Raw genomic sequence first — 66664 nt, 5'->3', positions numbered from 1 at the left:
AATCCAACCTTGAACACCTATATAAGGCACGCCAACAACAACAATGCAAACAATTTTGTTAGACATTGTATTTTATTGGCTTAAATGCAATTTTGCTCCTCTCATATTATTTAAATTTGGGAAATGTTAACAAGTGTGCCCGGTGCACTCTCTAAGGACTATAAATAGTATGTATTTACGAAAAAGTGTGTAATCAATGCATTGGAAATCGAAACATTTAACTTTTTAAAAAATAATTACTAATTTTTGAATGTTTAAAGAGTGCCCAGGGGGCACTCGTTAACAAGACTCTTTAAATTTTAGTCCCTCTATTTTTAAAACTGGTTTTTTTATCCCTCCATTAATAAAGTCAACAAATTTTTTTTTGATCCTCCGTCAATTTAATTGACATGACGTTGTCATTAATGATGTGGAGTTGATATGACATTTTATGAGTTTGAATATTTTCCATGTAATTTATTTGGTTATTAAATTTGTTATTCATCTTATTAATATATCAAAATATAAAAAATAAATTTTTAAGCTCTCTCCATCATCAAGATCCATTAGCATCATTGCACTTTAAGCTCCAACTACCATCATCAAAAACACAATGTCATCATTATCCTTACCCTCCAACTACCAATTATATCTCTTTCTCAAGGCTAAATAACAACCAAAATATTAGGCTCCTCAGCTTTGATGATAAAGCCATCAACACCAACAAAGTAAGCTTGTTGGTTGAGAAGATCTTCATCATGTTCTTCTTATGTGTTGATGAACCAATGTTTTCATTTTGAAAAAAAGCATGAATATGAATAGACCCAGATTCTAAACCTAAATCTGGAAGAATAAAAACAGATAAGGAACCCTCTTTAATGTTCATTGTACTGACTTTGAGTTCGATTTCTCATTTTCCTTTGCATCTTCAACTTGTTTTCTCTTTGATGATGATTTTGTAAGTGTTTGAAATATCGATTTTGAAAATGAGGGTAAAATTAGTGATGAATTTGAATGGTGTGGTTTGGTATTGATCATATTGGAAGTGTTTTGAAGCCCTCACTTCATTGAGTTGAATATTCTTTGGTGTTTCCATTTTGCTAAATGGCGTAATATTTCACTTTAACAATGACGGGGACGAATTTGGGTTTGGCACCAATGATGATGGGCAGGTGTTGGCGATGAAGGATTTTATTTTTGTTTTAACATTGTTTTTAATATAACATTGTTTTAACACAACATGTGTCCAACTGAACAACTTCGAGGAAGGTAGGAAGTATTGTAAAGTTCACAATATTTTTGCCCATCACGGTAACACTTGTGTTCATTCAGTGATACAATTTAAAAGGCAATCGGAAAAAAGACGCCTAGTCTTTGAAGACAAACCAAAACCACCTATAAAAATCGACAAAGATCTTTTCCAAGGTTGCAATCAACATGCATAACCCTATCCCAACTGGAATACACGTGGAAAACCATTAAGATGGAATAATTACATATATAAAAATATGCCTAGTGTTTTAACTGTAGATTGATAGACAATGATGAAAAATTGTTTCAAATTCCTTGGATTGAGATGGAAACTTCAGCACCTTATGAGTTCTTCAATCTGCTCAACATTCTGGTAAGAGGATTATTGAGGCAAAGGATAACAAATACTACAACAACCCTTGACAATCAAAAACCTTTGGGTAGTACAAGAGAAGGTTGACGAAAATGCTTTGTTGGAGTTAATGATGTGTCACATTAAGTATACAATGACCTGTCCATGTTGATAACATGTTACACAAAATCTTAAACGCAACTTTCATATGGCAAATTTTATGATACATTCAAAAATTTAAGTGTACCGGTACATCAAATCGATAATTAATGATCAAATGAGTTGTTGTTTTCAAGAAAAAGAATTGTTTTTTTTATCATTAACAATTATAATAATTAAATCTTATTTACCAAAAGCTTCGACGATTTTTTTTTTTTTTTGAATTTTTATTATTTATAATAAAGAATATTGATAATTTTTTATGAAAAAAAAGTTAAAAATTCAATATGATTCTTATAAACAATAAAATGATTTTTTTTATTTGAAATTATGTTTTCTAAAATATAAATATTGACTAATAGCTTTTTATTTAATAAAATGATCTTTAATTTATAAATTTATAAAGCGAGAGTACCAGTACACCTCAATTTGTGAGATGTACCGTAAATGTTCCCCTTTCATATTGGTTAAAAATCATATTTTTATGCGCATTAGACTTTCTTCATCAAAACCCTAAAACAAATTAACATTGACGAGGAGGCTACACATAAAAACTTAATTTTTTTTAACAAAGAGAAAACTCGTGTTTACGGTTTCTTATAATAAGAATCTGAAAGAGCATAAATTAATATCCACATGTATGATATATTCACTTTTCTTGTGCGAATCCATCATCTTTCAAGCGTGTAAATGTAAAAACTAAAAAAATTAATCATTCAAATTGGATATAACCTCGCTAGTTGCAAATCTCTTGTCTAATAGATTTAACACGACTAAATTCATAAACCTATATAAAATGTTCATATTTTTTTTTCTTCAAGTAGTCCAGCTGGCTAGAGATTTTTTTTTGAATAATAGTCGGAGTTTGAACCTCAGACCTTGCATATTTTATGCATTGTCCAATCAACTGAGTTAAGCTCCTGAGAACAACGGATAAAGAAATTTACTTAAAGGTGAATAAGTTCGAACTCTAACCATTTCATATTTTATGCATTATCCGTTATCAAATTAGCTAAGATAACTGAGACGAATATAATATTCATTTAATGTCGCATCAAAATCAACTTAGGAGATTTAAATTAGTTGCCTGCCGTGTTGGATCGACCAGAAACTAATAAGGTTTTTCTCCAACCCCGATCTTTACGCAAAAGCTATCTATGATCTTATTCTTATGTATGTTGTTGTTGCTTTTGTTCTAGATCTGCAAGTTTCCATTCCAAAACCAAACAACGCTTTCCATTTTCATTTCTCTTTGAATTTAAGGAACCTTTACTGAAACACTTGTGTCTTTCACCGTTTTAGAAAGCCGCAATTTTATTTTATTTTGGAAAGGTTATTGTTTGCATACCCAAGAAGAAAGATTTGATCTTTAGCATGTGAGTAATAATGGGTTCTGAAAATTTATCACAATCTTCCTCTGGGCACGTTGAAATGTCAATCTCAGGTTAGCATTTTTTTCTTTCTGTTTTTCTTGTAATAATCAGTGTTTTATCATTCACTGTTATATTATTGTTATTGTTATTAATTAGTTTTAGTTAATTTTAGTTTTTCATTTTGTGGTGTTTAGAATTTAACTGGATTTTGGATCTGTGAAATTGTTTATGTATTATACGTAGTTAGTTATAGTTTGTTTGATTGTGAAAGATTCTGCCAAATGGATTGTTTTATCATGGGTAGTGGAAGAAGGCTTTTGGTTTTTTTTCAATGTTGTTTTTATTCGTAGTTATTGGAACGTACCCACTTTTTAGTTTTAAATTTGTCAGATTCTCAGTTTAATGTTAATTTGAAGCTTTGTATTCCTCCACATCCATAGGAGTATATTTTTTATGATTTATGAAGCAGAAGCAAATACATGGACACCGGATACTGATAATAATTTAAGAAAATGAACGTTATTGAATGTAACCACGCATGACGGTGTCAGACACCGACATGCATCGACGACATACACACTTTCGATAAGAAATGTTTGTGCTACATAGATCATGATAGGCAGTATTATGGTTAAATTTGTCTAATAAGGGTTATAGAAGTTGTTACTGTGTTTCATCACAAAAAAGGTTGAGGTCTAGGAAGGTGGGGGCGGAGAAGGAAAATTGCTAGGTAAGAAGCAGAAATGATTGACAATTTGAACATAAACAAGTCATGACATGATCAATGTTGGCCTGAAGATAAAACATTGAGTTTGCTAGTCATTGTCGAAGTTTTGAATCTATTTGCAAACTTGGCTCGCCATTATAGTTGAAAATTCTCCAGAAAGTAAAATTATGTTCATTGATGTCTTTATTCTGTAGGGCTTCATGAAAAGCACAAAATGGAGCTAGAAAATTTGACTCTAACAACACAACCTTTCAAAACATTGAAATACTCCACATTGGCTGTTATTCAGTACATAAAGAAAACAATGTTGTATTTATTGGCAAAAGGAGGGTGGCTTATGCTTTTCAGTGTTGCGGTAGGGACTCTCGGCGTAGTGCTTATGACCCTTGGTTGCCTTCATGAGAAGGTAATTTTATGTATTCAGTCAGTAATTTACAAAATATGCAGAATGTAGTAATAGTAGAAAACTTGTAACCAGCCTAAGTGTTCATGTTAGTATTTGATATTATTGTGGGAAGACTAAGCTAATGAGTTATGAAGACGAAAATTCTTTTGAGTGTCGAAACTATATATCCTGGATCATTTTTTATTTATTTAAATTTCTATCTTAATACAGCCATTTAAGTAGGCCTTCATTTTTTTCAGATGGTTTTGTTCATTTTGTTTAGATACTCACTTGAATTCTATAAATGCTTGTTCTTTTTGCAGCATCTTGAGGAGTTTCTTGAATATTTCCGCTTTGGACTCTGGTGGGTGGCCCTTGGGGTTGCATCTTCAATTGGTCTCGGTAAGTACAATAGGTGTTCACCAAAATAATTTATCTCCATACCCAGATAATGGTTTGTTAAAATATAGTAATATGAATGATCGGTCCTTTTTGTAGCTTATGTGCCTTGATCTTAAAAAAAAAAAGCAGCAGCTTTTCAATATGTACATTTCATTCTTGTAAGGAGGACATATCATTCCTTTTGTCATCATATGCCATGTTGTCCAGGTCATCGAGTTTGCATTTTCCCTCTTTTATGTGTGTGTGTGTGTAAGTAAATGACTATATGTTCTCTTACCAATTTATTTGGTTCAGGATCTGGTTTGCACACATTTGTCCTATATTTGGGTCCCCACATAGCATTGTTTACAATTAAAGCAATGCAATGTGGCCGAGTTGATTTGAAAAGTGCTCCATATGATACAATACAGTTAAACAGAGGTCCTTCATGGCTTGATAAAAATTGTTCTCAGTTTGGGCCACCTTTATTCCAGTCAGAATATGGTACACGAGTTCCACTTAGCAGCATTTTGCCTCAAGTTCAGATGGAGGCTGTTCTATGGGGTTTGGGAACGGCTATAGGGGAGCTTCCTCCTTACTTTATCTCCAGGGCAGGTAAATCCTTACTAATTTATCATGTGCTATTTTCTTAAGTCACATATAACAGGGTCATTATTATTTTGCCATGATAATTTGATTTCGGTACCACATTATTGTTTAGAAAAAATGCTCACCATTGGAATACTTTAATATTACTTTTCACTTCTGTCTTGTATTTTTACTTGTTGCTTTACTATGACGGTGCAAAGCTCTGAAGCTTACTTCTGTTATTTACAAAAGGGGTATTTGGAATAGCTTGTTTGACCTTATCTCGTAACATTAATACAAAAGTTAGTATTTGGATAACATTAAAGAATAGTTTATGACGTGTCATAAGTTGTTTTCACTTTCAGCTTATTTTCAATAAATTCTGTTGAATAGTTAATGAATAAGAGCTTAATTTGCTCTTTGTAATAGCCTATTTGATACGCACTTAATTAAGTTATTCACCCTAACACGCCCTGCATCCTCTATAGGTGAAAAAGAAAAAGGAAAGTTCTCCATAGTTTTTTTTTTTTTGAAGGAAAATCCTTATAATGCAATAAAATATATGACTAGTTTACTGTTGCTTCTATTTTTCCAAAACAATGATGATGAATACCTGCTGTGGAAGCTTTTATCCTCATGGTTATCTACACGATGTAAATAAATGATTGTGTTCAACTCCAAAGATTATCTTATTCTTTTGGATCCCATGGGATTGTACATTTTTCATGTGGTCTTTAAATAATGCATCATGTTGCGAAGTGTACGTTAAAAGGAATGAAAAAGTTAATCTTGAGACTTGGTTATGAAAATAACATGATTTGTTAGAAAGTTTGGATCCATTAGCAAATGATAAAGTAAATTAGTTAATACGTGATTTGTGCATAAAACAATGTTAAGTGTTTGGCCTTGTCTGCGGTTTGAGAGAGAAAATGTCACGAATGTGTCATAATGTTTTCACATTATTGTATGTGAGAGTAGTCATATTTATACTTTATGTCATAATGGCCTTTGGATTGATCCCTTATTCAAAATTGGTCCGATCTTATCGACATTCCTTATGATTTTATCTCAATATATCATGTTTTCCTACCATCTCAACATTATGATCAAATTTTTGGGATTTGATAAGTTATTTGGGATAATTGCTTTCTATATTATACCTATAATGCAGTTTTTTACGGGTTAGAAAGAGGGGAAGCAACAAGTTTGGGTTTTGTTGGAATAAGCTTTGTGATTTCAAAACCAAAAATAGCCTTCTTTTAATAGGGCCATAGTTTCAAGCTTAGTTCAATTCCCCTAATTTGGTCCTCAGTATTAGTTTGTTTAGGATTTGGTTTTTACATTATTCTAATTCTCATCAAATCATTCATGCAGCACGTTTGTCTGGGAGCAGAATGGATGCCATGGAAGAGTTAGATAGTGAAGATAAAGGAGTCTTGAATCAAATCAAGTGCTGGTTTTTTTCACACACTCAGCATTTGAATTTCTTCACCATTCTAGTGCTTGCTTCGGTTAGTATCCACTTCATGCTTCATTCCAGTATGACCTTATCTTTGTCAAACAGTCTGCGCAAATAAAAGTTAAGCTTAGTTGTACTTTAACTCCTCTATTATAGCTAGTGTGTGATTTTGGTCGACCGATAATTTTTTGAATGGATTTAGTCCTTCAACTTTTTAACTGCTATTATTAAGTCCCTCTATCACTTTCCAACAATTCTAAACTTTCAAATTTCGTATTTTATTCAAAATTTTCTCAAATTGTTGTAAACAATTTCTACTCAAAACTCACCAATCAACATATGAAATTTCACTTAAAACTTAAAAAATCTTCTGTATATAAGTAGAATACTCTTTAGTGTATGTTTTGTAGGACAACTTACATTGTTCAGCTGAAATCTTTACTCAATCAGTACTGTAACTTCTCACTATGTTTGCATCTTCATACAATACAGAACGTAAATAATATTCCAAATACTAGCATCACAGTGCTTTTTTGGATTTTTTAGTTCTGCCTGTTCTCTAAAATATAAAACATGTGATTGAGCAAATAGATTTGTAGTTAGCAGTTCTTTTGTTTGAGGTTCAGTTCAACATCTAAAATAATGCTCCATCAGTATGTAAACAGCTTATAACTGTATATATATTTCAGGTGCCAAATCCTCTATTTGATCTTGCTGGCATCATGTGCGGACAATTTGGTATTCCTTTTTGGAATTTCTTTCTTGCAACCTTGATTGGAAAGGCAATTATTAAAACTCACATACAGGTCTGTATAGGGTTGGAGCTCTCTTCTCCCTTACCTCCAAATCTTTACTTTTTGATGTCTTTCATTTGCATCAGAATTACTCCAACCTATAGCTTGCTAATTGCAATAAAATGGCCATTTTTGACCTCATATTAAACCAAGCTGTGTCAAAGTTTTACCTTGAAGGGCCATTTTTATGTCTATATATGAACCAAATTGATGTCACTCATAACTTTGGAGGACAAAAATAGGTGTTTACTTATCAGCACTCATTAGAAATAAGAAATTGACTCAGGCACAAAGCTAGCAGCCTATTTGTAAAAAAGTTTGACTGACCCTGTAATGTTATATTCTTTTAACAGACGGTATTCATCATCTCAGTTTGCAATAATCAACTTCTCGACTGGATAGAGAATGAATTTATCTGGGTTCTCAGCCATATACCCGGTTTTGCATCCGTCTTGCCTAAACTCACTGCTAATCTCCATGCAATGAAAGATAAGTATCTGAAAGCACCCCATCCAGTTTCCCCAAATACTAAGGTACCAAATCCTGTTGATTTTTAGATATATACCTAATTCTGCTTTTCTTTTTTTTAATGAAAAATTATATCGTATGTATCATCTTCAGGGGAAAAAGTGGGATTTCTCTTTTACTTCAATCTGGAATACTGTGGTGTGGCTCATGCTCATGAACTTCTTTATCAAGATAGTGAATTCAACTGCACAGACACATTTGAAGAAACAGCAGGAAAGCGAGGTAGCTGCATTAACCAAAAAATCAGATTCAGATACACAATGAAATGCTTTGATTATTATTTTTGCGGTTCATCCTGCAAGATCGAAGTTGAAATTCAAATTTCAGCTATTCCTGAAGCCTCCTATGGAAGTTACTCCATAAAATCTTCTCTAGTAGTGAATACACAGAGTAGGTAACAAAAGTTGCCACTTTTATTTCAAGAGTGTAACTTGGGGGCAACCATTGTTTGGATATCAGATTTATAGATTTTAATTTAACCTCACATATATTAGCTACTATCACATTTTGGAATCATGGGATTCCTACAATTCTTTTGCAATGGAAAGCAGATTATTATATACTAAAAATTGTGCTCTCTCATTTAACAACAACATTCAGAACTATCCTTTAGTTTGACTTTTTTTGAGGTGATATTATTTTAGATGTACTTGTTATATAACAAGACAAGATGAATTAAAACATTAATTTATCACATTAACGTAGGCAGTATAGAATAAAATATTTGTTATTCTGTACGTGTCTCAGATTAAGTTTCGAACAAAACATTCTCATTTTGTCACAGTAGGTCAGTAACAAACATTTTCTCCATCTTTTTTTATTTTTTTATCTGTTTATTTTTTCCTCACCTGTTTAGCACACTAAAACTTCTCATTTTATGCATCACAGTTCTCAGAGACATGTGTCACGTGTCTCGTGCTGGTTCTTTATCTTCGAACACTATATCCTAAACACTTACTATTGTACTTCATCCGTCTCAAAATATAAGTAAAAATTAATGTATTTGGTTTAAAATTGATATCTAATTAATACATCAACTTGTTGTTGATTAATTTTTCTTACATTTTGAGACAGAGGGAGTATGATGTCCCATACACCATTGTCAGTCTTACAAGTGTACCATAAAAAATTTCCTTGAACTTTGTAGATATTTTTTTTTTTATCACATAAAACACCTAAAATACTCCTCCATTTCAACCATTTTGCATTAATTTGATACTTTACATAACTATTGTAAACAATTGAGACATTCCTTCATTTTAACTCGTCAATTATTTCTTTACCGACATTTTCCTAATTAGTTTTACCTATTATTTTGCTTGCAATCAACAATCAATATTGTGTTGAGAACATTAACATATATTTTATCTTGAAGAATAACATTGTAAAAGTAATATCAATTTGTGATAAATTTAAGGTGTGGTTTGATGCTTTGTTTTGGTTGGATATCAATCATGTTTTACCCAAAAATAGCTTTTTTATATAACTTTCAATTTAACGACTTTGGTTACTTGTGGTAAAGCAATGCGTGAACGCTTACACTCAATATGGTTGATCTGAATTTTGTCGATATAGAAGTACCATAATGCTATGGTTTTCTCATCATCACGATGTTTCATAAAAATAACAAATTTTATTTGATTTTATGGTATATGTAATTTCCTCAAAACGACGACCATTGTGAAAGAGAGGGATTATCTATGAATTATTTAAAAAAAAAAAAAAAAAAAAGGTTTCAGCATTTGAGGCCATGCGCTGCCTAATTTTTATTTAATTGTTTTTTTTTTTTTTAGGCCATGAGCTATATACTTGTATGCCATTTATGTTTATCAATAGACGAGATAATGACTCAAGAGCTGCTGACTTTATTTTCTTTTTGGTTTGAGAAACTCAAGTGCTAACTTCTTGATAAATATAATATATGCCACTAAAAGCCAATAACAAACACATGGTTAAACGATTTAATTTAATGTTCTAAAAAAATTAAGGTTTGGTTCTTTTAAATATTAAAGGATTTTGCTAACATGATGTACCATAAAAATAGAATTTTTTTTAATTATTTATTTTTAAATTGTACACACTATTTATAAAATAATACAGTACTATTTAGCTCTTTAACATGTGTGTTTAACCCTTAAAAAAAGTATTTTAAAATATTATTTTAGCATTTATCTTCAAAGTAACGAGTTTCAATTAGTCACAGAGTGAAACTCGTATAAATTAATCTTATCCAAAAATATGATGAAGTGTAGACAGCTTTCAAAAAAAGATAGAGTAGGAATTAATGTGTGGATGAATTGTGAGATGAAAACGTGTTGTACATTAACCATTACTCACTCATTGATTGGCAAAGTTAGTTAATGGATAAGAAAAAGTTAGCAACACTTTTGGTTAAGAAGATTAGCACCAATGTGAGCATTATTTATCCGTGACATCCTTTATTAATTTCCCATTCTTCATGTGAACAAACAATTTAAATACATGACTTGACCAATTTGCACCAATGCTTTATTGACATTACCATCACAACTACTACAACAACTAGGATCTTCTCTTATCCAAATTGGAGATACTAGTAAATCTAAAAGGCTCTTCCAATTCGAATACCATTGTTTTGGACGAGGAATTTTCAACAGGTCAATTTTGAGGACTATATATGCATATGCTTTTTTACTAATCTTCTGTTTTTCAATTTTCTTATAGTGGTTTACACGTCATTAATAATATGAAAACTAAAAAAGAACTGAAATTGATTTAAATTAAACAAAAAGTCAAAATACTCATCCTCCAGTGTGTGAATCCCCCTATATTTGGGGTCACATTATTATCTTGATTTTGAATTGTTTAGGACTGTTCAACAAAAGTTTATTTCTATATTTAATTTGTATTAGTTGCTTTTGGAAATTTTAAATTCTAAAAATATTAAGAAAAAACACATATAGCACATTTATGGTGACTAACCTGATTTCGCAATAAAATAGTTTTTTTTTTTTCTACTACAACTGTAAATAAAATAGTTTTTTTTTTTTTGAGCAAAGTAAATAAAATAGTTGTTTAGCTTTAGAGGAAATATTCAGATTTCTTACTTCTTTCCTACAAATTTCCTTTTATGTTAAATAAATTACTAGGGATCTAAAATCCCAAAATAGACTTAAAATTACTTTCATATTTCATATGTATCGTATCATTGTTCCCATCAACTTAGTTCAGTTGTTTAGGACAGTGCATAATATATCTAAGGTTTGCGGTTTGAATCTCGGACACCATCCAAAAAAAGATGCATCGTATCATTAATATTTGACTTTTATACTATATTTTAATATTTGACTTTTATACTACATTTTAATATTTGACTTTTGAATGGAATACCAAAAATGGGAAGTGAGTGCTAAATGATCTTCTCTTGTTCAATTTTTGGCTTTATTGTTTCTAAAATTATTATGGATAACGTTTATCCATATGTATCTCTGCATTATTTTTTAAATTTCCTGGTCGGTGTTGGTAGAACAAATTCACAACATTATCTGTTAGTTGTAGTCAGGGAAGGTGAGAATTGGCATTAATAGTAAAGCTCAAATTGAAATGATAGAAAGTTAATGTGGTTGGTTGGTTTGAATTTGATGCAAATATCCTATAAATATGCATATTTAAAATTGTTGTCATTATACGGAATTTGCTGTTGAGATCCTTCCTCCATAAGGTATTGATCTTTTGTTCTTTTATGTTTTAACACATATTAAGAAGAAGAAATATATGGCTAATGGATAAATATAGACTAATTTATCTTAATTCAATCCATGTTTTAATTTATTGTTCTGTAAGTGTACAAAGATTTACGATAACTAATGATGGAGCCAGGAATTTTATAAAATATGAGAAAAAATTTATTGCAAAACGTTACTTTCTTCCTGCGAATAATTTCTCATTTTCTGCGGATAATTTCACATTTCCTGCAGATCCTAAAATCCTAAGGTATTACCTCACCTGGGAATCTAAATCCTTGGCAAAACCTGTAGGAAATGTGTTTCCTGCGGAATTTATACAAAAATCCGTAAATCCGCAGGAAAAGCTAAAAGTTCTTGTAAGGAGCTGAGCCTGGGCTAGTGCCCAGGCTAGCTGGGGGTGGCTCCGCCCCTGACTATAACTACATGTGGATATTTTAAGATTTTTTTAGTGTTTACCCTCCAGTTTTTAGAGGAAAGGAGCTGTGGTAATCTCGAGTTTGACTACAAGGTAAATATAACTTGATTATTGTAAGAATTGTTCCATTCATAAATCAAACTCGAGTTATTTTAAACAATTTATTTTTTGATGGAGTTCATTAATCACTTTAATCTATTGTCGAACACTATTATTTTTTGGCTATTATTGCGAATTTTTTTTTTTTCTGCCCTTATTTAATTTCAAAAATACAAAAATACCCTAGTTTTGAAAAAATTGCATAAATGCCCTACTTTTCAGAAATAATTGGTACCTTGCAACCCCCACTTGCGGGGTACCTTAAAAAAATTTAAAAAATGAACTACCCCGCAAGTGGGACTTGCGGCCTCTTTTTTTTTTTTTTTTTTTTTTTTAAACTAAATAACTACACGCCTATTTTTTTTTTTTTTTTTTTAAAAATTAATAGGTTGCTACCCCCACTTGCGGGGTATGCTTATTTTTTTTTTAAATTTTTTTAATACCCCGCAAGCCCCACTTGCGGGTTTGTTTTTTGTTTTTTTTTTTAAATTTTAAAATAAAAAAAAATAATAAAAAAAAAGAAGGAAAAAAAATAATAAACATATTAAATATCATGATATCTACAATTATTATAAATGCCCGGCTGTCCCACACCCTCGTCTTCGACGATTTCTTCCGCGATTTACTTAAGGGTCATGTTGGTCTTCGTCGTTGTTATCTGCAGCTGATTGTATTTGACTACCATAACCCAATGACAATGACACATCGTGTTCCCTTGTTGGCCATCCCATATCCAGAAATTGATCACTAGAGTTCAACGAAGCCGGAGAAAAGTGAGATAATAGGTTTGTTGGTGTTGGTGGGTGGTTGTAGTTTTGGTTGGTGTACATTGGGTACTGTGGGTTGCTGTAGGGGGGGTAATTGGTGTTGGACGGTCCAGCTTGGTTTGGGTCATTATAGGAGAAGTAGTTGTTGTTGGATGCGCCAGCTTGGTTTGGGTCATTGTAACCATAAGTTGACTGATAATGGGGCTCATATGCATTTCAATCAGACCCATCAACAGAAGTGGCAAATGAGACCGTCTTCAAGCGTCTCTTTTGGGCCTTTCGTCCGTGCATCTCAGGTTTCGAATTCTGCAAACCAATTGTCCAAATTGACGCAACTTGGTTGTATGGTAAATACAAGGGAACATTGTTGTTAGCTGTTGCGCAAGATGGGAACAACAAGATATTTCCCATAGCTTTTGCAATCGTGGAAGGCGAGACCAAGGAGGCATGGAGTTTCTTTTTGAAAAATTTAAGGCAGCATGTCACCCCACAAGAGAACATATGCCTCATTTCTGATAGACATGTGTCAATAAAGAGCGCGTATGATGATCCACAGAATGGATGGCACGATGCTCCGACAAGCCATGTTTATTGTGTCTGACACATTGCACAAAACTTTATGAGATCATTCAAGGATGGAGAACTAAAGAAAAAAGTTGCATGCATGGGTAAAAATCATATCTCTTTCCACGTAAATTCGACATTTTATTTGTTTAAAATGACACATCTAACTTTTTTCAAAACAATGCAGGTTACGCCATGAACATCCCTACATTCGAATACTACCGTTCTGAAATTGCTGTTGCAGACCGAAAGGCTTTAGCATGGGTCGACAATATTCCCAAACAAAAGTGGACTCAATCACATGATGATGGTCGACGATGGGGCCATATGACAAGTAACTTGGTAGAGTCACAAAACAACGTGTATAAGGGTATTCGAGGACTTCCGATCACAGCTATCGTGAAAGCATCATATTACAGGTTGGCGGCCTTGTTTGCTAAAAGAGGACATGAGGCAGCGGCAAGGGTAAATTCTGGTGAGCCATTCTCTGAAAACAGCATGAAATATCTCAGGAATGAGGTGATTAAATCCAACAGTCATCATGTCACTCAGTTTGACCGGGATCGATATACCTTTTCCGTCCGTGAAACCATCGATCATAAAGAAGGATTGCCAAAGGGAGAATACAAAGTGGACCTGCAAAATAAATGGTGTGACTGTGGACGGTTTAGAGCGTTACACCTACCATGCTCACATGTCATTGCCGCATGTTCTAGCTTTTGTCACGACTACAAGACTTTTGTCGATAACAAATTCACGAATGAGTGTGTATACGCCGTATACAACATCCACTTCGACGTGGTTCACCACCAGACATATTGGCCTAATTATGAAGGACCGAAGGTGGTTCCCAACAAGTCAATGCGTAGGGCAAAGAAAGGTCGTCCACCAATTACTCGCATTAGGACCGAAATGGACGATGTGGAAACTGAGAGAAGATGCGGTGTTTGTAGGATGCCTGGTCATTCCCGCAAAGATTGCATCAATATTAGACATCAGTAGAAATTTAGTCTTTATTTTGTTTATAGGATGTCTAGTGATTAATATTATTATTATTATTATTATTATTATTATTATTAATAATAAAATTAAAAAAAAAAAAAAAAAACAAACCCGCAAGTGGGGCTTGCGGGGTATTAAAAAAATTTAAAAAAAAAATTAAGCATACCCCGCAAGTGGGGGGTAGCAACCTATTAATTTTTTAAAAAAAAAAAAAAAAAAAAATAGGCGTGTAGTTATTTAGTTTAAAAATAAAAAAAATAAAAAAAAAAAAGAGGCCGCAAGTCCCACTTGCGGGGTAGTTCATTTTTTAAATTTTTTTAAGGTACCCCGCAAGTGGGGGTTGCAAGGTACCAATTATTTCTGAAAAGTAGGGCATTTATGCAATTTTTTTCAAAACTAGGGCATTTTTGTATTTTTGGAATTAAATAAGGGCAGAAAAAAAAAAAATTCTATTATTGCTAACACACCTTGTACCGGAAAGGTAGTCACCTGATATTAATATATTACATTTTAATTTCTTTAAAAAAATAATTGCTTGATTTAGGACAAAAACTTTAACGGGTACCAATTTTTATGTACTTCAGCCCCACTTGATACCAAAAAAGAAAAGAAAAGTGGATGGAACATCAATATGATCAAAGGACCGTTTAATTTAATTAAGAATCTCCGTGTTTCTAGATGACATCCCAAACATGGTCACACGTTTTAGGTGACAAATAACTATATCAGCACATGTGAAAGCAATATGCCACATCATATTGTCGTATTATCTATTATCTATGTTGTGTTTGATTAAAAACAAAATTTGACCATAAACTATTTTTAATTTCACAAATGAAAAGAAAAGAAAAGTTATAGTTTGTTACGGTCACTGGTTTATATTTTTTTAAGGTGACAACTAGAGTATCCATCAAAGAATGATGGGTAATTTACCCCAACTAATACATATTAGCCACATAAGTACATTTTTAAGTGATATCCATGAACTATCTTAACTCCACCAACAAATTACTCATTTTTATTGGTTGGTGAGTAAATTACCCACCATTCTTCAAAAATAATCTAGAAAAAACGTTTTTGTAACTACATACAGTACGTATGAATTATATGTGTCCTATGTCAGCAAAACAAAATGCTGTGGTGGCAACTTGTTTTCACACGTGGTGTTCACAAAACTAAACAGCAGATTTGCAATATTGTGTGACAGATACACTGATTAGTCATTAGAGGTTTTGGCAGCAGAAAACGGATCCACTTGCATAGTTTGACCATGACAAATTAGCAGGTTAAATTATCAATACCTTATTGTATATGATATGATTTGGAAAATGCTTATATTCGTACTCTTGTTTTTCTTCTTGTTTACACACGGTATCGACAAATTAACTAACACACTGTTTTCTATTTGATGTTACTCTTTAAAGAATTATGCTCATTACTCAAATGGTTCCGCTCATTCCCAAAATAAATAACTGAAATGCCTATACGCAAGTTAACTTGCATAATGTACTATTTTCGTTCAAAATCCAGCAGGCAACCACAAAGCTCCATTTTTTCTTTCCCTCCACCTTCAAAATTCCAAAAGTGCGAAATTTTGGATAAAAATCTTCATTCCAAATCATTGCAAATCGTTAGGAAACAAATTTCTACGCTCATCAAGCATCAAAGAATAGGTAATGTAGCGTCAAAACTCTTTCATTTTTGCTGGTTTTGCTGGTAGTATCGTTTTCATTTCAATAGGCGTAGGGCTCAGCGTGAGTTAACTCTCGCTGGTTGTAAGGGTTGCGCGAGTTAACTCACGTAGAAGGTTAACACTAGCGTGAGTTAACTCACGCTACTGTGATGCCCATAATTTGAAATTTTGCGCCACTTTTTTTACTTGCTTTGCTTGCCGCACAAGTCACTTATTTATTTTTTCTTTATTTTTTTTATTGAGTAGACATTGAGTGACATGGTTGAAAATGTGGCGGAGGATGGCGTTGAGGCGAAACCGGGCAAAAATAAAGCTTCCGGCGAAGCTTCCGGCATAGGCGTAGGTTCGGACGAAGGCAAACCAACCAATGATGTGAAGTTTAAAGTGAAAATTCCTTTTCAAGTTGAAGCTCACATAGTTCACAATCAAGCAAAACTGATACCTACCAGTAGGTAACTGTGAAGACAAGCCTAAACCAGTTCCTACCGGTGTTCATGTTATTCAAGTAAACACCGGGTCATTTTTTACAACAAATGAAAGATGGAAAGATCGAGAAGAATTACTTGGTTGGGTTTGTCGGCAAGCGGGTAGGACGGGATTTACTATTTCTATAGATAAATATAGTACTATAGTGCCATACATGACGATGCAATGTGAGAGGAGTGGTGAATACAAGCCACTTAAGACGAGGAAGAAACCGAAGCTTGAAGGCACGAGCTCAAGGAAGTGTAATTGTCTGTTTAGGTTGAAATGTTTCTTTGAAAAAAAAAAACAAGAATGGTGGATTGCAATGCTTTGTGGAGTTCACAACGATGACTTGGCGCCAAATTTATCCGGCCACCTTCTTGCGGGTCGACTAAGAGGGGAGGAGAAGCAAAGAGTTATCAACATGACAAAGAGCTTGGCAAAGCCTAGGAATATTCTCACAGATTTGAAGGAAAAAAACAAAGAAAGTGTGACACTCATCAAGCAAGTGTATAATGCACGAACTAGATGGCGCAAGGGGCAAAGAGAGGACAAGACCGAGTTGCAATACTTGATTACAGAGTTGGAGAAGCATCGATATGTCTACTTCACAAGAGCTAATAGCGAGGAAACCACACTTGAAGATTTATTCTTTGCTCAACCAAAATCAATTGATATGCTCAACATTTTGCCACCGTTTTGGTCATGGACTCCACCTACAAAACCAATACCAATCGAATGCCTTTATTTGTGATTGTTAGTGTCACCTCTACCAAATTTACCTATTCGGTTGCGTTTGCCTTTCTTTCCTTTGAAACAGAGAATAACTTCATATGGACACTTGAGATGTTGGTTGGTCTTTTGACCTCAAAAAACAACATGCCTAAGGTGATTGTCATCGATAGGGACCCCGCTTTGATGAAAGTCGTTGCCGAAGTTCTCCCTAAAATGGACCATGTACTTTGCTATTTTCATATTGGGAAGAATGTCAAATCTAGGTGCATCACGAATTGTAGAGTTAATCCCAAGCCAAAGAAAGGAAAAGGAAAAGTTGTTGACAAAGATGCGAAGGAAGCGGATGATGACAAGCATTGTGAGCTTGTTAAGAAAATAATGAGGGCTTGGAGAGATGTGGTTAACTCTCCTACGGATGATTCATTTGCAATTGCATGGTTGACATTCAAAGATGAGGTATGCAGACCGTTTCCATTGTTTGTTAAATATGTTGAGGAAACCGTTTTTCCCCTTAAGAAGCATTTTGTGAGGGCATGGACGAATAAATACTTGCATCTAGGGTGTAGAAGCACCAACATTGTTGAATCGGCTTATGCACAATTGAATAGGAACTTGAGGAGTAGCGTGGGAGACTTGGCATCATGTTGGGATGAAATTGACAAAATGTTGAAAAACCAATTTGGTGAGATATAAGGGAGTTTTGGGAGGAGCATAACCGTCATGGTACACAAATACAAAAAAAACAAATTATTCTCGGAGTTGGAGGAGTATGTCTCTAACGCCATTTTGGGTTTCATTGATGATGAATTTGAACGCTCTAGGAGATTTGGGTTTGCTAAAGAAGATTGTGTTGTGTGCAAATGGCAACGTTCGGGTTGCCTTGTGCTTGTATTCATGCCGAGAAGAGAAAGAAAAGATTGCCTATTCTTTTGGATGAAATACACCCACATTGGCGAAGGTTAAGTGTAATTGGAGAAGAGGTTGATGCCAATTTTTCTGTTACGGAGGAATGGGACGCCGTTCAAAAACGTATCAAGAGGGCCCCTTACAAGATGAAACTCTTCATCAAATACAAGTTGCGTGAACTTGGATTTCCGGAGGAAACAATGTTGAAGCCACCTCCAAGAAAATTGGCCACCAAGGGGGCACCTAAAAGGGTGAAGTCTACACCGAAAACGAGGTCCACGGGTCGAATCCCCTATAGGTGGGAGACTATTGATGTTCAAAATCCCGATAGTCAATGCTCACATGCCAAGAGTAATGTTCCAAAGACTAAAGGTTGACGTCTTGGCACTTGGTCCCGCTCATAAAATTCTACTCCTACTTCAAACAAGGAACCTTATTTGCAAATACCATACATTTCACAAATTCCAAATCTCATGAGATCTTACATTGAAGACATTGTGAATGTTAAAGGAGATGGTAATTGTGATTTTCGGGTCGTAGCTAGGCACATGGGATTGAATGAGGATAATCATGTTTTGGTTCGTCATGCACTTATTAATGAGTTGAAAAATCACAAGAGTGACTACTTCCCATTTTATGCTACCGAGAGACGTTACAAAGAGATCTTCGATGGTTTACATCCTCCAACAAGTAAAAATGGTGATGCGCCATCGGAGAAGTGGTTGACCACTCCGGATATGGGTCACATAATTGCTAGTTGCTATAATAGACCCGTTGTTCTATTGACTTTGTCCAAAATGGGTGGTGCATATGAGACATATTTCCCAAATCGGAGTGCTCCACCATAAATCCACATTCCAACATAATGTGCCTTTGCTTAATTCCGGAACACTTTCTTCATGTGAAGTTGAAAGAAAATTGTCCACTACCACCTCCTTCTAAGGAGTGGATGACTCACAAGATTGGTGTGGCGGAGCAATGGCTTTTTCAGTTTTTGGATAGACAAGCCGCCTTCGATGAGCTCATGTCTAAGGAGCCGATGCTGCCAAAGAAAACAACAAATGAGCACAATCTATTAATTTGGACACTCCGGAAAAGCCAAAGCAAGATATCGAAGTCATGGTTGAAGACGAAGAATATGCACTATCACTAGTCTAGTTAGATAGGTTATGACACTTTTGGGTCAGTCGGTGTTCGTCCTATTTTTTGGTGGTATTACACCCCAACATATTTTTTGGTGGTCGGTTGTGTAATTTTGATATTTATGGCCAATATGTAACTAATATTATATAAATATATGAAATGAATTATTTTGGATCATTTGCGTGTCATTAAGTGTGTGTAAATTATTACGGGTCATTACCGGCGAATTTGTGAAATTTGGATCGTTTGGATCGTTTACGTGTGATTACGTGATTGTGAGTAAAATGATGTTTTTGAGTTATTTGGATTGATTATGTCGTATTATCCGATTAAGTTATGAATGTGGCGTGATTCGGTTAAGTTATGAATGTGACGTGATTACGGGTCATTCTACACTTTTCAAGTTTCAGTTCTGTTACTGCACTGTATTTATTGCAGTTTCTGTTGTCTGCTACGAACGTGAGTTAACTCATGCTTGTACAAATAGCAACGTGAGTTAACTCACGTTACACATTACACTAGCGCATGTTAACTTACACTAAGTTACTCTACAAATAACACTAGCGCATGTTAAGTCACACAACATATCTTAAGTTACGTTGTAATTTACACTAACACATGTTAACATGCGTATGAGCATTTCGGTCATTTACTTTGGGAATGATCGAATCCATTTAGGTAATGAGCAGAATTCCTCTTCGAATTCAAGTTTATTTTTTCAAATAGCTAGAGAGGTCAGTTCTGGCCTGACTCTAATTAAGTCGTAAGTCTAATTTTAAATTATGCTTTGAGAACAAGAAAAAAAACTTCAATTAATTTGTCATTGTAACACCCCGTTTTCCAAAATCAATTTAATAATAAATAACATCAGAGTAAATCCCAAAAACGGGCATGTCACACTACAATTTCAAATTTCTTAAATAAAATATATAAAAATCTATTTAATTAAACATCCTTCATAAACATCATTATCTTGCAGCGGAAATATTTGCATTAAAATAACTCCAACAACTGTTTTAATTCTCCATAAAGTAGTCTTGGCATAAAAGCCTCATCATCATAAATCCAACAATTAAATAAAGACTACATCAACATGTCCAGAGATATGATACATAAGGAATGATAATAAATAAGAAATCCCATCCCCAACGTATCAGAGTCCTAGACACTTGAGCCACCACCAACTACTCAGGATCACCTGCAAGTTACCCATAGGAAGGGCAACATTTTCAAGCAGAAGGGGTGAGATTCACAACAATAATATAGATAAAGAATGCATCAATTGAATCTAACACCCTATCATATAATTCATCAACATTATATAAATATCATCATTTTCAAATATCATCAACAATGGTAATTAACAACCCACTCAACGACTCATGCAACTCATCACCACTCCACTAAGACTCCTCTAACAACACCCATGCATGTGGTACCATAATCAGGACCGTAGCCCTCACCGCTGTAGAATGGTTAAAGCATTCATTTCAGGACGTAAGTCCTCACCACTAACACCACTTTGAGCAACTAGTGCTCCACCACTTTGAACGACAAGGCGTTCCAGAGCCGAAGCTCTCCCACTGTTATGCTTATGCAACTGACCCACTTGTGTATATCTACATACAACCCAACCTATGCATATATGTGTATATGACTCACCACTCCAACTTACAACATCCAAATATAACTTAATTAAATAAAAGCATACATCCAGCCAGCATCCATTCATTACAACCAATATAGAACAGAATCCGATCATAAAAATACTCGGCAAAAAATACTGGGCAACTCGCCTCGCGAGCACATCTGCTCGCTATGGCGAGCTCAGGAAAAAGGGAACTCGCCATGGCGAGTTCGAGGCGAACTCGAGGCGAACAGAAAAAGGCTGCTCTCGGGAGTTTTGACATTTTTCTCACTAAATCCTCATTTCTAAGTTTCCTATTCTTCTTTTTGATCTAAAAATTGCACCAGTCCTCTCTAGAATCATTTAGACACTCAAAACTATCTATATTTCACCTTATAACAACACTTCAAAAATCCAGTTTTCCTAACAGGTACTCGCCATGGCGGGTTATCTCACTCGCGCGGCGAGCCATGAAGTTGCTCACTCACCTTGGCGAGCAAAGGCTACTCGCGAGGCGAGCGATGAACTCCTGTACGGGCAGAATGCAGGTTTTTTCCAAAAATCATATTTTCCTCCAATTCACTCCCTAAATCAGTTTACAGATGTGCAATGAAAGGTTATATGCACTCAGAACCCATTTCTAACATCAAAAACACAATCCCTACTCTCAAAACCCCTTAATTTATCAAAACCTAACTTCTCCCAATTCTCACATAAACCTGTTAAAAACAAAATTTGAATTCAGAACCTATACAATTGCGGTAAACCTCACCCTTACCTTAGTTTTGCAGAAGGAAACGCACAGCAAAAGATCCTTGGCTCTACTTGCTCTTCACTCCTCTTTTCTCCCAAAAGTCTTGTTTCTACGTAAAACTGTTTTCTCTGGTTTTCCTCTTCTTTAACTCCCAAAATGTAACTCCCTTAATTTTAATTACTCCCCCCTTAATTCTATTAAATATTACTTAACTCCCCACATTCTAAAATAATACTAATTCTCACTTATTCTAATTATTATTAAAATAAACTATATAATAAAATAAACATACCACATAAATCACCAAAAATCATATATAAGACTCCACATAATCAAAAATAATTAAATAACGATTAGAGCGTTACAGTCATGCTCTGCTCTTCATTTTAACGATGCCCAAAAAAGAAACGAACAATTGGTCACATTCTCTTGCAATTCATTTAAGTAGGATGTTATTGTATACATGGTTAAATAAAAAATTTATAATTAAAAATAAAGCAAATTTTGATTTTAGTCTCTAAAAAATAAAACGCAATGTTTTCATCCTCATAAATTTTTTTGTTTTGTTTTCGGTCCATAATGACCAATTTATATTCATATTAATTTCAATACTATCATTTTTTATGTTTAAGATGTATCCATCATATGCTCATATATTATGTTTAACCTTTGTATAACCATATTATTATGTTAAAAGAAATGTAAAAAATATGTCATAATTATATCCGTTAAATGCCAAAATTTGGGAAAATTATAAGAGCTAAGGAAGAGACCAAGAAGGAAGTTAGGGAAGCTAGAATTCAAGCTTTTGAGGGGTTATACCAATCCTTAGATACCAAGGAGAGGGAGAAAATGTATATATAAGCTTGCTAAAAAACGAGAAAGAAAGACAAGAGATTTAGATCAAATAATGTGTATTAAATATGAAGAGGGTAAAGTTTTAGTTCAAGAACGAGATATACAATATAGATGGAAGAAATACTTTCACCAATTACTTACGAAGGATATGAGATATTACCAGATTCAAACAGATTAGACATGAGAAAGGAAGATAGAAACAATAACTACTACCATTAAATTCAAGAATACGAGGTAAAATAAGCGTTGAAAAAGATGAGTAATAGTAAAGTGGTTGAGTCTGACAACATTTTTTAATGAGATTTTGAGGTAAAAGCGAATGTCGGATGAGTGGAGAAAAACGACTCTAACTTCAATCTATAAGACTAATGAGCAGATACAAAATTGTACAGATTATAAAGGAATTAAACTTAAGAGTCGTACCAACAAGTTATGGGAAAGAGTGATTGAGCGGAGACAAAGAAAAGAGACTCAAGGTAACGATAATCAATTTAATTTTATGCCTGAGAGGTTAACAATGGAAGCGATCTACTTAATACAACGTATAATAGAGAGATATCAAATAAACAAAAAAGACTTGCAATTTATCATTACTGAGATATTTACATTTAATTTGGATTTGAGATTTATTTTGTTTTTTAATTGCCTAAATCAAGGCATCAAAAACAATGGAGAGAAAAAAAGAAGAGAGATAAAAAGAACATATGTGAGTAAGTTGTCACATATGGTTGTACAAATATCATTTCTCTACATCAAATGTAAGTGTTGTGGTGGTAAGTGTGAGTTACAAGTCCAACAAAAGAGTAGATGTTACAATAAATAAGCTAATTTTTTTAAGATTTTTTTTTTTTGCACAATCAAAATAAAATAAAATATTATCAAATAAATTATTCTAAACATAGTCTCTCTGAGCATGCTCAATTGGTATGAACATTGGTACGAGTTAGGATTTGAAATCCAAACGCCCCCTAATTCATATTAAGGGTGAATTTATAACCTAATTGACAAAAATATATATTCTAAACTCAACGTGTGAATTTGGAATTTATTTGGATTTGATATGATAGTTGTTTCTGAATGTCGATATATGATATTTATATATTAGAAAATAATTAATTTAATTTTGCATTTGATATTATAATTTAAAACCATGAGGTTATTGATTATTTTATATATGACAATAGCGTCATGGTTTTTAATATAGCTTATTAATTTTGCTTAATTTAAAATCATAAGGCTATTGATAAAGTAATATTATGTATTTAATGAACCTAAAAATACATTTTTGTATATAAATGTAATAGGAGGGAGTATATTCTAAACTAAAGGTGTGAATTTGGATTTGATATGAAGAATTGTTTTAAGAGTATAATTGAAATGAAAAACAATTCAGTCTAAATATTGTCGTAGAAAAATTAAATAAATACAAACATAGAAAAAATATGGAATATCCGATATTTATTGTTTATCTGATATTATAGTATATATTATATCATAAAAACTAGAAATAATTATACGATAACGATTTATTGTATCTTTTCTATCAAAAAGATAAGGATTCAAAAATATATTTTTAACAAAAGAAGTTATGAAGAAAAATAAATATTTTTTTTAACAATAAAATTGATACAGAATGAGAAAAATTAAATGAGTTGAGACCATTTTATTTACACTGTTATTAATGATTGCTTGATAAATAAAAAAATTGTGCTGATCATCCTTTCATATTTTCAAGATCATAAAATTATCAATGAAAAAAAAAATCATAAAATTAACTATTTTTTCTAAATTTACTCTATTTTTTAATAATAAAAAAAAGTCATTTACTACTACTTAATTTTAAACTATCAGATAATAATGATAATTTGATAAAAAAGATAACTCAAAAACAAAATTCCAATAGCTTATTATTTATTTATTTTTTTGATAGAGTGTGTTTTATTAATTATTAAAATTCTTTAATATAGTCTAATAATTGCAACTGAGTTGATAAATACATATACATTTATATGAAGGGGTTGAGGTTGGTAATACTGATTTTCCACTTATCAATTTATAGTGTATGAGAGTTTAACCACGGATCTACTATACTATATAGGAAAGTTAATGTCCCATGAATTTACCATTTTGCCCCTATAAGGGTCAATTTGGTAATCTACTTATTGTTTAGTTTTTTTTTGAACCATGGCCTATGAATTTCCATTTTTGCCCCTAACCAATTTTTTTAATTATTTTCTAATTAACTTTTAATTATTTTTCAATTTTTATATTTTTAACTATTTTTCAATTTTTTCTCCCAAATTCAGTTGCTTCTAGATTCTTTCGAAGAATTTTTTTTATGCAGTGATTATCTAAGGTTATTATTTTACCTTAGATAAACATTAAATGTAAAAGTGTGGAGGAAAAAATTAGGTTAAAATTAGAGCTGACATTTTGCATAAATTAAATCTAGAGTTACTATAGTAAAGTCACGCGAAAAAATAGGTTAAATCTAGGGTTAATATTACGTCACGGGTTAACATTTAGAAATAAGAGATGACATTTTGCTTAAATTCAATCTAGGGTTAGTATAGTAAAGTCACACGAAAAAATTATGTTAAATCTAGGGTTAATATTGCGTCATAGGTTAACATTTAGAAATAAGAGATGTCATTTTGCATAAATTAAATCTAGGGTTAATATAATTTGTTTAGTAAAATTAAAGAGAAAAATTAGGAGCGATTTGTTTATTTTGATTTCCCTAACAATTAAAGTTAACATTTTGATTAAATTAAACAGTGTTAATTAAATATGGTTAATACAGTAAGATTAAGCAAAGAAGTTAGGTTAAATCTAGGGCAAAATTTTGCGTTCGGGTTAACTTTAAGAAATAAAATAGGCTAAGTATAGCAAGACGGGTTAACATTTATAAATAAGAGATTAAGTTAAGCATAGGGAGGCGGGTTATTGGTTATTCCTTTCCAAAAAAACAGCATATAATTGGGAACATACTTTTATTTTACTTTAGATAAACATTAAATGCAAAAGTATGGATGGAAAAATTAGGTTAAAATTAGAGATGACTTTTTGCATAAATTAAATCTAGGGTTAATAAAGTAAAGTCACGCGAAAAATAGGTTAAATCTAGGGTTCATATTGCATCACGGGTTAACAGTTATAAATAAGAGATGACATTTTGCATAAATTAAATCTAGGGTTAATATAGTAAAGTCACACGAAAAAATTAGGTTAAATCTAGGGTTAATATTGCGTCAGGGGTTAAAATTTAGAAATAAGAGATGACATTTTGCATAAATTAAATCAAGGGTTAATATAGTAAAGTCACACGAAAAAATTAGGTTAAATCTAGGGTTAATATTGCGTCACAGGTTAACATTTAGAAATAAGATATGTCATTTTGCATAAATTAAATCTAGGGTTAATATAATATGTTTAATAAAATTAAAGAGAAAAATTAGGAGCGATTTGTTTATTTTGATTTCCCTAACAATTAACGTTAACATTTTGATTAAATTAAACAGGGTTAATTAAATAGGGTTAATACAGTAAAATTAAGCAAAGAAATAAGGTTAAATCTAGGGCAAAATTTTGCGTTCGGGTTAACTTTAAGAAATAAAATAGGTTAAGTATAGCAAGACGGGTTAACATTTATAAGTAAGAGATTAAATTAAGTATAGCGAGACGGGTTAACGGTTATTCCTTTCCAAAAAAATAGCATATAATTAGGTACATACTTTTATTTTACTTTAGATAAACATTAAATGCAAAAGTGTGGAGGGAAAAATTAGGTTAAAATTAGAGATGACATTTTGCATAAATTAAATCTAGGATTAATATAGTAAAGTCACCCGAAAAAATAGGTTAAATCTAGGGTTAATATTGCATCACGGGTTAACATCTAGAAATAAGAGATGACATTTTGCATAAATTAAATCTAGGGTTAATATAGTAAAGTCACACAAAAAATTAGGTTAAATCTAGGGTTAATATTGCGTCACGGGTTAACATTTAAAAATAAGAGATAAGAGACGACATTTTGCAGAAATTAAATCTAGGGTTAATTTAGTAAAGTCACACGAAAAAATTAGGGTAAATCTAGGGTTAATATTGCGTCACGGGTTAACGTTTATAAATGAGCTGGCATTTTGCATAAATTAAATCTAGGGTTAATATAATTTGTTTAGTAAAATTAAGGAGAAAAATTAGGAGCGATTTGTTATTTTGATTTCCCTAACAACTAACGTTAACATTTTGATTAAATTAAATAGGGTTAATGCAGTAAAATTAAGCAAATAAGTTAGGTTAAATAAGTTAGGTTAAATCTAGGGAAAAATTTTGCTTTCGGGTTAACTTTAAGGAATAAGAGATTGCAATAGTTATTATGTTATTTTTTATGTAGTGTTTTAGACTCTGTGTTGCAAATTTTTGGTTTACGCAGCTTTGATTTTCACATTTATAAATGACAACAATTTTCTGTAATTTATAAGATTTCTCCTTCAAAACTAAATTTAAAAAAAATACGTTATTCAACCCGTGCAAAGCACGGGTTTGTAACTAGTTTATTAGACAAAAAGAATCATGCATTGTTGTTGATATGAGTGGATAAAGTTTTTATTGGAAAATATGGATAAAGTTTAAAGTACAAAGCTTATATGAGAGGATCTTATCTTTGGTTCGGTTAAAAAGGTAAATTTAAATATGTATCCTTAGATATTTATTTAGATGGCATGGACCGCAAGGCCGTCAAAAAAGGAAGAGAAGAAAAATCGAAATCTAAAAATAAAGAAAATCTGAAAGGACACGTGTGGGGATAAGAGTGGGTGAGTGTAACAAGTCTTAGTCAGCATAAGCATATCCCAACTTAACGAAAGTTTATAAATACCAACTCAACACTCTCTATACTTTCATCTCATAATAACTCATACATACATATTTCTTCTCTCTTATTTATTTTCTCCTCATTGCATTTGCATACTTTTAGGCAAATTAACCATGGCTGGTGGAGGCTTCGCCACGAGTGGCGGAGGTGAATTTGAGGCAAAGATTACTCCGATCGTCATAATTTCATGTATTATGGCTGCTACCGGTGGTCTTATGTTCGGTTATGATGTTGGTGTTTCAGGTTACTTACTATCTCTCTTTATCATGTATGTTTCATATTTTATAAAAGATCAAGAGAATTTTGTTTCCCAAATCACCCCTGATTTTATTCTCAATTTTTTTAATCCATGTGATGTGGATAATGATTTTGTACCGAGAAAAACTGTTCAATAACATGGAAATTCAATCTTTGCATGTGAGTCAGTTCAGTTCCCTAAATCTCTCAACTACTAATTTCTTTCTTTCTTATCCAAAAAAAAACCAATTAATTTTGTTTTGACTTAAATTAAAACAACAAATTAATATGAAAATTATATTAATATATTGTGGTGACATGCAGGTGGTGTGACATCTATGCACCCATTTCTGAAGAAGTTTTTCCCAGCAGTATACAGAAAGACAGTGTTAGAGGCAGGATTAGATAGTAATTACTGCAAATATGATAATCAAGGATTGCAGTTATTTACATCATCCTTATACCTAGCTGCATTAACTTCAACTTTCTTTGCATCCTATACAACTCGAACAATGGGGAGAAGACTCACCATGTTGATTGCCGGATTTTTCTTCATTGCTGGAGTTGCATTCAATGCTGCTGCTCAAAACCTTGCCATGCTCATTGTTGGCAGAATCTTACTTGGTTGTGGTGTTGGTTTTGCTAATCAGGTACTATTCAAATCTTAATTAATCAATTATCCAACTTTTACTGTATACATGTGATTCTTTCGTTCATTATTGTTTTAAAATGTTTGCTTAATTATAGTCATTAGGATCAATGTTATTTTAAGTATCATTGATATTTGTTTTGTGCTTCATGAACATGCTAATAATGTCGGTATAAGTGTCTTTCTTCATCTAATCACATGCATTAACGTGTAGTTTTAATTTTGTTTGCATTGCGTGTGTCTATATATATATATATATAGAATATGACCGACGTATAAAATCAAAGTATATGAAGAAGAATAATTAAATTACAACTATATAACATATTTTAATGTGGATTGTCACACGTGTCAGTGGGAGACAAAATTATTTTTTAGTTTGAACTTAGGACATTTGTGACATTATTTTCAGTCCATATATTTTTATTTTGAGTCATTCACAAAGTCCTTATCACCCATTTTCTCCAATACTTTTGGTCCATTGATGTAGACCTGTATTTTGTTGTATATTTTTATAATTATTGAAGATGCTCTCTTCTGACAATGAAAGCTCCGTTTAGAATGAGAACTCAATATTTTTGAATATTCCAAATTTTGAAATGAGTTTTGAATTGAATAGTACTTCACAAATTCTATTTTTTGTTGTCTCTCTTTTGTCATCACTTGTTGTGTGGACCTTAATTTTGATTCTTTTCATACACATAGTAACGTGGTTGTAGTCCAAATTACACGTACATACATACATAGTGGAATTGAAAATAATATCTCTAGCTAAGAATTTATGTCATCATAATGCATTAATTTTATTTTTGGTTAAATATCTTACGAAACTGTTTTTGGTTTAATTTATCACAGGCTGTGCCAGTTTTCCTTTCAGAAATTGCACCTTCAAGAATTCGTGGAGCTTTGAATATACTGTTCCAGCTCAATGTCACCATTGGAATTTTGTTTGCTAACCTTGTCAATTACGGCACTAACAAGTAAGCATCTTTCTTGGAAATTAAAACTACAAACACAATTGATGAGTAATATTAAATCACAAATCATATTCAGAACAGTAGTTAAGTGTTAACGTCATTAGTAGTAGTAGTAGTAATCAAATTGAATTAATGGTGTGTGGTGCCGGTCAAAAATGTTAGATATAGTAGTGAATATAAAAATCAACAAAATTTTGGTCATTTCTATGACTTTTATCACCATAAATTAATAATTAAAAGTCTAGCACATGTTTGGTTCTTTAAAATGTGTTCTTCGCTAACAACATGGCAAGTGTATTAGTTCATTTTTTTAGTCAACTTTGGTGGATTATAAAGTAGACATTTCATACAAACGTGGATTTGTATTGTGCAATATAATTCTCAATCAGTGACTTGAGCCGTTGAAAGTAACATATTTTATTTGTTGAAGGTCCACATAGTCCAGTGGCAAGATAATAATAACGTAACATATAACAAACACATTGACATGCAGAATTTCAGGTGGATGGGGTTGGAGACTATCTCTTGGTTTGGCTGGTATCCCAGCACTTCTCCTAACAGTGGGTGCAATAGTGGTTGTGGACACCCCCAACAGTCTCATTGAGCGTGGTCGCCTTGAAGAAGGAAAAGCTGTACTTAAAAAGATTCGTGGCACTGACAACATTGAACCCGAGTTCTTGGAGCTTTGTGAGGCAAGTCGTGTTGCTAAAGAGGTCAAGCACCCTTTTAGGAATCTTCTCAAACGCAAGAACCGACCTCAACTTATCATTTCCATCGCATTACAAGTAATTAATTATTAATTTTATATTTATTTATTTATATTTAAGTATTTTCAATATGTCACATACATTATTAATAATTTGTTTTGTTAAAAAATAAACAGATATTCCAACAATTCACAGGCATCAACGCGATCATGTTTTATGCACCAGTTTTGTTCAATACAGTGGGATTCAAGAATGATGCTTCCCTCTATTCAGCTGTGATTACTGGTGCAGTTAATGTCCTCTCCACAATTGTGTCTATCTACTTCGTTGATAAACTTGGTCGTCGTATGTTACTGTTGGAAGCCGGTGTACAAATGTTCTTGTCTCAAATTGTGATAGCAATCATTCTTGGGATCAAGGTGACTGATCATTCTGACGATCTTTCAAAAGGCTATGCAATATTTGTTGTTATCTTGGTATGCACTTTCGTGTCTGCCTTTGCTTGGTCTTGGGGTCCTCTCGGTTGGCTTATTCCAAGTGAGACATTTCCACTCGAGACTCGATCAGCTGGACAAAGTGTCACAGTTTGTGTCAACATGTTGTTCACCTTTGTCATTGCTCAGGCTTTTCTATCTATGTTATGCCACTTCAAGTTTGGAATCTTCTTGTTCTTCTCTGGCTGGGTTTTGATCATGTCAATCTTCGTGCTTTTCTTGGTGCCCGAGACCAAGAACATACCAATTGAAGAAATGACCGAGAGAGTATGGAAACAACATTGGTTCTGGAAGAGGTTTATGGAAGATGACAATGAGAAAGTATCTAATGCTGATTATCCTAAGATCAAAAATAATCCAAATTCCCAATTGTAAAATACTATGCTTAGTTATTTTGATTTGTGCCTTCTTTTGGAAGTTGGATTTTATTTCTTCCCTGTTTCTTCTTTGTTACAAATTTTGTCTATGGAAACAATAATAATATATATGGATTATTTTTTTCAGATTTATGTTCTATACTATATTTTGATATTTTACTTTCGATGGTTGCTTTTATTATTCATGCAAACCAATGAATTATGAGTGATCACCACTCTGAAAATTATCCTTTAACCAAATATAGATTAATTTAGAGTGTCTTATGTTGTAGCTTCAGCTTCAGTTTGAAAGTGAAGATTGTAGAATTAGAATAAACTAATTAGCGTGAATCACCACACTCAAAATTATTAGCACAATTTACTCTCCCGAATTTATAAAAATAACAATTTAGCACATTAACTTATAGAACATCACTCTATTTAATCCCTCTATTAAATTTTGTTTTTATGAAGCATCCCACAAATTAAAGAAAGATTTATATAATACTCTCGTTTAACCGAATAGATTTCAAAAAGAAAAATAAAATCGATCTTGTCTGTTTTAGGGGAAATTACACTGACTTCCCTTGAAGTTCTTTTAAATAGCACAAACACCCCCTCTAGTTTTAATTCAGTGATGATCTCTGTGAATCTCAAACCAACCCCTTTCTTTAGTTAGAGGATTTCCTTCCGAGTAAATAATCAATTTCCCCCCTGAAATTGTAAGTTTCGTCGATTGCTCCCCTGAAATTAACAAAACTTCAATTACCCCCTGAAATTGCATAACGTTAATCAATTTACCCCTCCGTCAAATTTTTCTGTTAACTGTTTACGGTTATGATCAAATACCCCCCTGAAATTTTGCACTTATGTGCAAAATGCTCCCTATACTTAAAAATTTAGATTTTTTTTCTTACCAAAAATCATACATTTAGTTCTTCAAGTAGTATATTGTACCTATTGTCATAAAAATTCTATTCACAAGAAAATGAATGAATATATGCCAAAGAAATCATAGTTTTGTCATGTGCAGTCTTTTCATTCATATTTCATATTTATTAACAAGGAGCAAGATAAATTTTTTACAAAGTAGGTCAAACTAAAAACCAAACATTAAAAAGATATCAAGTTGTTGAAATAAACCAAGACAAGAATGCCATAGCAGCAAAAAATTGATATCTATCACATAACTTTGCAGTACAATGTGATATACCGGCTTCATGCAGACGGTCTATGACATAATCTATTTAACATGCTTGAGCTAATAGATATGACATTTCCATTATAAAAATTATATCATTACACTACTAAAAAAATAAAAATTAGTGAGGGAAAACGTGAAATCCCTCTCTAATTCCGTCACTAAATTTTGCGACCAAGGAATTTGTGAGGAATTTCATTTTTTCCGTCACTAATTTCCCTCGCTAATTTTGCTTTTTCTTGTAGTGTTAATTAAGTTGCAAATTCACAAACCTAAGCCTTGTTTCTTCTTCCTTCTGCAGATATTAACCTATGAATTTTCTTCATGGATACACAATTATCAAAGACTTGTGTACTTTATGACTGCATACTCTAACATAATTACCAACTTGTGTAAAAAAAGTCTTCTAAATATGTATATATTTAAAACACATGAGAGTAACATACCTTCCATAAAGATTTATATGACCAATAGCTGCATAAACATACATTCCATAAAGATTTATATGATCAATAATTATTAATTGTTTGTCTTTAATACATTTTGAGTAAAGGATAAAAAAAATATAAATTTTCAAGTTTAGGGGGCATTTTGCACATAAGTGCAAAATTTCATGGGGGTATTTGATCATAACCGTAAACAGTTAACATTAAAATTTGACGGAGGGGGTAAATTGATTAACGTTATGCAATTTCAGGAGGTAATTGAAGTTTTGTTAATTTCAGAAGGTAATTGACGAAACCTACAATTTTAAGGGAGAAATTGACTATTTACTCATTTCCTTCCCTTTCAATGGCCTTAAGTGTTGTGTCCAGCATCGTGAAGAAGATTTAGATAAACACACCTTATGAGATTGATAGTGGCATGGTTCTCCCTAATGGATCATGAACTTGATGCTTCTGGCAAAAAAACAAAAGTGAAAGGGTGTTTACCAATTTGTGCAGTGTTAATGTTGATGTATACAGCCCTATCTATGAGCCTAAAGATTAGAATCTTCAGCAAATTGGTTCCGTAAAAAATTAAGTGTTGTCACGAAATTCATCATTGTCAGACTTTAAAAATTCAACGATTTTGGTTGTGTGTAGCACCACTTTCATTCACGAACAAGGCACAAAGGGAATAGACCAAATTTGGTTGATGAAATCGTTTTGGTGGAAGAAGTGCAGACTAAAGTTTGAGTTTTTCTTTTATTATTTAACGCCATTTTAACACCATCATAGTGAAGGGAGGTTAGTGTTATTTGTTAAAATCGAGGGGGTGTAAGTGATATATTAACATACTTTGAGGGAGGTGAGTGTAATTTACGGTGAAGCCTACGTTACCCTCTCTTGTTTAGAGGGTAATTTACCCTCTCATGATATCAACCAATCAAAATGTAATATACATAGGTAACATTAAATGTCAAATAAATGAGTAAATTATTTCTAAAAATAAAAGAGTTAATCTTAATTACTTTTTTTGAAGGAGAGTTAATCTTAATCATAAGGTAACTTTTAATACTTTTAATTTTTTTTTTTGAAACAACAAATGATTTAATTTTTTTTTTTTATATTAAGGTGTTCAATCTTAATTAATTTACACTACAAGACTTATAACAAATAAAATTTTACATCAAATTTCTTTCATCTGGATGTCCTTAAATTCATCATTTACATTCATAAATTTTCTTCCATTCCAGAACCCTGAACGTGAGAACAAAAACATCTCCTTCTTTCAAATTTCTTCTTCTTTATTCTTCCATATTGATCAATTTTTGTTTCTTTTTCATTCTTCTTTCCATTTTGATTGTTCAATTTTGTCGTTCCAAATTGCCGCAATTTCCAATTATCGTGAGAATTGTCGTTGTTTCTAGAACCGCATCAAGTATCGTGACTTTTTTTTTTTTTTATTTAAGCAGTCAACCTAATAAAATCTATTAACACGCATAGACATGTCTCATTATCAGCAAAAACCTTTAAGTCCAAATAAAAGAACAAAAACCTCATCACATAACCATTTCAGCAGCAGCCAAAAAAATGCTAGCAAACTCCCACAACATCACAGCGGCAACACCTGCTAACAGCCCTCAAAGTACAACGGATGATTTACTCAATTGTTATAATTAATTACCTCACAACCAAGAAAAATCAAATCAAAAAGACAAGTCAAGTCATCTTACCTGACGTTGTACTGGAAATAACGGCAATTCTCACGATATTTGAAATCATGACGATTCTCACGAAAATTGAAAAATGCGGCAGTTGGGAACGACAAAATTGAACAATCAAAATGGGAGGAATAAATTTTATGAATGTAACTGATAAATTTAAGGACATTCAGATGAAAGAAATTTGATGTGAAATTTTAATTGTTATAAGCCAGTCCTGTAGTGTAAATTAATTAAGATTGAACACCTAAATATAATTAAGGCAATATTACATTATGGTCCTTTATCTTATTTATTTGTAACACTTTGGTCATTTGTCTTTATTTTTTCCCGTTTAGGTCATTTATCTCTCTTAAAAGCACATATAGATCTTTTTTTGTGTTTAAAAGAAGATTTGAGGTGAATATAACATTAATTCATGATATTTGGAGATATATTTATGTAGAAATTTTTTTGATTCAATGAAGATGATGAAGATTCAAAGGAAGAAGATGAAGATGATGAACATCTTCATCATATTTCTGGATTTGTTTCATTTTTAATAAAAATATATTTTAAAAAATAAAATTATGTACTTTTTTAATAAAAAAAATGAGAAAAATGATGTATATGTGCTTTTATAATAGATAAAAGACCTAAGCGGAAAAAAATAAAGATAAAAGACCCAAGTGTAACAAATAAATAAGATAATGGATCTCTAATGTAATCATATCTATAATTAAATAAAAATCAAAAGTATTAAAAGTTACCTTATGATTATAATTGATTCTTTTTTTAGAAAAAAAATTGACTCATTTATGACATTTAACGTTGTCAATGTATATTACATTTTAATTGGTTGATATCATGAGAGGGTAAAATACCCTCTAAATAAGAGAGGATAATCTAGAAAAAACCGTAATTTACCCTATTCTTTAAGTTAGAGAATTAAATTGTCATTTCCCATGCGACTAAGGCCCATGCATATGTGGTTAATGTAAAGATTTTTTTCTCATTCCATTAACTACTCACGTGCCTTACGGATTTTAGATTTTATAATCCTAAAACGTTAAATCAATGTGGAGCGCAAGAAAGGATTCATGTGAGAAAAGAAATTCTGTAATGTAAAATTGATTTTGAATCCAATTTAAATTGGTTGAGCTGTTTACTTAAGATTATGTGGTTGAAATTTAAATCACTCATCAATATATCAAGAGTTCCCTCAAAAAAAAAAAAATATATCAAGAGTTTTTTAACCTATTTTCTTTTTGTTACAAGAGTTTTTTTTAACATATACAACATTGTAGTATAGGATAAGGTACAATAAATGTATTACTTTCTTCATCATAAACTATCATATTAATTATCTTTTTATTGAAAAGTGCTTTTTTTGTCTATCTTACTCCATTAATCATTCTATTTTATTATGTTTTTGATAACTTCATACTACAACAATAAAGATCACTTCAAATAATAAATGCATGAAAAATTATTCATGGATCAAATGCAACTACGTTTCTTTAGATAAGGGTGTCACAAAAATTTAATTAGATTCTTTTTAAGAATAAAATTTGCTTAGATAGAAGCCAGAAAAAAATTATCCGGTGAGTAATATACGAGATCCATATCATGAATAATATGGTAGAATTTAGATAGGAAGAACAAGTTTAACTCCAAAAATTAAGATATCAGGAACAAGTTGAAGGATTAACCAACCACTCTTTTTTGATTTAATTTCAATATAACTCCAACGATTTAATCAAGATTTTAAATAAAAAAACAGGATTCAATTTTGTTGTGCTATGGCTTCATTCTTTCTCTTCTTGATGGTTGATGACTGAACATAACTTTTGTTTGGACAAGTTGTAACATTATGGCCACTTCTATTGCAAAAAACAAAAACAAAAACAAAACAAAAAAACTTACTTTCATTGACAATTCGATTCCACTTTTTGATTGTTTTGTTTTGGGATGACCTTTTGTTATTGAACGTGGATGATTTCTAATAAAGTCCAGTGCATTCTCAATAGAGGACCCTTACCTTTATGTCCTCCTTCACTAAGTATGTCCTCTTTGCTTAATGGAAGACAAGCTTAAAAGCATGTCACTTGAGGGTTGAAAGAATATCAATTAGGGTGGATAAATAATCTCTCACTTTTTTTTCGAGTAGTCAAGTGACTATTAACTTATCTCTTAAGATGAATAAGTGGGAAATCTGGTATTTGAACCTCTGGTCCATGCATATATAATGCAATGTTCATACCAACTTAACTAAGTTAACGGACAAATCAATCTCTCAAATAGCTAAATTATGAATGCTCTAATGTTTAAAAATCATATATTATGGACAAATGTTTTTTCTTTTTTGAGGTACGGACAATTGCTTATCACATAAATTTGATATCCATACACAACGATAATTGATGATGTATTTGATGTTGCATAAAGATAGTTGTTTACACTCAATGCTTTTGTCACGCGCAAAGAAACGTGAAATGACCTAATGGAAACAATTTATGGTGGTTGTTTGTTTTATGATGATGACACTTACCTATCGATTGATAAAATACAAAAATAAACATATGTTAAGAATACAAAAAAATGGTCATCATGGTTTGGTCGCACAATGAAGTGGCAATATATAATAGATACCCATCAATTCATATTTCAATGAAGGAGCCCAACTTAGAAAAGATTTACTGTTTGGCTAACAAATTGTGTTTATCATTTCAACAATAGTCGTTGGACAAACGAAAAATATGGAAAAGCACAAGCATTTTTCCTCCCTATTTTTTATGTGATTATACGTGTATGTCTGTCATGTATTATATATATATATATACTTACAATAGTTGAGAAATAATCACCGGGAAGGTGGAAAAGAAATACAACTAACAACAACAAAGCAAAGAGTTTTAAATTTAATTATTAATTAATAAAAGTAAAATGGGAAACAAAATTGTTGCATTGTTGTTGTTAGTGTGCCTTGTTGTTGTTGGTAATGTTGAAGGTGGCTCTTACCCAGAAGAAGAATGCTTCAACAATTGCCATCGTGAATTGGATGAGAAATATAGCGTTATGTATGTGAACGCGACATGTATGTTTCGCTGTGTAAAGTGGACCGGTAAGTTTCACGTTATCACTTTCTCATATTTTTTCTAGTATCACTTTGTTATATTCTATGTCCAAAATTTAGATTTAGTCTTTGATCTTGAGACCTAATCAAAAGTTTTGCTAATGTCTCGCTTGATGCCCTAGATCATATTTTAAAATTTTAAAATGTTTGTTGTGTTTGTAGCTTCTAAAACCGAAGTAAAAAGCGGCTCAAGGAAGAATGGTCCACTTGAAACTCCAACGGTTAATCCGAACTCAAGATCCATAACTAATTGAGAAAGGCAGAATAAAAGGGATCGAAAAATGAGATAGTTTCTTGACGAGCATAATGGATTCAATGAAAAACCCAAGAATTTCTCATCTATTATTGTATATCAATATCAACTCATGCCCTCATCCCCATCCTCTTCCCCTTCCTTGTCATTTGTTATCATAATAAATCACATTATTTTAATTATTTTGATCCTCTTTTTATCCATCTTGTCCTTTATATTGTCACAATTTTTAAAATTAAGAAATCAAATCCGTTAAAAGTGTATTCAATTGTAAACAATCTTACCTTAATAATAACAAACTGTTAATGTAATTGTGTGACTTTTCCGTAAATTAGAAATTTCTATATTTTTTTTATTTAAGAAATTTAAAATGCTTCCATTTTCCATTTAGACACCCCAAAATATCCCAAAAGTTTTGTATCACCGTTTTTTATTTGTGTTTTAAGTCGATTCAAATATATCATTTAACTCATATTTATCTTTTTCCATTCGAATAAGGCTCATATATTACGTATATAAATTATGAGTTTAATTTATATACATTGTCATTATACAAAAGTTTTATGCATATATGCAATGATGTGTTGCGACATCAATTAATGAGGTATGACAACTAAAGTGTTTTGAACTTATTAAATGATGTGGCAACACATCATTGAATTGGATGTAGGTGTAAAATTTTGTTAAACAATATGTTATATTATATTATATATATTAAACTCAAATGATTTGTTGTTTTATTGTTGTATAAAGATAGTGCTATACTCAATGCTTTTGTCAGGCAAAGAAACGTGAAATCAAGAAACTTTTGGGTGGACACAAGGATTTGGATCCTTTATTTGGTCACACAAACATAAAAAAAAAAAAGGTAGAAGAAATAATAATTAAATATTATTAATTTTTAAATGATTATATCATCTTCACTTTTTTGTGTGTGACTAAATAAAGGGTCTAAATCCTTGTGTGCACTCAAGAATTATTCCGTAAAATCACTTAATGGAAACAATTTATGATGGTTGTTTGTTTTATGATGATGACACTTACCTATTGATTGATAAAATACAAAAATAAACATGTTAAGAATACAAAAATGGTTTTGTTGCACAATGAAGTGTAGTAGCCGCACAGATCCTAACCATTTTTCCTAACATTCTTTCCTTCTAAGTAAGTCTCACACCTCGTACAATAGAAAATCAATACTTCAAAGTTCAATTTCATACTAGTTATAAAAGTTGATTTTGATTAAAACTAACTTGAACATATTTTTATTTGAAATAGTTTATGAGAAAGTAACTTCAATTCATTTATTTAATAGTTAGAATCAAAATTGGTTTTGAGTATGCAACTACCATAGAATAGTGGAAGATATCTATCACATTAGAATGAAATTTAGAAATAATTCTAAGTCACCTTAGAAGCTATGAGGAAATCCAACCTAGAAACAATATAATACTAAAAGGTAAATGTTAACTGGTGCCTTAGTTAAGTAAGCAAATATAGTAGCTTTTGTATTGGAAATTGTGTAATCAACTTTTCTGAAGCCAAAAAAGTATTATTTTTAAATTAAATTTTTCTTTTTTCCGAGAGCACCGGTTAACAAGACACATACTAAAATCAATTTATAATGTAGAAAAAAAAAAAAAAATTACATCTTATCGAATCACGTTCGATCATTGCAAACACAAGTCTAAGCACACTCACCATAAAATAAAGGTTTTTTCTAGATTACCTTTGAAGAATGGTGAGTAATTTACCCACCAATCAATGAAAATGAGCAATTTGTTGGTGGGGTCAAGATAGTTCATGGATACCACTTAAAAATGTGCTTATGTGGTTAATGTGTATTGGTTGGGATAAATTACCCACCATTCTTCTATGGGTACCCTAGTTGTCACCTAAAATAAAAGACAAACTTAATGTATGTTTGGTATCAGGTTATGTTCTCTTCGACTCTCCATCAATTATTTAATAGACCAAGTATATATTCAAACAACCTCGTAATCTAATTGCAACTACATGCTAACTTGCATGTGTTCAAATTTTATGCATACTTCACGCAATGTACAATAACTTTTCATGTCTTAATATAAAATTCTTGTCTAACAAACTTGTAATTCAACAACAGAAATTTCTTCGGACAAAAGGAATTCAACAACATAAAAGCATATATAAAACGGGTGAAGATAAATAATCACAATAATTAATAATAACAAAAGAAGGGGACCAAATAATTCACTTGTCCATTCTCAAGGTTACAAACTTACAATTTACAACTCCCAACAATGTAGTCAAAAAGGATATATAAATAAATATTCAAGAGTGAAAAGAAGAGTCTCATTAGTACACACCTCAAGAGGAAGTTTTGCTAATTTCCTTGCTGAGAGAGAGTCATGGGATTTGTAGAGAGATCTGTAGTTTTCTTGATGGTTATGATGGTAGCTATCAAGGTTTCAAATGCAGCTGTTCACAAGGTTGGAGACTCTTCTGGCTGGACAATCATTGGTAGTATAGATTACAAGAAATGGGCTGCTACTAAGAACTTCCAAATCGGCGACACTATCGGTAAGTTCCCCTCACTCCAAATATCTGTTTTAAATTGCGGTAAAATGCAGGCAAATGCGGCTTATATCTGACCGTAATTGCAATTTATTTGACCTCTAAAATCGTTATGTTACGGCCACAATTTAAACTATTTCTAAGAGGCATTTAGGTATATATGTTTTGTTATTATGTTCATGGGTGAAAGTGAAAAAAAGAAAAGAACTAAAAAATTTGGTAATTTGTTTCACCAGTTTTTGAATACAATTCTCAATTCCACAATGTGATGCGTGTGACACACGCTATGTACAAGTCATGCAATGGATCATCCCCTTTAACAACCTTCTCCACTGGCAAAGACTCCATAAAGATAACAAATTATGGTCATCATTTTTTCTTGTGTGGCATTCCTGGCCATTGCCAAGCAGGACAAAAAGTTGATATCAATGTGCTTAATGTTTCTGCTTCAGCAGCACCAACAAAATCTCCATCAGCATTGGCATCTCCAGTCCCAGTTGCCAGTACACAGGCACCTTCTCCGAACAATGCTTCACCATTGATTGTTGCAAAGGGAGCTTTTGGTATTATTGGTTTGGCCATGACAGTTTTAGTGTTTTCTATTTCTACTTAAGCATAATAAAAAGTTGTCCTTGTTTGTTGTTAGAGTTTGTTTTAAGTCATAAGGGCTATTTTTCTTTTTGCTGTAGGATATGTCAAGACAATTTTTTAAAGGTTCATTATTATGATCCTTCACCTAGATTGAAGGCATGCTTGTATCCTTCATTATCTTTTTATTGTATACTAAAAAGAAGATTAATAAATTTAAGTACATTTTATGGTAGTAAATAAACACAATTATTTTTTACTTTACATAACATCTCTCTGTAAGTAATGACTTTAACAATATAAAAATCTCTTTTTTTTGCCCTTAAGCAATCAGATCTTAATCCCTGATTAAAAATAGGTAAAAATCATATGTTTGCTTTAGGATGGTCCATCATACATATGCTTGAGATTTGCCTTAATGTTCTATAGATCTTGTAGTCGAATGAGAGCTTAAGGTACTCGAATGATCTTGTCTAGCGAATGTGGGACTTGTTGTGTTCTGCTATATTTTGTAAAGTTCAAACTAAATCATTCAACTGATTTTGAATAGTTAAAGTATCCTGTACATAGTCGAACTAACCGATAAACACTGTGACAGACGGTCTTTTATTCTTCCCTTTAGTTCTCAATTTTCACTCTCCTAGTACTACATTTATTTTAAGTTTTTTATATGACATGATTCAGAATCTGGTTCTTTTGTTTGATTGGTGGCTTAGTGTTGAATCAGTTGATTTTATTTTTCACCTTTTTTTTCTTTCTGTTGATTTCATTTTTAATTATGTTTCACTCATTATTGGTTTTGCATGTAATGTACCATACACAGAGTAAACCTTTCAAATTTTGCTCCTATAATGAGCCTGCCTAAAAACCTTTCGAGTTTCAAATCATTTACTAAATTTGTGGAATTACCACTTAGTTTGGTCTTCAGTACTCAGTTCAATTTTCTGAAGGGAACACTCTACTAATATTACTCGAAGCATGCCAATATTTTCACCAATAAAACTTATGGATACATTTAGTCTTGTGCATGCACCATCATATCTTGAAGACTAGTGGTATACTAATAAAATTTACATAATCCAGATAGCCATGTTATATTATATCTAATGAAATTTTGATACCCTCCAGTGCAGAATTATACCACCTAACGAAAACTAGATTAAGCTCTTAGCCATCTCATATTAAATAATTTTTATTGAACTGTTTTATAATGATAAGTTGGCATGTGCACCCCCATATAATGATCTGATCTTACCAGCTTCATATTTCCCTTCCCAAGGTCATGCAATCTATAAGTGATTTGCTATTGCTCAGAATTTGGAAAATAATCAGACTATCATACTATAGATTCACTATGTTGCTAAATGGAGGGGTATCCCCCTCCCTTTATGACCAGTAGGAGGAGGAAGGGTATGATCCAAGTAACTCGATCGGCCAAAATCTAGTTATACTTTAATTGATTGTTCCAAGTTAACATGTTCTTTCTTCTACACATCTTTGCAACAAACGTTATGTCCAGTTGTCGACATTTACGTCAAGCGTGTAGACTAAGCAGTTTTGATTTAATAAAAGTTCGTCTACAAATCACCGTTGAATATTCATTTCTGACAGTAGAAGAGCTCATGGCACTGCCTCTCCTTGATTAGAATGCATCACTGTTTTGAATCTCAGTCCAATTATAGCTTAATATCAACAAATGAGGAAAATCTAATCACAATAATCTCTAGGACTAAGGTTTGACATCAAAATCTACTAGATACCTAGTTACAAAAAGATGCATATGAGCATAGAAACTAGATCAAAATATAGAAGAAAATGATGTTCATCTGATAGAAAACTTCATTACACATTTCATGGCATGTGCATAGAAACATTAAACTGACAGCAAAGAGACAAACTATTTGTATATCAGCATTTATGAAAAAGAAATACATCATTCATTGTAATCCTAGAACACCTTTTATGGAAGACTAGATCCTTTCAGATTCCCATTGAACAATGACTTCTTCAGGCAAAATGGAATGCAAATGTTGCGGCTTCAACTCCTCGAAACATCTTGGATTTGGACAATTAAACTCCATTACACTCTGGCTTAGTTGTGCAGCCACATGATTAGATATACAATTAGCACAAAATGGATGGTTACATGTGCCACTACCTCTAACAATATCATTCTCTGGTACAAAATCAAAACATACACCACAAAAGGATTTTGATGACTGTCGAGAACCAGTTTCGGTCTCCATGGCAGCTGCTGCTTCTTTCCCCTTCTTTTGTTGTTTGAATTCGTCACAGTTGATTCCTCCATGCCACGGAACCATACATTGCGCACAAAATAGCCTATGACATGAAGGACACTCCGCGCTAGTAACAACATCATCGCCATCATTCACCAACAAAACCGAACAATTCTTGAATGGACAATAAGTAGTCTTTTGCCACCCAACAATACAAGATTGCACCAAATCTTCTTGAACTGGAGGAGGACTAGGAGACTCATTACATAGACGCGCACTCTTTCTAATTGGACATAAGGACTTGGACTGTGAAACTGGTGTAAGATTTTCTTTATCACCAAAGGGAGATTCTCTCTTCTTTGAAAAATGGTTTTCGCAGGGATCAAGGATTTCACATTTGAGTTTGTTGTGTTGGAATTGTTGACAGGTTTCACCTGCATGCCAAGGAACGTTGCATCGCGAGCAGAATAACCTATGACAAATGGGGCAATCTGCATCAATAACAGTTTGAAACCCATCATTCAAGAGATAACCTGAGCAATTCTTGAACGGACAAATCACCCACATATCGTTATCATCAGCTTCATCGTAGAAAACTATTCTTTGTTGTTGTTGTTGCTGCTCTCGTCGGAACGGGAACGGTAGCCAGTGACCTATGACGGAAACTAGCTTCTCTGCTGCTGCTTGCATCATGGCGGTGTTTAGGTTAACGAATTTGGAATGAGCGAAGACGCTAGTATGATAAAGGCAACTAGGGTTTTAAGTTCGTATGCACAAGCCTAAAACAAATCTTGCTTTATATTTGGAAAATACGCAGACACACTTAATTATTGGATTTCATCAAATTCATAATTTTCTCAAAGTTTGTTATATTCAAGAAATATGTATTTTTAATTAAGAATCATAAAAAAAATAAAAAAAAATAAAAAAACAACTTGAGAATAAGGGCAAAGAGGGAAGATTTCGAGAGACTCTGCTTGAAAAACGAGTTGATTATTGTACATAAGTTATGCCCTTTATATTTTCCCCTCAAAAAAAAAAATTTGTCCTTTATATTTTCACTAATGCATTGTTAACTCAAAGCACATAGTTGTATAAAAAACTCATAAATCGCTTTTTTTTTAATCAAAAGACTAGCGTTTAGACGGGTATTTTATGCTCGTTTGTCCGATCTTTTTTTGCATTAATACATATAAATTACGAATAGTTTATATGAAATTTTGATTAAAATTATTTTGATTTTAATTAAAATTATAGGAACAGACATTTTACTCTTTTACATTGTAATAAATTATACTTATCCAATAAGACCAATAATATAACAAATATATATAAAAATTCTTATCTTTTTAATGACATCAACAATTAGCATTCTTATATGTAAATTTATCTAAGGGTATGACTGTAAGTTAAAAAGTTAGTTCAAAACCATGTATTTCCTTAATATAAACTAGCAGTTGACAGGCACTACGCCCATGTCGGTTCTTTTAATTGCGCTAACGCGTTATGAACAATAGTTTTTATTTTTTGAGGAAATGAACATGTTTTTATGAAATTTTGATTAAAATTAATTTGATTTTGATTAAAGTTATAGGTATAAATAATATTCCCTCCGTTTCACAATACTTGTCCATTTTGAAGAAATTACTCATACCAAAGAATCAAATAAATTTTGTCATTATTGATGAAATTCTTTGTGTTTTTCTATAATACCCTTACTCATTTATTATTTCATTCTATTATTTTTCTCTCTATAATATATAGGTAAGAGTATTATTGATAAACCAATAATTAATGTTGTATTGAAACTTGAAAGTGACAAGTAAAGTGAAACAAAATTATTCTCCAAAATGGACAAGTATTGTGAAACGGTGGGAGTAGATATTTTACATTCTTATATTGTAACAAACTATAATTATCTTTTTCAATGATACAACATAACAAATAATTGTCATCACTCAAAAACAAAAAATTGTCACAAAAAACCAATATAATATCTTCAAACAAATATAATATAAATTCTTAATCTTTTTACCAAAATTCATACCCGACTATTATGGAGGTTATTGTTGCGGTTTGGTTCAGTTTTGAGGCAAAAAGATATATGAACCGCGAAATAAAAAAGAATGTGGTTTGGTTTGATTCGGTTGGCCTTTTAAATTAAAATCAAACCAAACCGATGTGGTTTTAGTAGGTTCGGTTGTTGAGGTTTTTTGCGAGACAATACAACTTTTTGTTTCCAACATTAAAATCAAGCTAAAAGTTAAAAACAACTTATTTTCAAAAATGTTTCAAATTTGATCCAACAGTACAATTTTATTTTCATCCAGCAATGTTCCATCATCATAGACCAAATTAATAACATTGAACAAAAAACAATTATCTTCGGTAACAAATCCAAAAGACTAAAATTCTATCATTATTTAAAAGTTCTCATCGAATTTGTATGATTCAAGATATATCTAACATAAACATATATGCAAAAGTGAAAATATAATTAAATTAAAATATATAACTACATTTTTAAATCAAAAGCATAGAAGAAACTTTACAAGAGAAAAAACATGTTATTCTATTAAATTTACCATTGAATTTTTATGTGTGCTAGGTTTGGTGACGAATGTTTAATTAGCGTTTTCCATGTTGCGGTTTGATTTGGTTTGGTTGCTAAAATAAAAACGAAAAACCAAATCAAATCATACAGTGGAGTCAAAAAATGATTTGAATATATCTTAATCAAATAAGGTTTTTGTGGTTTTCGACTTGGATTGATTCGATTTACGATTTTTCTATTGGATTGGTTTGGTTGTTACAGTTGACACCCCTACCCACTACTGGTTTACTCCAAAAAAAAACTGAGTTATAGCCATCAAACTTCAAACACCACAATTAATAAAAGCTCTTTCAACATATGTTATAAGTTATGTCCATTTTATGTCACAATTAAAGTCCACACAATTGGCACAAAAGGGTGATTATATTTGCCACTTCCTTTAACAATATTCATTCTCTAGTATGAAATCAAAACATATAGTACAAAAAGATATTTTTGGTAACTCTATAGTAGAACTCTCATAACCAGCCTCGATGGCTATCGTTGCTGCTTTCCCACTCTTCTTCTTTTCATCATACATGAGCACTAATAAGTTCATTATACCTAACCATTCTAGAAAAATATCTAAACTCCCAGTCTGATGCATCCTGTTGACGATGTCTTTCCCATAGTACACACGTAGGAGGTATTGGACAATCGTCATTCAGATATATCTGTACGTAATATAAACGTATATGATTGTTACACACAAGCAACGACAACACTAAATACAAATTAAAAATCAGATATAAGTTTAGCTGCATGAAATGATTGTTGTTCACATATCCAAGGCACATGAGTCGATTAATGCTTTCTGCTGGTGCACGGTGTAAAGGAAAAAATGTTTTAGATATCCCATATCTAGTCAGTAGAACAACGACACATTTGTATTTTTGTGCAATAAGAAACCCCATATCTGGAAAAATCATCCATTTAATTTATCCTCAAATGCTGGGCCGATTCCTGCAGGAGTAAGAGCGTTTTTGATTTGTTTGGAAGATTTGATGATGTAGAGAGCATTTAGGTTGGAATTGTTGACAGGTGAGCCAACGAACTTTGCATTGTGCACAAAATAACCTATGACAAACGGGACACTATGTACGTATCACGGTTTCAAACCTATCATTGAGCAACGAAACTGAACAATCATAGAATGGACAATTCACAAACATATCATCGTTGGACTTGGAACGGTAACGGAAACCAATGACCTATTACGGAAACTAGCTTCTCTGCTACTGCTTGCATCATCGTGTCGAGTTTATTAGAATATAGAATCGTACAAACAAAACGAAGACGCTATTGTTCTATCGTTCGTATATGGGATAGGGTTTTAAAGGAAAATGCGATTTGGTGCGAGAGAAAAATATTCCGTGAATGACTTGGCAAGTTCAAAATATTCGGCTCTATCACCTTGACCCCACAAAACATTAACTTTTTACTACTATTTTTTATTTTTGTGCAAACCCACAAAACATTAACTAAGTAACTACTACTCCCTCTCTCCTTATAGTATAAGCCCACTTATATTATTCACATTTCTTAAGATTTTTATTTTTATTTTTTAGCAATTTAAAAAAAAAAAATTATTAATGTAGTTAATATGTTTGTTTTGTGTGTTAATATTATCAAATTGTTCTTTTGTTTGTATGTGTATTAAATTTGTTTTTTCATATTTCAAGACAAGTTACTGGTACTTAATTAAGGTTATATTTAGTTAAAAATAATAATAAATGTATCTAGTAATTTGAAAATTGGTTTATATTTACGAATAATTTTTTAATTAAATGTGTGTTTATATATAGAGACGGAGGGAGTAATTTGTATGCATAAAATTATTTTACACATCATTTGATGCATGTATAAAATTATTTTACACATGCACAAAAAAATATGATTAATGTGTAAAATAAATATACACCGACACAATATACAATTTGATAAATATTTTTTTATTTTAATAAAGTGATAGTTAATTTATTGATTAATAAAGCAAATAATAGATACACTTCAACTTGCGTATGTTCCGTAGAAGTATATACTCTCTTCAGTCACATTTATAAACAACTTTTACTTTTTCAAATTCATTAAACAACCGATGTATCTAAAAAAGCAAAAATTACTTATAAATGTAACCAAAGAGAATATATAGGTGCATTTCTATTTGCCTAAGCAGGTTAAGGTGGGAATACTATTTTGACCATTCTGATTTTATTTTATTTTAAAAAAAAAAAATACTTTGTAATTAAGCATGGTTTTTTCTTTCAAAAAATATTGGTTTTTTTTAAGGAAGTATGAAAATAAAATTGGTCATTTTTCTAAGAAAGTATGATTTTGCATGTAAATTACTAGTTCGTGTGTTTTCTGCGAAATAACGTTCGCACCATATAGCACAGTTCGGTTTTAAATATAAAACAAATCTTGCGTTTTTTAAGGATGCGAAAGTTCTAATATTTTTTATTTTTACTAATGCTTAAACTAAAACTAAATAGCTGTAACAAAACAAAATTTAAATTATCCTTTTTATCTTTTTGACTGGTTAAATTAGAGTCGCTTCTTATGTGATCTCAAAAATTTAAATCTCTTTTTCTTCTTCGAAAAATAAATAATCTCCGTTTAAATATTATCCTATATTTACATATTTTTTGGTATAAATCGGATTTATCAAGACCGGATTCAAACTCAAGATTTTGATTATGTTAGAAGAGACGCGTGTAGTGTCATACAATCATGTATTTATGAAAAATGCTAACGTGTGTCTTGAGGGCACAAATTAATGATTCAAATATAGAAATAATTTATTAGAATGTGTGTATTACATTTAATCTTGAACTTTTTAATCATGCTAACAAGTGCTCTTTATTAAGGATTTAAAAGTGGAAATGATTGATAAACTCTATGTGAAAAAAGTTATTTTTTTTTGTTTTAATGTGTTGAAAATGAACAATTTTAGGTAAAGTTATTTTAAACTTCTTAATTAGTGCCCTAAGAGCATAATTATCGGTGTTTTTGCACCTTGGCATCACAAAACCCAATGCAACCATGTCACATTAATATGGATAATTGGCATAAGATTGTTTTACTTTTCATGGGGTCTCTGCATTGCAACCGTGTCTTTCCCTTCCATTCCATACTTTTGCTCACTTTTATTGATTAAATAGTCAATTTCCCCTCCTGAAATTGTAGGTTTCGTTAATTATCTCTCTGAAATTAACAAAACTTCAATTACCCCCCTGAAATTGCACAACGTTAATCAATTTACCCCCTCCGTCAAATTTTCTGTTAACTGTTTACGGTTTTGATCAAATACCCCTCTGAAATTTTGCACTTATGTGCAAAATGCCCCCTAAACTTTAAAAATTTATATTTTTTTTATGCTTGACTCAAAAGGTATTAAAGACAAACAAATGAACAATTATTGATCATATAAATATGTATGGAATGTATGTTTATGCAGCTATTAGTCATATAAATCTTGAATAATGATAAATAGTACGGGACGGTGAGCACGAAAATTAACGAAAGTAGTTATTGCTTGTCATTCAGCTATGTATTCTGTAAATTGGTTGTTTTCAATACTTCTCATGTTATAATTACCAAGCTTTTTATTAGCCATTACCCATGATTTTTGTCAAAGCATACTATATCAGTTTTTAATTTCATAAAAATTGGACAAGTTGGGCATTCGTCTATTTCCGTATGTGCACTTTTTCGTACCATATAGCATTGGTGATAAATCTTTATGGAAGATATGTTACTCTCATGTGTTTTAAATATATACATATATAGAATACTTTTTTTTTTACACAAATTGGTAATTATGTTAAAGTATGCATTCATAAAGTACACAAGTTTTTGATAATTGTGTGTCCATAAAGAAAATTCATAGGTTAATATCTGCAGAAGGAAGAAGAAACAAGGCTTGTTGATAAATATGAAATATGAATGAAAAAGCTGCACATGACAAAACCATGATTTCTTTGACATATATTCATTCATTTTCTTGTGAATAGAATTTTTATGACAATAGGTAAAATATATTACTTGAAGAACTAAATGTATATTTTTGGTAACAAAAAAAAATCTAAATTTTTAAGTTTAAGGGGCATTTTGCACATAAGTGCAAAATTTCAGGGGGGGGTATTTGATCATAACCGTAAACAGTTAACAGAAAAATCTGACGGAGGGGTAAATTGATTAACGTTATGCAATTTCCGGGGGGTAATTGAAGTTTTGTTAATTTCGGGAGGGGTAATTGACGAAACTTACAATTTCAGGGGGAAATTGACTATTTACTCCACTTTTATTATCTTATAAGAAGTGTGTTTTTATTATTACTTTTGAAGTATATTGTAAGATCACTAGCACCAATTTCAAGGATTGAAGAAGTGATATGAATATTTAGAAAATATAGTTTAATGGTTTAAATAATCGAAAATAATGTATTATATGGGATCTATTTATGCCACCCATATGGATGGCATGAATTGTTGAGAAAATATTCATAAATCCCTATTTTAGTTTTAAAGATGAAAAAATATATTTCAATTTTATTTTATAAATGGATTCTGATATTATTGTATTTAACATCTTTGTATGAGTATTTTTTAGCTGCAGGAACTCAAGCTCAAAAAGGTTGATATAACTAGTTCCCTAAAATTATTTGAGTATCTCATACAATAGACAAAGCAAGAAATTAATGGATAAAAATACAATGGACAAAATTGGATATACTTGCTCAAAAATTGAGCAACACGTTGGCACACATACTGCAAGTGATTTTATGCTGCTAGTCTCTTTTATTGTCTCCAATACCACTACACTTCCAATCAAATGGTAAAAGCAAGTACAAACAAATATCTTCTTTTGGCTATAAGAGGAACAAGGAACAAAATGGATGCAAGCTGTAAGTTTCCATATATGTACCTTCCTCATCAAAATGCTTACACGTGGGACACAAAGAAAGCAAGATCAAATAAGTGGCTTTGATTTCAAAAGGGATTAAATGGATAAAATTTGAGCATACACGTGGATATACAAGAAAAGCAATATGTGTTTTGGTTGGTTCATTTGCAACATGTGGGACCATGGCCTTGAAGAACAAGTTATCTCCACACATGTGAGATTGCATGACTCATACGCTCCTCACGTGGGAGAAGAGAAGGAGCAATTGGTTTGAGAAATTTTGTGCCTATAAATATCAAGCCATCAGCTGAAGGAAAGACACCGAATTTTTTGAGAAAGCAAGCAATATACTCACAAGCAAAAATTCACAAAGCTCTCTCTTTTTATTTCAAGTGAACTAAATTGCTCTTTTGTTCTTTGAGCTCTTTTTAGTTTCTTTACTACAAATATTGTATTTTGGTCCAAATAAGATTTTATTTCTTATTGGATTGTAAAAGCTTGTAGGTAACAAGTGTGTAAAAAAAGGGTAAAATTACTCGGTTGCAGAAAAGATCAGGAAGATCTAGCAAGGGGTAATTGTTACTCGTCTTTTTTGGTTGTAAAAACAAAGGTGGATTTACTCATTGCAGGAAAGATCAGTCGGATCTAGCAAGAGTAAAGGTTACTCATTTGTGAAAAAGGAAAAGAGGAGTTGTGGTTAACGTTACTTAACACAACTACCTAGTGGATAATCTCACACTTGTGTGGGGAGTGGAAGTAGCCGGCGTTTGGCGAACCACGATAACTTTTGTGTGTCATTTCTCTCTCCCTACTTACTTTTAATTTATTGTTCAAAATCACACACCTCACGATTATTATTGTCATTATTTACTAACAAACTAATTGTGATTGTTAATTTAAAAGAAAATTTTTATTAGACAAATTTTAAACAGGTCACAATTCAAACCCCCCCTTTCTTGTGAAAATATTTTACTTCAATTGGTATCAGAGCACTGCCTCTAAAAAACCTACGCACCCAACGGTGCAGGAGGAAAAGATCCATAAAATAAGTCTCAACACAGCCTAAACACCCAACGGTGTAGAAGGAAGAAAATTCAAAGCCTAAACACCCAACGGTGTAGAAGAATCAAGAAAAGAAAATATGTCTAAAATAAAGTTTATGTCCGAAGGTGGTTCTTCAAACAGACCACCACTTTTTGAAGGAACAGACTATTATTATTGGAAAGGAAAAATGGAATTATTTTTACAATCACAAGATAATCACATGTGGACGGTAGTTGAAAATGGAAACTACATTCCATATGATGAAGATCTAAATGAAAAGAAAAAGGAAGACTGGTCAGAAGAAGAAGGTAAGCGCATGTTATTAAATTTTAAAGCTAAACTATTTCTAACCATGGCGTTGAGCAGGGAAGAATATGATAGAGTACAAGAATGCAAAAACGCCAAAGAAATTTGGGATACATTAAAGGTACATCATGAAGGCACCAGTCACGTAAAGGAAACAAGAATTGACATTGGTGTTCGAAAGTTTGAACTATTCGAAATGAAAGAAACCGAAACCATAGATGAAATGTATGGAAGGTTTACTATCATTATGAATGAGTTACGCTCTCTTGAAAAGGATTTTACAATCCATGAAAGAGTAAGAAAAATTTTGAGATGTCTCCCAAGATCTTGGAGACACATTGTAACAGCCATAACAGAAGCAAAAGATCTGAAAAAACTCAGATTAGAAGATCTTATTGGATCTCTAAAAGCTCATGAAGTCCTTTTGCAAGAGGATAAATCCTCAAACAAAAGCAAAATGATTGCACTCAAAACAAATCAAGAATCACTAAATCAAGAACTTGAAATGAACTTCGACAATCAACAACAAGAACTTGATGAAGAAGATCATCAAGATCAAATCATTCTTCTCACCAGAAAACTTCAGAGAATGATTCAAAGAAGAGATCAAAACAAAAGAAATTTCCCAGCCAGAAAAGAAAACGCAAAGACTGAGCTTGACAAAAGTCAAGTTACGTGCTACGGGTGCTACAAACTGGGACACTACAAAAATGAATGTCCTCTAAACAAAAGAAAATCAAGCAACCTTCAAACAAATCAAAAATCTTTCATGACTACGTGGGATGAACCAGAAGAACAAACAAATGAAGATGAACAAGCAGATCTTTGCTTAATGGCTAAATCAGATAATGAAGAGGTAAATCTTGATCCTTGCTCATCATGCGAAAAAACTGAACATTTGTTTGATAATCTTTTTTACAGTTCTCAAATGTTGGAACAAGAATGTGAAAGATTAAGAAATGAAAATCTTGAACTAAGAAAGGAAAAGGAAATCTTGGAAAAAGAAAACAAAGATCTGATTAAAAATATTCAACATTCTGAATCAAAAGAAGTCTCTGAAAACAAAAATAACTCTCAAAAGGAAAACATCATTTTAAAAGAAAATGTTTTAAAATTAAAAAATGATATCTCAAACTTTGTTAAATCTACTGAAACATTTCAAAAAATTATGGGATCACAAGTAAGTGTTTTTGATAAAGCATGTATAGGTTTCAAAACTAATCAAAAACAAAAACTTTATGAGAACTTCTTCATTCCAAAAAAAAATAAAAACACATGTGAAAGATACAAATGTACATATTGTGAAAAATATGGACACCTTGAACCTTTTTGTTTCAGAAAAAGAAAGAGATTAGTGTCACAAAAATTTAAAAATAATTACACTAATTTTCATAAAAAGGAAACTCTTAATAACACTAACCATCAAGGACCCAAAAAAATATGGGTACCCAAAGCATTACTAACTTCTACTGCAGGAATGTCTCATAACAGTCAAGAAAAAGCCCTGGTACTTGGACAGTGGATGCTCAAGACATATGACTGGAGATAAACAAAGCTTTCTCTCCTTCACCAAAAAGGAAGGAGGATTGGTAACCTTCGGTAATAATGAAAAATCTCGGATTAAAGGTATAGGTGTTATTGGTAAGATAAATTCTACTAAAATTGAAAATGTTCAATATGTAGAAGGATTAAAACATAACCTAATTAGCATCAGTCAATTGTGTGATAGTGGTTTTGAAGTAATATTCAAACCTCACACATGCGAAGTCAGACAAATATCTTCAGGAAAAATCCTATTTACCGGATCAAGAAATAAAAATGTCTACACTCTATACTTAGATGAACTCCCTGTCGAATCATGCTTTATATCCCTTGAAAAGGATAAATGGATTTGGCATAAAAGGGCAGGCCATATAAGTATGGAAACAATTTCCAGAATATCAAAACTTGATTTAGTAAGAGGACTTCCTAAGATTAACTATGAGAAGGATAAAATATGTGAAGCATGCGTCAGAGGAAAACAAGTCAAAAGTAGTTTTCCTCCAAAAGAATTCATTTCAACAAAAAGACCTCTTGAATTACTTCACATAGATTTATTTGGACCTATCTCAATAGAAAGTCTTGGTGGCAAAAAATATGGCTTTGTAATCGTTGATGATTTTTCCAGATTCACTTGGGTTTTATTTTTGAAACATAAAAATGATTCTTTTGAAGCTTTTCAAACCTTTTGCAAAAAAGTTCAAAATGAGAAAGAAATGAACATTATCGCAGTAAGAAGTGATCATGGAGGAGAATTTGAAAATGCCTCTTTTGAACAATTCTTCAGTGATAATGGAATATCTCATAATTTTTCCTGTCCTAGAACTCCTCAACAAAATGGAGTTGTTGAAAGAAAAAATAGGACTTTGCAAGAAATGGCAAGAACTATTTTAAATGAATCAAATGTTGAGAAATATTTTTGGGCAGAAGCCATAAATACATCTTGCTACATTTTAAACAGAGTTTCAATAAGAAAAGTTTTAAACAAAACCCCGTATGAACTCTGGAAAGAAAGAAAGCCAGACATTTCTTATTTTCATATTTTTGGATGTTATTGTTATATTTTAAACAACAAAGATAACCTAGGAAAATTTGATTCAAAATCAGACAAAGCTATATTTCTCGGTTACTCTGCTACTTCAAAAGCTTATAGGGTGTATAACTTGAGAACAAAAGTTCTAGAAGAAAGTATGCACATAAAATTTGATGAATTTGAGGAACTTGAGGCTCAAGAAAGAATTTTTGAAGAAGATGAGGAAGCAAGTCAGATCAACCCCGACATTGAAAAAATTCAACAACAATCATTAAATGAAGAAGTTTCTCTAAGTCCTCCAAAATCATGGAGAATCGTAGATCATCACCCTCAAGAACAAATTATTGGTGAAACCACAGATGGAGTAAGAACAAAAAGATCCTTTCAAACAAATGACTTCGCAATGATCTCACAAATTGAACCAAAATCAATAAAGGAAGCAATTATTGATGAATCATGGGTCGAAGCAATGAAAGAAGAACTATATCAATTTGAAAAAAATCAAGTTTGGACTCTTGTACCTAATCCTCAAACTCAATCTATCATTGGTACAAGATGGGTATTTAGAAACAAATTAGATGAAGAAGGAAAAGTAACACGCAACAAGGCCAGATTGGTAGCTCAAGGTTACAATCAACAAGAAGGCATTGACTACGATGAAACCTATGCTCCTGTGGCTAGACTTGAAGCCATAAGAATTCTTCTTGCATATGCATCTCATAAGTGCATCAAACTTTTTCAAATGGACGTAAAAAGTGCTTTCTTAAATGGTTTTTTAAATGAAGAGGTTTATGTTCATCAACCTCCTGGTTTTGAAAATTTAGAAAAACCAAATCACGTGTTCAAACTAACCAAAGCTCTATATGGACTAAAACAAGCTCCAAGAGCCTGGTATGAAAGATTGAGCATTTTTTTGATTAAAAATGGGTTTTCACGAGGAAAAATTGACACCACACTTTTTAGAAAAATTGACAAAAATGATTTATTAATCGTACAAGTGTACGTCGATGATATCATTTTTGGAGCTACAAATGAAAAAATGTGTGATGATTTTTCAAAACTCATGGAAAGTGAATTTGAAATGAGTATGATGGGCGAACTTAAATTCTTTTTGGGATTACAAGTCAAACAACACAAAGATGGTATTTTCATTTGTCAAGAAAAATATATCAAAGATCTTCTTAAAAAATATAAAATGAATGAAGCCAAAATTATGACTACTCCTATGCACCCTTCATCAAATCTTGACAAAGATGAAAATGGAAAAGATTTTTCTGAAAAAGAATATAGAGGAATGATAGGTTCTCTTTTATATTTAACTGTCAGTAGACCTGACATTGTTTTTGCAGTTGGTCTATGTGCTAGATTTCAAACTGCTCCAAAAGAGTCACACTACACCGCAGTTAAAAGAATTTTCAGATACCTTGTAGGCACTCCAAGTGTCGGTCTATGGTATAAAAAGGGAACACATTTTGATCTTATGGCATATTGTGATGCTGACTACGCCGGAGATAAAATAGAAAGAAAAAGTACAAGTGGCGCATGTCAACTACTTGGAGAAGCTTTAGTCAGCTGGTGTTGTCGAAAACAAAGCACTATAGCACTATCCACCACAGAAGCTGAATATATTTCCGCTGCAAACTGCTGCTCTCAGGTATTATGGATTAGAAATCAATTAGAAGATTTTTCTCTAAGGTACGCAAATATTCAAATATTATGCGATAATACTAGTGCTATAAATTTATCAAAAAATCATATTCAACATTCCAGATCAAAACACATCGAAATTAAGCATCACTTTATTCGTGACCATGTGAGTAAAAAGGAAGTTGAACTTGTTTTTGTTAATACAAACGATCAATTAGCTGATATTTTTACAAAACCATTAGTAGAGGATCGTTTTCTTCTCTTAAAAGATAAACTAAAAATAATTAACAATCCTTTTAAATATTAATTTTTTTTCAAATTAACCGTTCCACTTCTCCACAAAATATTCCAATTAATTGATTTTCTTCCTTGTTTCTCTCAACTCACGCGCCTTTCCTTTCTGCTTTGTAACACTAATCAAAAAAGATCCTTTTCTCATAAGCTAATCACGGCCGTTCATCTCCTTGATCTCAACTTGATAAAAAGGCTAACCTAAAAATTTCATCATTTTCTTTTCTGATTACGTAGACATAACTATGCTATTAACATCAACTCAAAGCCATCACTCTTGTCGACTCCAATATTTTCTTCCTCACCATAAAACTTCATTCTTCCATAGTCATTCATTCTATCCTCAAATCAAAAATGGAAAAATCAAAACAAACCTTCTCTGAACTCCTCTCCTTTGTCGATCAACAAAACCTTCCCTCAGCAAGCCATTCACCCCCACAAACTCCTCCTGCTGCATTTACATGTTCTCCACAAAACATCACCACTACCTCAAGTCTAAATCCTCTCTCAAAAATCGAACCTTACTCTTGCTCCCCTCCTAAAAGCTTTACAACCTCTGCTCCTGTGAAAGCTCAAACCTTTGATGAACTAATCAACATCAAACCCAAACAATCCTTTTCAAATGAACTAAGAAAATCCATTAGACTCTCCTCTAAACCTTCGAAAGTCTCTTACATTGACCTTGAGAATGAATCTGAGACCTTTACACAAGCTCAAAACCCTGCCAAACGACTCAAACAACACTCATCAGCCTTTTCACCGTACGATCGAAAAACTGCTCAAAAGAGAAAATGCTTGATGAAATTTTCTCTGAGTCAATCGATACTAAAGAAAAGGTGTTGGTAAATCCATATTCTGAAAATGATGTCCTGGAAAGTACAATAAAAAGACCTCTCTCAGAAAGCAAATCCTTCAACTTTGAGGATATAAAAAAAAGGAAATCCAACTGGATGAGGCACTGGAAGCTATTGGATGGAAAGAATTTTGTGAAATAGATGAGGTAATTTACACTGATCTTGTCCAAAATTTTTACTCCTCTGCAACCGTTCTTGAAGGACATGAAGTGATCATTTGTCAAATGAATCAAACCAATATCTACATCACCACTGACATTTTGGCTAAAGTTTTTAATATTCCAAATTCTGGTGTCAAGCTCTTTGGAAGAAAGTGGTATGATGAAGTCAAACCTAAACTCAATCGAAACACTATCCTAAGCAACATGTTTGATAAAGTCACCCTTGGTAAAGATTTCCCTGTAACCGATTTGAAAAACGAGTTTAAGATTCTTCACAATCTGTGTTCCCACTGCATTTTACCTAGGAGTAAATGCAAGTATCGAGTGAACAACACTGATATTATGATTCTCTATCACTTAACTCATGGGAAAAGAATCAATCTCCCCTATGTCATCATTCAACATATGATGAATGCAATAGCAAGCAACAATGGGAATGATGGTCTCCCCTATGCCATGCCACTCACTAAAATCTTTAAAGAATTCAAAATGTCATTTATAGGAGAAGTGGCCAAAAGGAACTTGAAGTACTTTACTTCAAAAAATGTGTCTCACATCAAGCTGAGTGTTAATCCTCTTGCTCAACCACTTCATAACATTCCCCTTCCAATGGAAGCTTTTAACACACAAGAAGAAGAAGAAAATCCTCTTCACAATCTGCTCCATCCAACTCTCATGGCTCTCAAAATCATGAACTAGCCAACCTTTTTGCTCTCAATGTATCAACAGATCTCAAACTTTCCACTGGTCTTGACAATTCTTCTGCTCCAATCATTTCTGCCCCTTTACCAAACGTTGAAAATTCTGCTCTGTTCGGCACCTCTTGTTTGAATAAATTCATTCACTCTCCAAAGAATGACACTCTCCCTCTGAGTGAGATGCCTCAAATCCCTTCACACTTTAGTTCTTTTGGTAGCTTTAAATCCACTAGAACATCTTCTAAGAATGATCCTCCACAAGAACCTGAGAACTCAGTCATCTCAAATGAAATGTTGTTTGCTGAAGTTACCTCTCTTCGTGGAGATGTGAACAATCTGCGTGAATGTTTCGTTTCATTCATGTTTCAATATCTGGGCATGATGGCACCTGTTCCCGGCGGTGATCCTGGTTCCTCATCCAACCCACCTCCAAATCCTCTGTAGCTTGCTCTATTTCAATAACTGGCTCTTTTTGACGAAGACAAAAGGGGGAGAAAGCATGTGTTACAACACTGCATGAACGAATTTGAAAAATGCTCCTTTTATATCTTTTGGGTGTAGACTATTAAGCACATGGGTGAACCTTGTTTACTTTGTTTAGTATTTATGTCTTTATGTTTTTAGTCTTCTGTTTTTGAGCCAAGCATCCTAAAAATGGAACTTCAAAGTTATATGTATTTATATGTATTTTAAAAAAACTAGTAAATTTGTTCTATGCTTTTGTTGCCTCTTTAATGGACACAAGTGAATGTAATGAGAAATGCATGACTGTGTTAAAAAGGCGTCCATCACAACATTACAAGTAACTTATTAAACTGAGTTAAGAAAATTAAAAACCTGGAATGTCAAATTAAGGGGGAGCCTATTTTATATGGGTCATTCTCTTCGCTCTCAAAAGATACATATTTAATTGAGGGGGAGTTTTAAAATCGGAACACATTTATAAATCAAATTCTAATATATTTTGTCATCGTCAAAAAGGGGGAGAATGTTGAGAAAATATTCATAAATCCCTATTTTAGTTTTAAAGATGAAAAAATATATTTCAATTTTATTTTATAAATGGATTCTGATATTATTGTATTTAACATCTTTGTATGAGTATTTTTTAGCTGCAGGAACTCAAGCTCAAAAAGGTTGATATAACTAGTTCCCTAAAATTATTTGAGTATCTCATACAATAGACAAAGCAAGAAATTAATGGATAAAAATACAATGGACAAAATTGGATATACTTGCTCAAAAATTGAGCAACACGTTGGCACACATACTGCAAGTGATTTTATGCTGCTAGTCTCTTTTATTGTCTCCAATATCACTACACTTCCAATCAAATGGTAAAAGCAAGGACAAACAAATATCTTCTTTTGGCTATAAGAGGAACAAGGAACAAAATGGATGCAAGCTGTAAGTTTCCATATATGTACCTTCCTCATCAAAATGCTTACACGTGGGACACAAAGAAAGCAAGATCAAATAAGTGGCTTTGATTTCAAAAGGGATTAAATGGATAAAATTTGAGCATACACGTGGATATACAAGAAAAGCAATATGTGTTTTGGTTGGTTCATTTGCAACATGTGGGACCATGGCCTTGAAGAACAAGTTATCTCCACACATGTGAGATTGCATGACTCATACGCTCCTCACGTGGGAGAAGAGAAGGAGCAATTGGTTTGAGAAATTTTGTGCCTATAAATATCAAGCCATCAGCTGAAGGAAAGACACCGAATTTTTTGAGAAAGCAAGCAATATACTCACAAGCAAAAATTCACAAAGCTCTCTCTTTTTATTTCAAGTGAACTAAATTGCTCTTTTGTTCTTTGAGCTCTTTTTAGTTTCTTTACTACAAATATTGTATTTTGGTCCAAATAAGATTTTATTTCTTATTGGATTGTAAAAGCTTGTAGGTAACAAGTGTGTAAAAAAAGGGTAAAATTACTCGGTTGCAGAAAAGATCAGGAAGATCTAGCAAGGGGTAATTGTTACTCGTCTTTTTTGGTTGTAAAAACAAAGGTGGATTTACTCATTGCAGGAAAGATCAGTCGGATCTAGCAAGAGTAAAGGTTACTCATTTGTGAAAAAGGAAAAGAGGAGTTGTGGTTAACGTTACTTAACACAACTACCTAGTGGATAATCTCACACTTGTGTGGGGAGTGGAAGTAGCCGGCGTTTGGCGAACCACGATAACTTTTGTGTGTCATTTCTCTCTCCCTACTTACTTTTAATTTATTGTTCAAAATCACACACCTCACGATTATTATTGTCATTATTTACCAACAAACTAATTGTGATTGTTAATTTAAAAGAAAATTTTTATTAGACAAATTTTAAACATGTCACAATTCAAACCCCCCCTTTCTTGTGAAAATATTTTACTTCATGAATGTGGGTGCTCTAAGGGGACTTGTTAGTATTTCCTTATATTTATATCTATTTTTTAATAACTCTTATAAAATAAGTGTTTAAATCTTAAAATTTTAATTACAAATTTTAAAATTAAAAAAAACATATTTTCAAAAATAATTAATTTTGAATTTTAATTCAAGATTTTTTTTTTTTAGTTTAGGATTAATATTGTTACAACTTTCGTACATAATTTTTTTTTTGTAATGAGATATCTACAAATATTTTCACAAAATAAAAAAAAAAAATTAAGAGATAGCACAAATTACCATCTCTTACTATTTATTTTATTTTATTTGGATATATCATTCAAATACTTAGATTTATTTCATCTTGGCGTGCTATTATCAAACTATAAATTTAATCTAATATACTCAACTTCTACTCATGAACTATATTCGCATATTTTTAGTAAAAAAATAAAGGGTTAAATATGTTTTTGGTTCCTACATTTTGCATAATTTTGAATAATAGTTCTTACATTTCAATAAATGTTTTTAAAATCCCTGCATTTTTGCTCCGTTAGCACAATTGATCTCTCCGTCTATTTTTGCTGATTAGGCTAACAGAATGTTGATGTGGCATATTGTGGGCCCCGTATTTTTTTAGTGGCATCTTGTGTGAACTTAGGTGTCATCAGTATAAATATTATAATTTTTTTTGGTTACTTTATAAATAAAGATTATAATTAACTTAATTAAAATTTAAGTTATTATTAATAAAAAAACCATTTTTCCTTAAAAAAAAAAAAAAAAAAAAAACCTTTTTATCATGTTGCATCCTCCCAAGCCTAATTTCATAAATTCATTCTACCAAAAATAACTCAATTCCCATCACCATCTTCATCATTATAGCTTGAAACCTTTCCCTCAAATATCAACAAAACATAGCAGCAGCAAGAGAACTAGCAGTACACCAACAACAGAACATAATAGGTAAACAAAGATAGATATTTAAATGAAAGTCAGAGTTTTTCCATTGAAGAGTATGGTGCGTTTTCTAACATCAAGTCAACCTAGATTGTATATTTTCATTGGTTTTGTTCCCTCCATCTTAGAGGACACAAGTTTGCAGTCCCTCACTTGAAACGGACCCATTGCACGAGTGTATGATGGTACTCCCTTCGAAATGTAAACAAAAGTAGTAGTTGAAGAGTCAATGTACATGGTTAAAACTTTAATTCACATACATAAACTTTTCAACTACCATTTTTTTTGCTTATATTTCAATCCAAAGGGAGTAATGTTCAATAGATCTTGGTCATTTAGACTCTTGCACTCCCAAAAATTGTATCCAATTTTATTTACCTTAATTCTAGTGACTTGATGTGTTCTGCAACCTTTTTAAAAATCAAACGAAATTCAATTGATTTTGATCAGTTTAAATATCCTCTACCAAGTCGAACTAATAGAATGAGATTCAACGGTCCTGAACTTGGGTGTGCAGAGAAACATAACTAAAAAGGAGCTTGATAAATAGTATGAAACAATACCGTACAAAATTGAACGAATTCAAGGTGAAATAGGCATATATATTCATTAAAGGGGAAAAAAAAACAATGCATTGGCTAAATTGCAACATATACCTCAACTGAGAAATTGAAAGAAACTACATAGATTATATCGATCACGGTTTCTTCTACCATTTCTAGTGGATAATATACAAAATTCTAGGGTACACTGCCTGCCCCATTTCCAGAACATTGAGATCTCTAACCTATTTGAACATAAATACACGAAATAATAAAGAATGATCTTCAAGGACAATTGTATGCGGAGAGGACTTAGGGAAAATTGCACACCGAATTAGTTAGGCATCTGATTCTAAGCCAGAAGACCATTCAGCAAGGGGCGCTCCGCATCTGGATTCCTTGTCGTCAATCTTTTATTCTGATGCTGAATTCTGTGATGAGGAAATGAAGATGATGTAAATACTTTTATAGGAGTAAGTATGTAAATCCTAACAGATGCAAAACCACATTGCTTTGCTTAAAGCCAGCACAGTTGCATAGATTTTACAGCAAAAGAAAGATGATAAGATATGAAAATGCACAGAAGTTTTACACCTCATCCATCCTTTATGGATCTAGAATGGACAAACCAAGTATGAGCTGCTCACAATCTCACTGGAAGCTGAAAAATGACTTAACATGTACAACATCAAGTATATGTATATAAAAAAACAACATAAAACGCCTCTTTTGATTGGAAAGATCACTTACATTACCATTTATTGAACTCGATAAAAAACTTAGCAGATCAAATTAGGGACAGCATAATGCATATCAGTCTAAAAAAGTACTAACTGATTATAATTTTTTGCTTGATGAATAATCATGTTTTTTTGGATAATATAATTTGACAAAAGATGTCCATAAATGCAAAATGATGCCTTTTTGTAATTAAAGTTGTGTACACATTGTCCCCAAGGCGTAGCACAAGTGGTTAAGCTGATACACCCGAAGTAGTTTCAGAAGGAGGTCTGTAGTTCAAACACTGACTACAAATATAACATACTAATGCTAATAGCTAACATTTGCCAATAAAAAATTTGTGTACACATTATCACAGTGACACCTTCCTATAACAATTGGGTCAGAATAATTTTACTCGCAAAATATTCCAAGGAGAACCTAAACAAATAAGAATTACTTCTACCATAAAGGATGTGACCATACAGTTTCTAGGTCCACTGCAAAATTGTAGAAAAGCTCATCACACCATCAATAACCAATTTATGGACAACCTTCCTATTTATGCTCTAATGCACTACTGTTCAAAACAATAATCAATGAGATGGCACTCAGACAAGTTGCATCAAGTGTAAGCCGTAACCAATAAATTGCAATAATCATATCAAAATTTGCATCCAAATAGAACTCATAGTTTTGTTCGTATCATGACAATCCACTTCAAAGAAAAACTCAAATATCGTTCAGAATCTAAGCAAATATGCCTGACTTGAAATATTTGAATTTAAAATTTTAAAAAACTGGATAGGGTGTAAAATGAGTAAAGCATCAGATCAGAGACCTTACACTAGTTGCCTGGAGCTCTAATGTATTCACATTTTCTGCGTCCTGGCCATTCAAAAACCATAATAAGAAAACATTACTCCAGCAGGTTCAACTTCAACTCACCAAAAAACTCAATAGTTACTCTGAAAGATTACCTCAATTAACAAATCTTTTCTGGTTATCAAGCCAAGAACACGTGACGGGCGAGGAACAACAAATAAATGCCTCAAACCAAGTTGGCGGAAAAGATTGTATACCTGTGTCATCAACTTGACATCATAATTATCCACAACAAAAATAGAGATTATAATTGATAAAGATTTCATCTAAAGGATTTCAAATTGCACACCTTTGTCAGAGACATATCTTCCGGTACAATATATGGTGAGGGATTCAAAAATGGGGCAAGATCTATGTACATTTCCAAGTCCTCTGATGTTAGATGTATATCGTCGAGACATATTCCTTTACTAGAAACAGGCTTTGCAAATTCACCAGAATCATGCCTGAAAGTTAAGAAGAGTCGTCAGAAATTTGGAGTAAAAATGAAAAAGGCCAAACTACACAAATCACTTTATGCCTCACCTTATTGACCTGCCTCCAGTTCTTGGATCAGAGGGTAAAGGACTATGCTGGAAATCAACCTTAGACTGTAGAATGACCAATAAATGACTGCACAAAAGAAAGGATATCGTATCTTGAGTTTTTAAGTGATTCATACTTTAACATCAGGTTAAAACCAAAATCATATCAGAGTAGAGACAGATGCAACAAAAAAGAACAGTTTATCATGCTCATTGCTCACCTCCGAAGCACTAATCCAATAACAAGTGGTTCTCCACTTCTTGTGTGATCAATCACCTGCACATAGTAAATTATAAAAGACAACTTCGAAAAATCGAGGAATAATGATTAATAGGTGAGCAAGAGCGATACATACTGGAAAACCGTTGTGTGTGTTGCTCTGCAGAATGGAAACTACATCTGAAACCTTAACAACACGAGGCAAAGAGACCACCTGTAACAGACAAGTTTACACGTACAATCAGTGACCAAAGAGATAACTACAGCACAAAGCATGTGAAACACGTTTTTTTTTGGTATTTTAATATTATATATGGTGTGTGGGTGAAAATCTTTTTCTCTTTGAACCCCGGGTATATTGGTATAGTTTTCCCCTTGATAAATAGTTTAACTTTGGATCCTTTTTTTTCACACTATCTCTCTTCCTTTTTATACACCAAACCTCTAAGAATGAAAATATTTCAATCTGCATTGAACTTAAGACAACCTCTTTCTTTCTCAAAACTGGGTTATACCAAGAAAGAATCATGAATAGGCAGTAATTCAATTAGGATTCCTTTAAACTACCCTATCCCATACATATATTCTTTGATCCAAACAATTTCATCACTGCAATAAGAAAAGCATAAATTGCTTGAATAAATAGAAAATCAATTTCTTAATTCAAAATTGCATTCACCCTCCCTTTCCACTTGCTGGAAAAACCAACAGCAAAACACAAATTACTTGGACAACTAATGATGTATGGGAAATTGCTACAAAAAATTTAAAATTATATTCACCCTTCCACTCCCGCAGGCCTCCTTTGCCATCATATTCCGCATCTCATATTTAGGCTTTGAGTCTAGTAATGGAATGCCTCTCAATCGAGCTTGCTCTTCATAGATTCCATCATTAAAAGCATCACCAACAGCCTGTAAGGGAAAACTTAGTGCATTTTGATGTGATTTTTTTTTGTAAAGGGAAGTTTCAATATGCATACCTTCGATATAAGAAGAACGAGCATAATAAGTGGTAAAAGCTTCAAGTTATTTGTGATTTCAACCATAATGACACACAGAGAAACTGTCATCCGCATTGAACCTCCAAGAAAAGATGCAGCTCCTAACAAAGCATATCTGGAAATAAGAAAAATGACACATAAATTTCAGGGAAAATATGGAGTACTCTACTCCAGCCTACAATAGCATAAGTTATGCACCAGCACTACAAGAAATTATAAAACAATGGCAGTGTTAGCTCTTTAATCTAATCGTCTAGACCCTGGAGGACAATCCGTAGCATGTCCACAGCAGACATAGGTGAAACCCACTAAAAGTAATACATTAAAGTATACAAGAAATTCTAACCAAGGTAACCTAAGCAGATATCTAAATGCTTCAAAGAAATTGAAAAATTCTGAACCACTTCCTAAGGCAGACTCAAATCAATAGTCAAGGAAAAATAAAACAAAAAAACCGGAGAGCATCGCCAGAGTCATACCAGGTCAAAGGATGATAAAAGAAAGCAGAAGAAAAAAAAAGAAAGAAAAATAGAATGAGTCCTCCCCAAAATAAGGAAAGAAAAACATGCAAGAGAAGCAAACTGGTGACCAAAAAGCAAGACTCCCAAAAGTAATTTTAATTGAAAAATAAACTTTCAACTGCATGGAATTTATTATTTGGCGAATTGGCACCATATCCAAGGTGACCACATGCAAAACAAGGAAAATGTAGACAGGATAGAAAGAAAAAAAACAATTCTCCCGGGAGAGAGAGAGAGAGAGTATCTAATAATCTCACTAGTTCTGAATTAATCAAGGTATCAATGTTCAATTTGTCAGTCATCTCTTCAAAGAGAGTACATTTTCCATTGACATATCACAGAAAACAATGGGGAAAGGAGAGGGGAGCCTAGAAAGCCAGAGAAATTCAAAACAGGAGAGAGGATTGATAAACTAAGGGACCTGTAAAAAACAGTAATTCATATAAGGGAATTGCTAACATGTGCCCTTACGACACATTATAAGGATTCTACTAATAGAAATTGTGTATTGGAAATTGTGCCAATTTATTTTTCAAAAAGTTGAACATTAATTTTTCTCAATAAATTCTTGCTCTTTAACATGTGCCCTAAATGTTAGCATAACCCTTCATATAAAGTAGGAAGAGTATCTAGTTAACCATAATTTTAAAGAAAGCAACTAGAAACACACTCACGTTCCCTCTTCGATGTTGAGTTTTCTGTAATATTTTACAACAAAC

General features: G+C 32.2%; 7 protein-coding genes across 9 annotated transcripts in view; 5 read left to right on the top strand and 2 right to left on the bottom strand.

The window, feature by feature from the left end:
• Window positions 1–2816: 2816 nt before the first annotated feature.
• Window positions 2817–8588, top strand: LOC11438661 (vacuole membrane protein KMS1). Of its 2 annotated transcripts, none has more exons than XM_024784522.2 (8): window positions 2817–3185; window positions 4036–4247; window positions 4550–4628; window positions 4923–5222; window positions 6570–6706; window positions 7344–7460; window positions 7802–7975; window positions 8063–8588. In XM_024784522.2, exons 1-8 carry the CDS (start codon window positions 3128–3130, stop codon window positions 8372–8374), a joined length of 1389 nt encoding a protein of 462 aa, XP_024640290.1. In that variant the 5' UTR covers window positions 2817–3127; the 3' UTR covers window positions 8375–8588. The 2 variants fall into 2 exon arrangements, with proteins under 2 accessions (XP_024640290.1, XP_003610704.1); XM_003610656.4 differs by having other exon boundaries at window positions 2819–3185; window positions 7802–7981; window positions 8070–8588.
• A 5153-nt stretch (window positions 8589–13741) lies between these two features.
• Window positions 13742–14548, top strand: LOC112421923 (uncharacterized). The gene has a single exon (XM_024784095.2). The coding sequence runs from the start codon at window positions 13742–13744 to the stop codon at window positions 14546–14548; it is 807 nt and encodes a 268-aa protein (XP_024639863.2).
• Window positions 14549–16881: 2333 nt separating this feature from the next.
• On the top strand, window positions 16882–17460 carry LOC120580550 (uncharacterized). Its single transcript, XM_039834352.1, has one exon. The coding sequence runs from the start codon at window positions 16882–16884 to the stop codon at window positions 17458–17460; it is 579 nt and encodes a 192-aa protein (XP_039690286.1).
• A 10180-nt stretch (window positions 17461–27640) lies between these two features.
• Window positions 27641–31175, top strand: LOC11435816 (sugar transport protein 13). Its single transcript, XM_003610653.4, has 5 exons — window positions 27641–27851; window positions 28170–28495; window positions 29350–29474; window positions 29965–30256; window positions 30355–31175. Exons 1-5 carry the CDS (start codon window positions 27722–27724, stop codon window positions 31045–31047), a joined length of 1566 nt encoding a protein of 521 aa, XP_003610701.1. The 5' UTR covers window positions 27641–27721; the 3' UTR covers window positions 31048–31175.
• An 8899-nt stretch (window positions 31176–40074) lies between these two features.
• Window positions 40075–41127, top strand: LOC11444207 (mavicyanin). Its single transcript, XM_003610650.3, has 2 exons — window positions 40075–40305; window positions 40536–41127. The coding sequence occupies exons 1-2, from the start codon at window positions 40134–40136 to the stop codon at window positions 40910–40912; spliced, it is 549 nt and encodes a 182-aa protein (XP_003610698.1). The 5' UTR covers window positions 40075–40133; the 3' UTR covers window positions 40913–41127.
• A 1730-nt stretch (window positions 41128–42857) lies between these two features.
• On the bottom strand, window positions 42858–43817 carry LOC11437327 (uncharacterized). The gene has a single exon (XM_003610649.1). It carries the CDS (start codon window positions 43815–43817, stop codon window positions 42858–42860), a length of 960 nt encoding a protein of 319 aa, XP_003610697.1.
• Window positions 43818–62111: 18294 nt separating this feature from the next.
• LOC11437915 (chloride channel protein CLC-d) overlaps window positions 62112–66664 on the bottom strand; it is an 11521-nt gene continuing 6968 nt past the window's right edge. Inside the window, exons 14-23 of one of the 2 annotated variants that reach the window (XM_003610644.4) lie at window positions 66620–66664; window positions 65404–65539; window positions 65204–65335; window positions 64558–64635; window positions 64423–64478; window positions 64203–64289; window positions 63967–64123; window positions 63773–63874; window positions 63634–63680; window positions 62112–62503 (exon numbers count right to left, since the gene is read on the bottom strand). The exon at window positions 66620–66664 is cut by the window's right edge and continues 107 nt beyond it. In XM_003610644.4, the coding sequence (XP_003610692.1) occupies window positions 62425–62503; window positions 63634–63680; window positions 63773–63874; window positions 63967–64123; window positions 64203–64289; window positions 64423–64478; window positions 64558–64635; window positions 65204–65335; window positions 65404–65539; window positions 66620–66664 (919 nt within the window). In that variant the 3' untranslated portion in view covers window positions 62112–62424. The remainder of the gene's footprint in view (window positions 62504–63633; window positions 63681–63772; window positions 63875–63966; window positions 64124–64202; window positions 64290–64422; window positions 64479–64557; window positions 64636–65203; window positions 65336–65403; window positions 65540–66619) is intronic. The other variant, XM_003610646.4, reaches the window with a different exon arrangement.

This window comes from Medicago truncatula, chromosome 5 (genome assembly GCF_003473485.1).
Source record: "Medicago truncatula cultivar Jemalong A17 chromosome 5, MtrunA17r5.0-ANR, whole genome shotgun sequence".
Taxonomy (NCBI): Eukaryota; Viridiplantae; Streptophyta; class Magnoliopsida; order Fabales; family Fabaceae; genus Medicago; species Medicago truncatula.
The sequence above is the reverse complement of the archived record's forward strand: the minus strand, read 5'-3'. Positions and strand labels throughout refer to the sequence as shown.

Coding starts and splice junctions, on each gene's coding strand:
- LOC11438661 (XM_024784522.2), top strand. CDS start 3,128: ATGGGTTCTGAAAATTTATCACAATCTTCCTCTGGGCACGTTGAAATG. Junction 4,248..4,549: donor TTGGTTGCCTTCATGAGAAG/GTAATTTTATGT, acceptor TTCTTTTTGCAG/CATCTTGAGGAGTTTCTTGA. Junction 7,461..7,801: donor TTATTAAAACTCACATACAG/GTCTGTATAGGG, acceptor TTCTTTTAACAG/ACGGTATTCATCATCTCAGT.
- LOC112421923 (XM_024784095.2), top strand. CDS start 13,742: ATGAACATCCCTACATTCGAATACTACCGTTCTGAAATTGCTGTTGCA.
- LOC120580550 (XM_039834352.1), top strand. CDS start 16,882: ATGACGATGCAATGTGAGAGGAGTGGTGAATACAAGCCACTTAAGACG.
- LOC11435816 (XM_003610653.4), top strand. CDS start 27,722: ATGGCTGGTGGAGGCTTCGCCACGAGTGGCGGAGGTGAATTTGAGGCA. Junction 28,496..29,349: donor GTGTTGGTTTTGCTAATCAG/GTACTATTCAAA, acceptor AATTTATCACAG/GCTGTGCCAGTTTTCCTTTC. Junction 29,475..29,964: donor GTCAATTACGGCACTAACAA/GTAAGCATCTTT, acceptor ATTGACATGCAG/AATTTCAGGTGGATGGGGTT.
- LOC11444207 (XM_003610650.3), top strand. CDS start 40,134: ATGGGATTTGTAGAGAGATCTGTAGTTTTCTTGATGGTTATGATGGTA. Junction 40,306..40,535: donor CCAAATCGGCGACACTATCG/GTAAGTTCCCCT, acceptor TTGTTTCACCAG/TTTTTGAATACAATTCTCAA.
- LOC11437327 (XM_003610649.1), bottom strand. CDS start 43,817: ATGATGCAAGCAGCAGCAGAGAAGCTAGTTTCCGTCATAGGTCACTGG.